At 38.1% G+C, this 69,533-nt stretch overlaps 7 protein-coding genes across 10 annotated transcripts in view; 3 read left to right on the top strand and 4 right to left on the bottom strand.

The window, feature by feature from the left end:
- kif5aa (kinesin family member 5A, a) overlaps window positions 1-6,917 on the top strand; it is a 35,579-nt gene extending 28,662 nt beyond the window's left edge. Inside the window, exons 21-30 of the mRNA XM_017417809.2 lie at window positions 313-414; window positions 712-772; window positions 855-926; window positions 1,113-1,217; window positions 2,029-2,245; window positions 2,486-2,651; window positions 2,823-2,902; window positions 3,028-3,067; window positions 3,165-3,250; window positions 4,133-6,917. Of these exons, the coding sequence (XP_017273298.1) occupies window positions 313-414; window positions 712-772; window positions 855-926; window positions 1,113-1,217; window positions 2,029-2,245; window positions 2,486-2,651; window positions 2,823-2,902; window positions 3,028-3,067; window positions 3,165-3,243 (922 nt within the window). The 3' untranslated portion in view covers window positions 3,244-3,250; window positions 4,133-6,917. The remainder of the gene's footprint in view (window positions 1-312; window positions 415-711; window positions 773-854; window positions 927-1,112; window positions 1,218-2,028; window positions 2,246-2,485; window positions 2,652-2,822; window positions 2,903-3,027; window positions 3,068-3,164; window positions 3,251-4,132) is intronic.
- A 2,302-nt stretch (window positions 6,918-9,219) lies between these two features.
- LOC108236835 lies at window positions 9,220-40,333 on the top strand. Its single transcript, XM_025006288.1, has 26 exons — window positions 9,220-9,229; window positions 9,468-9,685; window positions 24,731-24,928; window positions 25,073-27,254; window positions 27,355-27,543; window positions 27,766-27,886; window positions 28,328-28,421; window positions 28,808-28,894; window positions 29,010-29,123; window positions 29,238-29,336; window positions 29,462-29,613; window positions 30,038-30,176; window positions 30,798-30,920; window positions 31,012-31,209; window positions 31,318-32,030; window positions 32,414-32,860; window positions 33,732-33,981; window positions 34,080-34,169; window positions 34,832-35,158; window positions 35,256-35,426; window positions 35,893-36,070; window positions 36,165-36,281; window positions 36,883-37,167; window positions 37,267-37,490; window positions 37,912-37,952; window positions 38,339-40,333. Exons 1-25 carry the CDS (start codon window positions 9,220-9,222, stop codon window positions 37,930-37,932), a joined length of 6,747 nt encoding a protein of 2,248 aa, XP_024862056.1. The 3' UTR covers window positions 37,933-37,952; window positions 38,339-40,333.
- Window positions 40,334-41,059: 726 nt separating this feature from the next.
- On the bottom strand, window positions 41,060-46,248 carry LOC108236737 (DELTA-sagatoxin-Srs1a). Of its 3 annotated transcripts, none has more exons than XM_037977058.1 (3): window positions 46,124-46,248; window positions 43,144-43,250; window positions 41,060-41,616 (listed from the first exon to the last, which is right to left on the bottom strand). In XM_037977058.1, the coding sequence occupies exons 2-3, from the start codon at window positions 43,209-43,211 to the stop codon at window positions 41,190-41,192; spliced, it is 495 nt and encodes a 164-aa protein (XP_037832986.1). In that variant the 5' UTR covers window positions 43,212-43,250; window positions 46,124-46,248; the 3' UTR covers window positions 41,060-41,189. The 3 variants fall into 3 exon arrangements, with proteins under 3 accessions (XP_037832986.1, XP_037832987.1, XP_017273104.1); XM_037977059.1 differs by lacking the exon at window positions 46,124-46,248 and adding an exon at window positions 43,601-43,760; XM_017417615.3 differs by lacking the exon at window positions 46,124-46,248 and adding an exon at window positions 43,622-43,760.
- Window positions 46,249-47,097: 849 nt separating this feature from the next.
- Window positions 47,098-51,138, bottom strand: LOC108236736 (kelch-like protein 10). Its single transcript, XM_017417614.2, has 5 exons — window positions 51,003-51,138; window positions 49,348-49,834; window positions 48,350-48,967; window positions 48,016-48,165; window positions 47,098-47,458 (listed from the first exon to the last, which is right to left on the bottom strand). Exons 1-5 carry the CDS (start codon window positions 51,131-51,133, stop codon window positions 47,102-47,104), a joined length of 1,743 nt encoding a protein of 580 aa, XP_017273103.2. The 5' UTR covers window positions 51,134-51,138; the 3' UTR covers window positions 47,098-47,101.
- A 1,617-nt stretch (window positions 51,139-52,755) lies between these two features.
- On the bottom strand, window positions 52,756-60,087 carry rprd1b (regulation of nuclear pre-mRNA domain containing 1B). The gene is made up of 7 exons (XM_017417569.3): window positions 59,383-60,087; window positions 57,890-58,019; window positions 56,988-57,121; window positions 56,494-56,612; window positions 55,914-56,040; window positions 54,981-55,156; window positions 52,756-54,610 (listed from the first exon to the last, which is right to left on the bottom strand). The coding sequence occupies exons 1-7, from the start codon at window positions 59,531-59,533 to the stop codon at window positions 54,461-54,463; spliced, it is 987 nt and encodes a 328-aa protein (XP_017273058.1). The 5' UTR covers window positions 59,534-60,087; the 3' UTR covers window positions 52,756-54,460.
- Window positions 60,088-62,357: 2,270 nt separating this feature from the next.
- Window positions 62,358-66,571, top strand: LOC108236773 (taste receptor type 1 member 1). The gene is made up of 6 exons (XM_037977092.1): window positions 62,358-62,542; window positions 62,630-62,918; window positions 63,212-63,973; window positions 64,390-64,608; window positions 64,691-64,814; window positions 65,626-66,571. The coding sequence occupies exons 1-6, from the start codon at window positions 62,358-62,360 to the stop codon at window positions 66,549-66,551; spliced, it is 2,505 nt and encodes an 834-aa protein (XP_037833020.1). The 3' UTR covers window positions 66,552-66,571.
- A 2,920-nt stretch (window positions 66,572-69,491) lies between these two features.
- Window positions 69,492-69,533, bottom strand: part of her12 (hairy-related 12) — a 1,453-nt gene continuing 1,411 nt past the window's right edge. The window contains exon 2 of one of the 2 annotated variants that reach the window (XM_017417651.3): window positions 69,492-69,533. This exon is cut by the window's right edge and continues 1,217 nt beyond it. The gene's annotated coding sequence lies outside the window, so the exon portion shown is untranslated. The other variant, XM_017417652.3, reaches the window with a different exon arrangement.

The raw sequence follows: 69,533 nt of genomic DNA, 5'->3' as shown, positions 1-69,533 counted from the left end.
CCCTTCAACCCTGAGAAGACCCTAACCCCAGCCCAGGGCCAAAAGGCCCTAACCCCTTAAACCCTGAGGAGACCCTAACCCTAGCCCTGGGCCAAAAGGCTCCCAGCCCTTCAACCCTGAGGAGACCCTTACCCTAGCCCTGGGCCAGAAGGCCCTAACCCCTTCAACCCTGAGGAGACCCTAACCCTAGCCCTGGGCCAAAAGGCACTAACCCCTTAACAGATTTACAGTAATTTGGGCTGTAAGTTTATTTTTATGTAATTTCTTCCTCCCTTTCTCTTTTTGTCTAATTATATATGTTGTCACCTCCAGTCGTAACTCCAAACTGGAGCTGGAGCTGGCTCAGGTGCGTTCTGACTTTGAACGCCTGAAGAGTCAGGACAGCACCAAGAGCGAGCGCCTGGAGGAGCTCTCGTAAGTGCTGCGGAGTGCACTTTCTCAGATTAGATTCTTCACCTTAAAATCAAATTCTGCATGTAGAATGCTAGGTGTGATATGAAAACCGAAAGAAGTATTTTATGAGTAGTTTATTGATAATTTCATGATCATTTAAAAGATGTAACTTAAGTACATGAAGACAGTCTGAGTTATTAGTTTTCAGCTTCTTTTCTCTTAAATTCCAGCAAAAGAAGCTAAGAACCACACATAGATCATTAAATGTTCTGTAGAAAAAAATATTTACCTTTTTATATTGCTGTTTTTGTTCGTTAGATTCCTGCATGAGCGCCATGAGCAGACCAAACAGGACTTGAAGGGTCTGGAGGAGACTGTTGTGAGTAAAACAAACACAGCTGTCCATCCACATCACCCAGAGTTGACTCCTTGATCTCCTTCTCCATCTGTCTGTCTTCCAGGCCCGCGAACTCCAGACCCTCCACAACCTGCGCAAGCTGTTCGTTCAAGACCTCACGTCGCGGGTTAAAAAAGTAAAGTTCGAAAGAAATCGATGACATGAATATTTTTTGTCAAACTTCAAAATAAATAGCAACATCATCCTCATTTGTATTTTGATAGCTGCACACAAACATCCAATTAGGAGATGTTTTAACTGTTTACAGTGCACATTTTTTTCTAATTGATATTTTACTTTTGTGTTTTTATCATTTCCTCAGAGTTCCGAAATGGAACCTGATGATAGCGGGGGGTCTTGCACCCAGAAGCAGAAGATTTCCTTTCTTGAGAATAACCTGGACCAACTTACAAAGGTTCACAAACAGGTGAGCGGCCAGCAGAAATGAGAGCAACTTTATATAACGAGAGAAAGTCAGTTTTCTGCAAACATACAGAATGAATGCCGAGTGCCTAATGACTGCTGAAATTCGCTAAAGAAGCTGAAACTGACTTTTTAAAGCTAAAAGTAGCAAAAGCCTAGCTAAAAGCTGAAAGTAGCATAAAAGTCAAAAACAGAGCTGAAGCAGATTCCAAAGAGAAGAATGTTTTTGAAGGAATTGAAGAGATCTTCATGTATTTCTATGAGAAAATTGTGAGTAAATAAAGTTGAATAATTGGAAAAGTGTAAAAGTTACAAAAAATAAAAGTCATACCTCCCATTTTAGCACCAGTTGTGTTCCTTGGATATATAACTTTTACTAACTAAAATTTTCTAATCAAGAATTAGGAATCTTTATTGTCATGATGCATAGCAAAACAAAACTATGTTTGGTGCTCTTGGCTACGGGTTCACACATCCAAAATGACAGAGGAATTTAATTTACAAAATTTGACAAGTCAGCAGCATGTCGAATAGTGGTAATGCAAAGCATTATGGGAATGTATGGGAATGTTTTTGTAAAGTGCCCTGAGGTGACTTGTGAGTTGGCGCTGTATAAAAAAAAAATGAACTGAACTAAATGTTGAATCAGCATTTACAAAATTATACACTGTGACCTTTTTCATAAATATTATAAATATTTATTTTTTCACTGGCTGTTAAACAAGAATATCAAGATGAAAGGCTCAGCAGTTATTTAATTTAACCTTTAATCATGTTTACACATCCCCATGCTTCTTCTTCTCTCCTTCGTCTAGCTGGTTCGTGACAATGCAGATCTGCGCTGTGAGCTTCCAAAGCTGGAGAAACGTCTTCGGTCTACTGCTGAGAGAGTTAAGGCCCTGGAGACTGCACTGAGGGACGCCAAAGAGGGCGCCATGATGGACCGTCGCCGCTATCAGCAGGAGGTTGATCGCATCAAAGATGCCATGAGGGCAAAAAATGCTTTGAGGCGCCCCCATGCAGCTCAAATTGGTACAGCACTTAATCTAATCATGCCATAACATTATAACCACTAACACTTGCAGTTAAAAAAACAGCACAGTAAGTGGAATATATTAACCAGCAAGTAAATACTTTTATGACTAATAGAAAAATGGGATATGGTATCAATTTGTAACATATGTTCTTATTTTATCTTTTTATACCTCACTAATATGAACCCAGTTTTGTCAGAATTGTTCTTTACTTTTAATCACATTATCATCCTGACAGCTAAACCAGTGAGACCAAAGCAGCTTCCTGTTTGCTCTCCTACAAATCCATTCTACACCTACATTCGTGCTACTGAATATGCCAACGCCTACAGCAACGCCCTCTTCCAGACACAGAAGAGCTCCTCCAGCGTCAACTGCAGCCCCAACTCCGTCCAGAGCAACACGTGAGTCGAAACCTTTTCTTGCAGTTTTTATTGCATGATAATGCAGCCAGTTTTTGTTTGTGGCAATGAAAAGAGTTATTTGTACATAGCTTTTTGAATTATGAACTCTCACATGTCGTCCTTTTTAACGTCTCGTATAACTGCTGTGTTTTTGTCTTTGGGGTTTGGCAGAGTTTCTACAGCACTGGGCTACAGAGCAGGCAGATATAATGGGGACATACTGGAGTCTTACCCGCTCAACATCGACAATGGTAAATAAATAAAACAACCCCTGAATGCATATTTAGTATAATGATTTCTAATAATTCATGTCCTGATAGTTACCGTATGTTTGAACACATGAGAACTCAATGAACTCCCGTTTTGTTTCCAACAGGTAACAGCATCAGTGAAACCAGAGACATAAATGATAACAGGTGAGGATGTCAGGTAGGGTTCAATAGGAGTGAAAAATGGTCCAATAAATAATTTAAATGAGCTGACTGTATTTTTATTTTGTCTCTGCATTGACAGGAGTGACATTCATTGTGGCAGTGAGGTGGATGACTCAAACAGACAATTCATCATTCAGCAGGAGACTGCTGCAAGTTAATATGAAGGTAAACACACAAAAATACTTGGATACATTCCTATGACCCCTTAACTCTAATGTTTTAACAACCAAATGCTTAATCCCACCCTCAATTTTAATTCCATAAACAGTAAACCAAAGAAAGGTTGATTCATTGACCCATAAAGTGTCATGTGTTTGAAAGATGTTTGACACTAATAAGCAAAATGTTTTCACTTTATAGTCAGAGAAGTACACACACACCACTTAAAATAATACTTATCACTCATGGAGATGTTATTCAATGCAAATTACAGATTGCATCCAACTAAATACCCTCCTAAGCTCAGCCAAGAATCAACACAAAGGTTTTCTGAGTATAAGAAAAGTAAAAGTACTCTTTTATGCTTTGTGACTCATTTGTCCCTTCTGGTCCACCATTGAAATAATCTCCTGCAACATGGTGTCTTTGGATATGTTTACAGATCTGAGAGGATAAAAAAAGGCCAAATCTCTTCATGTCTTATGATTCTGGACCTTTATAAGCTTTATACATTTCCTACTGTAGATCCTGTTAAACATCTCAGACTTCCTGTATTGTTACATGATAGTGCAGCTGTGTAAAATTAATCACTATTCGTATTATGTGTTCATGTGTTCTTCCAACATTTAATGATGTAAGTCGTCTATGTAAAATTGTATATGTATTTTTGGCTTTCAGATGTTTCTTCTAACGTTCTAAGATGTTTACCATCATTTAACAAAGCTTGTAATTGAATGGATTTTAAATTGAGAAATAAATGAGGGTTTAAACAATATTTTTAATCAAACAAAAACGGTTATGTTCTTTGATAACAGAAGATGATTTATAATATTTTGTATAATCTTTCCTTTTATAAATGCTGACTTTTTTTTAATTGTCTTTTTGCAGAACACGACCAAACACTGTACCCATCCGAGGACCACCCTCTTTTTCCATTCTGCATGCAGCCCTTGTCCCCGCCGCCCCTCCCTCTCCATCACCAATGAGATGAAGATGGAGATCTGTAGCCCTGTAGTCTTCTAACTAGATGAAGCCCCTCCTGTTGCTATGTTGGCCACTCTGGCCCTCAGTTTGGGGTTCAGTCCCTTCTAGTTCAGTCAACGTATTTTATCTCTGTTTTATTTAAATAACTAAACATGAACTAAATTTACACATTGAACCCTCAGCCAATCAACAGCTCCCTCGATGTTAACTGATTACCCCCTGAGGTGGTTGAACTGGAACTGGGCTGACCCCATTCCTGATTGCTCTATACTCACACATTGTAAATATCCGTGCTGTACACTCCAGTAGTTTTTTGACCAGCAGCTGTTTGTCTGAATGCACAGCTTCCTCCGTCCCCTGCACAGACTTTCTAACAGGCATCATGTGGGTGTAGGCAGTCATGACCTTTTTCTCTGTTGTAAGTAAGAGTGCAAACTGTGTACCACCAGCTTGTAAGAGAAGCCCCACACTCTCTGTGCATGTCGCTTTGTGGGTAAAGCCTTCAAATCTCTGCATGTGTCACGAGTTTGGTCTGCAGCTGGTATGCTGTGAGTAAGGTTGAACTGGTTCAGCAGATGCCAGAAACATGAGAGAAAATAGTTACCCTTAATCTAAACCTTCATCTAAGCACTGGATCATTTCTATTTTAGAGTAAAGTTGAGTGCAGATCAGAAAACAACACATGGAGCTCTTTAAATGTGATTAAATATGTTGTAAGTGATGGAAACCCAGCTCAGACCTGCAGTTGTGTTGAAGAAACCTCCTGTAGTTGCTTCAAAACTGTAATGTTGCAACTGTATGATGCCCCGCTTCTCTTACACATACACCTTGTGATTCCTTTTTTTTCCAAGCCTTAACGTGAAATTATTTCATACAATCAAATTAACATGCTCTGTCCCCTGCATATATTTGTAATTACTACCTCTAGAACAGCTTGTTGTTAATGGATATCATCCTTTCAAATACTGAATCCTAGAATTTCTACAGATTTAAATTTAAGTACCTGTACCTAAAGTAGATTTGAATGCTTTAATCATAGCTGTACTTGTATTCTCTTGAAAAGATTTTCATGCACATTTTCATTTTCCATTATATCAGAGCTTGGCTTTAAATGGTTTCATTAAGCAGAGGAACAGAATTTCCTATTCTTAAAAATGAAATGACATTTGTCATTTTTATAATTCCAGATCACAAAATGTAGTGTTACATTATCTGCAGAGGTCTGCTGCCTTGTCTAGATTTCTACAAGAGAAAAGTAAAGTATTGTTTTTGGACAATAAGGATGTCATTTAGTGGTTCAGTGTCTGCAGGTGTTTCCCCAGCTGAGCAGGCACCAGTCTGGGACACTTCAGGGAAAGTTTGCAGCTGGTTGTCAGGCTGTGCTGTTATTCCTCTAGGAAAAATCCTGACCAGCCAATCAGGATAGAGGAAAGCAGCATTTCTTAGGTGGGTAATGACTAGGTCTGGTGACAGTGAATCACTGAATCAAAAGACAAAATGAAGCAAAAGTAAGTAAAGCAAATGTATGTAGGCAAACAGTTGTCCCTGCATGCTTTGTCAGGGTTAGAAAGAGTTCATTTTGAGTTGTAGTTACTTTTAAATGTTTGTGCTTCATCAAAATTCACTGACATCTGACTTGACTCTTCTTGTTTGACATATGTATGATGAAATCTTAAATTTCCACCCTAAAAAAGGGATCAGCGCTTTTCAAATGTTTCACCTTCCAAATCTCAAAATTACTTAAACTGGTTAAAGTAAACAAACATCACTAAAAAAAAGTAATTAAACACAAGCGTATTGACACCACAAATAGGTTTTTTAACTTCATTTGTAACTTTTATTTTCTTCTCTTGTAGCTATGACAAAAATATTGCATTAGACATTTTGAAATTTAATTTGATTTTGGAATATCCTCTCATGACACAGACACCTGATGTATCATGACCCCCAGTGGGGTCCTGACCCAAACTTTGGGGAACCACCGGTGTTTTATATCATTTAACAAGGCTTGTTCTGATTGTGAATTAGCCCATACAGGACATAAGGTGTATGCTTTGTTCTCTGCTCATGTTCATTATTCATTACAACACCACTTGACCTGATGGACTTACTGGCATTAACAACATCTCAGGGCTTAACATTCATAATCATAGCAAACATGTCATCGCCATTGTTTTGCTTGTTTTCCTCCTAAACTATGTGATTGCTGATGAACAATCAGACTAACATGTCCTCCTTAAAGCTAAAGAACGAGAGAAAACTTGTACATAAATAGCATAGCATCCCCAATGAAGCAAATCTTTCAACAGTTTCTGCTGTGCAGCTCCAGACAGACCCTCCATCTGATATCATATTTAAAGTCTATAAACCTGAACTGGGAGGGAGTGTGTGCTATGGTATCACCTGCTGTTACTCTGTCTCAATTTAACATATCTAAAGTACATGTGCTATATATTGTTAATCTTGTAAGTAAAATGGCGTGTCATGACTTAGTAAGATGCACGCTGACCTTGTTCAGAAAAATGCTTCTTTTATTTATTTCTGTAGGCCTCTACTGTAGCGTCAACATGATTATGTGAAGCAACACCTTGCAGAACATCTGTAAATATAGATTCATCATTATGCTCTATTGTATGTGGACCTCTGTGTTGTAGTAAAAAAGGTAAATAAAACTGTAAAAAAAAAGACATTCGATGTTTGTAATCCTTCTCTGAACGTTGTTAAAATGTTTTTGATAAGGTAAGAATGAAAGTAGTATCAAATACATGCGATTTGATGAAATTGGCTCCATCTAGTGGTTGTAAAATGAATTATTTCTCGTTCGGGTTTGAATAGCTGTCAGACCTCTTTTAGGAGTAACTGCAGAGGCAGAATTAGTCATTTTGGGGCCCATGGGAAAGAAGAGGTATTGAGGCCCTTAGCTTATTTTTATTTTTCAACTCATATTTACCAAAGACCTACTTGTAGCTTTTATATGGTTTATTGATTTAAGACGGCCTCTGTCTGCATATGTTCAAACCATGTCAGTCTGGCCTCTCTAACTTTATCTCCCAGTTGTTCAACCTGTGCTATACCTCTGATGACCTCATTCCTAATCCTGTCCATCCTTGTCCCTTCCAAGGAGAACCTCAACATCTTCAGCTCTGCCACCTCCAGTTCTGTCTCCAAACACAGCTGCTCTCACCACTGCCTTGTAAACCTTTCCTTTGACCTTTGCTGCCAGCCTTTTGTCACAAATCCCTCCTGAAACTTTTCTCCATCCTGCCTGGTCTCTCTTCTTCGCCTCTCTTCCTGGACAGTGGACCCTAAGTCCTTGAAGTCCTGCACCTTTGTGACCTCTGCTCCTTGTAGCCTCACTGTTCCACCTGCCTCTCTCTTATTCACACACAGGTACTCTGTTTTGCTACAGCTGAGTTTCATTCCTCGCCTTCAAGTATATACAGACTTCCACCTCTCCAAGTTCTCTTTCACCTGCTCCGTGTTCTCATCACAGGGATTCCTATGTGTGCCTTTAAATGCTAGGCCTTTAATTTGAAATAATGCACCCTGAAAGTTTTAAAATAGGGGTCTAGATGGAGGCCACTGATAATCTTTGGAGGGCACACCAAAACCAAAACTCAAAACAGAATAAAATAAAAAAGTTTTTTGTTTTTTTTTTTTGGGGGGGGGGGCAATATATAATTTTAAACACGCAATTAACACATATTTACCAGCACAAATGAAAACTAAATAAGATGTATGCTGTCCGTCTATGAGGTATTTTATGAGATTCAAGGCACCTTTGCTTAACGGTAAGTCTGCCTCTGAGCTGCTATAAACCACATCAACAAATATAATAGCTCACAAATTCAGTTCTTCAGCAGGTCTTTAGGGGAATGCATTTCATGCTCTTTGTCATTACAACCTCTGACTTAAAAAGGAAATTGATTTTCAGATTTCCTGTAAAAGCACTTTGTCAGCTATAATGAAAATGAAGCTTGCAGTAAAAAAACAGTGGAGAACAGTTTGATTCTGTGACAACAAAGAATATCCAGCCTATATATAGTTGTCTAGATGTACAGTTATGGTTTTTTTTATATTCATGTGAACGCTGCCAATAACAAGATTCTTAAAATTCTGTTAAAGTGATGTAAAGTCACACTGCGAAGGAACTTCCTTTATGTCATTTTATAATAAGCTGCTCCTCTTCGTTCCCATGAGAAAGTAAGCAGCAATGTAAACATCAGAGGCATGAGAAGCATCTTCAGACCACAGAGGTCTGAACAGACAATGCAGCAAAACTTCAGCTCAAATAAGATGATCAGACTGGAACAAATTCTTTTAGAAACTAAAAATGTTACTTTAACAGCAAGACTAAGAGTTTAGAAATAGGCAGAAGACAGCAAAATCAAATATTTAGAGTGGTTCAGCCAAAATTTATGGGACTATGTTTGGAAAGGGGAATTCCACTTCAAATATTGTCAGTAAGATGCAGAAAAGGACTAATCTCAATAACATTTAGAGCAACAAAACAAATATGAAATTATTCCATTATTGTTGGAAATGATTTTGCATGTGACAATTACCCTAAAAACAAACAAACAAACAAACCACCACAACAACAACAAAACAATTAGAAACACTAAAAACTTCTGGGCTGAAAACAACTTATTTTTTATCCCAGCGCTTTTACCCAGGATAGTTTTAACTAAGTAGTGTTGGGTTATCTGACTGAAAATCGATACCTAAAACTTGGTTAAAATGACTAATTTGTTGAACTAAAGCTACTAGAAAGCGACTAAAAGCCAAAATCTGCCTTTTTAGACAGTCACAACTTGGGTTGGCACTAACTAGCTCTCACTAACAATTATTAGCTCAACTAAGACCAATCAGTGTTATTTTAGGAAACCAAACCAGTCAGGTTAAACATCTTCTGACAGGTTGTTCTTATCTTTATTACATTTTAAAGCAGAGGTCCAGTCAGGTTTAATTTGGTCAGCTTCTGGTTCAAAATGGCGGACTGTGAAGAAAGACGGCTCATCACCGACCCAACCACTGGATCTTAGAGGCAGATAAAAATATTTAATCCTTTGATAATTACTTTGGCCATTTTATTTTATGCGCGGATCTAAAAGAAGTGCTGCTAATTTAAACTTATTAGCGATCTGAACAGTTTATTGATGATAAGGGGCTGACATAAACCCAGACTAGCCTGGTTATTATGAGATGAAACTAATTTGCTATAATCAGTCTCCATAAGTCACTGATTTGCGCTCGTTGCGCATCCCCGCTGCGCGCTCCCGCTGCCCTGTGGACTCGACCAGCGGCTCCAGAGGGACTCTGCTCTGTGACCAGGACAGCAGGAGTCCACGGAGACCCCCCACTCACTCGTCCGGGTGGATCCACGGTCAGTGGCGGCTTTTTGCAGCCTGTGGAGTCTGCTGTAAAACCACCACACATGAACCAAAGGAGCGGAAGGTAGAGAGCAACATTAAATGTATCTCTAATTAGCTAATCTGTTAAAAATTTAGACAACTGATCTCTTTTTTAAAGCTTAATCTTGTTATGACTGGTAACCACACTGTGTGAGTATACTGATGCTGCACTGAAATTCGTTATAAAATGATTGTGATGGACTTGTCGCATGATGGTGCAAGCTGAGCCAACAATATTTGCCCTTTGAGGCGCATTCATGCGCTGTTTTATTGGGTAAACCTGCAGGTCACGCGTTGGTTTGTTCCATAATGTCAGCAGCAGCCTTTAGGCTCTCTGAAAAACCCACTGCAGTGTTTTAATCTGCACTCACAGAAACAGAAAAGGGTGCTGCACGCAGCAGAAACTCCAGCGTTCAGGATCATATCTGCACTTTTTGCTGCATTATGCTGCGTGTTGCTGGAGATTCTTATTGTGAATGAGGATTAAATCTGCAGAACTGCACCACTTTGATATTCTTGATTTTAATCATAAATGTAAATAATTAAACAAATTTGATCAAATAGTGATGACTTTTTATCACTCAGATCCCAAATTCTTATTGTCCTGTTTCCTAACACACATCAGCACTTAAAAGATTTAAATTAGTTTCTACAAAATCGTGTGGATTCTGTAAAAAATGAACCCTTGTGGCTGTTCTTTTCATCTGAAGCCAACGAGATGGTGATATTCTTTCCTTGCTTTTTGCTCTGGTCAGTCGGGTCAGTTACATAAACTCAAGAGTGATGATGTGATGACACTCTCACACACGCTCACACTCTCTCTCACACACACACAGGATCAGTCTGCTTCAGTGTCACCTCTGCATCCAAATGAACATAATTAAAGATCTGAATCTAGTTAATCATTACGCAGCTCATCATGAGCTCAGGGGAGGCGTTTATGACTAAAAGATTTTTTGAAAAAGTCTGACAGACGCATATTTTTCTACCCTACTTTCTGCAATTATTTGTTTTATAAATAAAGATGTCTTTTAATAAAATACATCTTTATTCAGAAAAGCCAAAACATGCTGTAATACCATAAATCAAAATGATACTGTATTGATTTCAAAACATCAAGCTTCTAATGTAACTAATATTTATTTGATTTTGTATTGACATGTTAGCTTATTTAAAATAAATTAGTCTAAAGTAGAATTTATATTTTCCTATTAGAAAATAATATTTTATATTTTAAAGTGTTTTGGCAGGTAGTTTAAAGAACTTAAGTTTACATATTAAATGAAAAACTCTAAAATGAAACTGTTGGATGTGAAATTTTTAAAAAAATGCCCGAAGCAAGCGTCTTCGTGTAATTTCAAGCCTGATTTTTGATGTGCCGTCCCTGTGACCTGAGCACTGAGGCTTCATTCCTGGAACCAGCTGTTACTGTCCATCTGCTGCTTCTTCAGGCCTTCGTCTTTGCTGTGTGAGCAGGTTATAAATAAGAGGCTGGAGGCTTTTTGCGTGTGTGTGTTTTGTTTGACCAGCTGCTGGTGAGGTTTGTTTGCCTCCTGTTGAGTGCAGGTGTACTCCGTGGCCTCTAGATGATGTTCTCGGGTCTGTTCACCCCCCAAACTAACCCAAACCGGCATTAAACACCACCTGGCTTTTACCTGAAGGGTTTCTGTCCGGATCAGCTTCACCTGCTGCCTGTTTTAAGCCTGGCTCTTTGTTTATTATTGTTCAAAATACTTTGGAATAAAGAAGACAAATCTGAGAGCAGATTGGATCCAGGTTCAGAGTGAACTCACAAAGATTATTCAAAGAAGAAATAAAAAATAAGAAACTTGTATTTTCTGGTTTTTCTGAACTTTTGCAGGTTTTGAAAAATTATACCCTTCTTTTCTTTAAACAGAGAGGAGCATGGGGGAAAATGCCAGGCAGACCATGAGACCTGAAAGCTTCTTACTGAAATTTAAATATGAATAAAATCTTATTCAGAGTATTTAACACAATATTTACTGTGTCATGAACTAAGTGATAATAGGTCTTTTAGAGTTTTTCTACACATTAATTATTGTGAAGTCAAATAGCATGTTGCTACAAGAAATGAAAACTAATTGTAATTTCATTTTAATAACTTCATTTACAGTTGAATAATTTAGAAGAAGAAAAATATCATATTATCACAACATAAAAAACAGAAATAAAAATGCACTGATACTTTCACCGTACAAACCTTCACAGTCCTAGTAATCTATAAGTCAAACCAATAAATAAACCAGTCAAATGTATTAATTAATTAATTAATACATGAATCAATCAGTAAATAAAGGTGTAATACTCAGCCCTGCAGTCATATTTGGAAGGACATTAACCAAGAGATAAGACTGACTTCAGGCTATTCTTCTAAAGAAGTACATGATCAACATATAACAGAAGTGTCCCTGTAATAAAAATATGAAATATAATAATAATAATAATAATAATAATAATAATAATAATAATAATAATAATAATAATAATAATAATAATAATAATAATGGCTACTACAGGTGTTGGCTTCAAAAAGTAAAGTCACCTTTTCTGATGGGTTGTTGTCCCTGTTAACAGTTTCATAGTTAAAATGATATCATGTCATGATTGTGGGTTTTTTGTAACCTAGTCTCTGGTTTGTATTTTCTTTGTAATTTCAGTAGTTTGTAGTTTAGTCTTTGTAGTTGCCCAGTTCTCAGTTTTCACTCACACCTGCTCTGCATCTGATAATCAGCCCAGCTGTTGTTACTCAGTAATCACTCTCTCAGGTGTGTCTCTTCTCCAGTTGTCAGGTCTGAGGTTCTCTCCTCACTGCTGCACTTCAGTTCGCTTCATGCTGCTTCCTGTTGATTTCCATGAGCTGCTGCTGTAGTGTGATTTTAGATGTTGCTCCTTTCTTTATTACAGTTCACTTCTCTTATATTTGCAGGATAATTATCAGTTACTTACTTTGCCCAAGTGTTTAAAACAATACAAATTTATGAAAACACATTTTTAAAAAAAACATGTTTTTGTCTCTGCTAACAATTTGTTCAAGAATTCAGGCCCGTTGTGTCTTGACATAGAAGGTCAGAACCATGTGTGAATCATACTTGAGTCAGAATTTGATCAGAGGTTGGAAAGTCGACCGACTGAGCCAAAGATGACGGTTTATAAAACCTCGCCCGGGGGGCCTGGGGAGGTCAAAGCTGCGAACTGAGAAAGAGTTTTTTTAAACAATGTGATGCATCATGAACTATGGAATATAAGACACCTTTTAAACAAGTTTTAGACTTTCTTGCTAATTATCTGATTGCTACAACCTTTTTCTTTTTTCATTTGTTTTATTTAAACTTTATATTCTTCTCGTCCATTATTCTTCACCTTCATACTGGATCATGTTTCAGTCTTGAAGGCTACACACAGATAAACACCTTCATGAAAACTATATGTTGTTGTTTTTTTTAAATCCAGTTGTGCTGACAGCTCATTATGATTGACCCAAACAGCTCGTGGTGACTGATGGCATGGACTGGTGAGCAGCAGGGTCAGCTCCAGAACAGGCTGTCAGGGGTCACACAGTGAGCTGGGAGCCAAAATAGACACCTCATCTTCTCTCCCCCCAAAGGGTTTATTTGTCTCTCTAAGGCCAGAGCTGTCATTCCTGTAACACAGCAAGTTTCAATTAAAATCTTAACATAACTTTTGGTTCATATGTAATGTAGGTGTTGGGAGTCTATTAATGATGTTTTACATGCCTGTGTGTTTCTTTTCAAAGTATTTATAAGCTTACAGACTTACTTTTGTTGTTTAATGCTAGAAAATATTCAAAAGCACTCAAAACTTAGGTAGATCAACAGGTGGTGATCAGCAGTAACCACTATAACAACCTACTAACTTCTCAATCACAACAAATGCCACACATTTACACCATTTTCAGGAATTATGCACTTACTTTATTACAAAACACACACATAATGATTAAAGCAGCTTCTGTTTAGTTTGATAAGAGGGATATTTTTAGCCTTTAATAGTTTGTTTATTTGAAATCTCTTTTATGGCTCTTTCATTTTAAGATCAGCTTGAGTTGCAGAGGCAAAGTGACATTTAGAGCAAAGAAACAATTCCATGTCTTCTCCACCAGCCACAAATTACAGATGAAGACATAAAAACACAAAAATGAAAAGCTTGGTCTGTTTTTGAGTTACAGCTTTTCTTTTCTTTCCTTTCTTTTTTTTGTTTGCAGAGTTTGCAACAGGCCCTATGAAATCCATTTTGCCCCTTTCTTAAATGTTGCTTTAAAGTATGAAAAAATAAAACTGAATGAATTTTCAGGGCCCTACTTATGGTCACCTGACTCAAAGGGCACTTAGTTAAACCCTTACATTGTTATTTCCTCACATTAATCTTGCTTTGACTTTCTGAGGACGTAAAGGCTCTGTTGAGCATTCCCCTCCTGGTGGGAGATGCTGGTGGTTCAGGAGAGAGCAGCTGAGATGTGGAAACCAAGGAGGCCGAAGGTCTCCACCCTCTCCACCTCCAACCTGTTCATGAAGTTGGACAGTGTTCTATTGACCATCAAAACCTATTGTAAAACTAGACCAAGTGTCCCGGCTTTCTCTTGTTGTGTGGATGTGAAGCCAACAATATGGGAGCTGTTGTTCTTTAGAAAAAATATCTAAAAATTAGTAAAAGCTGGTTAATGTTTATGAAAAGAATTTCCAGAAAATATGAACATGTGTTGCTTTATCACCAAAGGCTCAGACATGGTTTACTGTATTTCTCACACGCTATTAGTAACCCAGCAAATGTCTGCTAGGACCATGAGATTTATGGGGTAATCTTATTGAAGAATCCTAATAAAAAATTGATCCACCTGCAATGTATAAGTTGTGAGAAAGGTTTAGTGTCTAAAAAGAGTGTTGATTGCATCTCAAATGTTTCATTAAAAAGATGAAGAAACTTTGATGCGTGCGGTTGCTTTTAAAGCTGTCGGTTATATGAACTTTTGACCCGCAGTTGCTCATTGAAGGAAATGCATCTCTAGCTATGCTAACTGCTGTGCAGAATGGTAATGAGGTGTTAGGGTCCTAAGCTAGAGCTTGATGCGAGGCATGCTCAAAGTGCTGAGGATACTGGAGATAAAAATAGAAGGCTAAAGCTGGAGGGGCATTTGTTTCCATCACTTGGTGGGATTAGCTACTTCAAACCCCTCCATTCTAATAAGGCTATTGTTGCAAAGACTCGTAAACGCACACACATCTTTTTAAAAACCACACTAACACGGTTTCACAGTGACGGCACTGCTTCCAAATACAGTCATCCCAGTGTTGACAGACCATCAAGCTTGTTTTATTGGCTGTTTTCCTACGTTGTACAGCTGTTAATATTCAGCTGCATAACACATTCACAGTGAGGATAAATAGAAAGCAGACAGGAAGAGTACTCACACAGGCCAGCTACAAGCTGATGGTACTTTTTATGGTGGGGTTTGTCCTACAGAAGATGTCAGATAAGCCTTAAAAATTCAGGCAACATGACGGAAGTTATAAATAAAAAGTATATAAATGGGGTTGATTCAGTTTAAATGTTGCTGTTTAAAACTCCTGTTTCCTCTGTTCGAATTTTGTCCCAGTCCTGTGTTACTTCTTGAATTCATCCCTGTATATATCCATCAATTTCACATGTTCATGTCAAGAACTATTTCTTTTTGGATAAGAAGTAATGTACAAAGTGATTAACTATGGGAGTTTTATCAGAGAGGCACACTCCAAACAAGAAAAGGTATCTCAAAATGAAACCTTATTACTGATTTGTTTACAATGATTTGAGTCTAAAGCACAAATAAACATTCTCATAGTCAAGCAGACCTCGTTGAAGAGGGATATTACTTTGTTTTTATGTGTAATTTCCTCATTATGCTGGGTGACAGTCAGAGGCTCTCTGTGAAACAGAAACATGTTAACAAAATCACAGAGGAGGGCAAAGACAGTAGATCACTTGCTTTTTGTGGCAATTCGATAATTTCCTGAAAATTTCATCAAAATCTGTTCCTTTGTTTTCAAGTATTCTTCCTAACAGGCAAACCAACACTACCAAGAACACAACCTACCGTAGTTGACGGAGGTAATAATTATTTTCTGGGAGTTTCATTAAAATCCATCCTTCATGAGTTATTTTGCGACTGCTACAGATAAATACACACACACACACACAAGCAAAAGCATTTTCATCTTCAGCCTTCAGTAACAATAATCTTAATGACCAATTTTCTTAATGTTTGAATAGTTAAAAATATTTTGCCACATTTTGCCACTTTGTGCCAAGTCACTACAGAAGCGCATGCTTTTTTTAAATAGTTTTTTAACATTTTCCAGTGAGCAAGGAGTTAATCTCTGGTTAATACGGTTGGCTGTAATCTGCAGTTTTGCCACTGGGCGTTGCCAAAACGTGCTCACTGCTGTTTTCATTTATTTTTTATCAGGCAAGTAAGTTCTGTGCAGAATGTTCTGTAATTCATGGTGATGGCCTGACAAAGAAGCATTAGTTGCAGAGCGGAGACTCAGAGTTAAGTAAAGAGCCCTGGATATAGATTGTGTAAGAAAAGAGGATTTTGTGAGGCAGAGAAATAAGGACAAGGATGACAAGGCCTTGTCTGTGACCAGATGAATCAACAGCTTCCCTCCTCTGGCTAGGACATACTCTGTCTGCTCAAGCCTAATACCACAGACACGCTGTCATGCACGCCACTGTTTTTTTTTTCTTTGGTCCCTCGTCTCCCCTCCCTGCTGCTTTTCCTCTCATCGTCCCCCTCTTTCTGTCTTCCTCTGTCCCTTTGTGACTTTTTCACATTCGCCTCATTACCCAACAGAATCAGTGCATTAACAGAGCCTGGAGGAGGACCACTGAGAGAGGAGGAACAGAACATAGCAACAAGCGTGATCTCTCTTCTGTATGACAAGGAAAACAAAACCACTTTTCCTCAGGCTTGTTCCAAGCTGAAATCAAGGCAGAAAACACACAACTCTCTGATTGTTTGTGAAAAGTAAATTATACTTTTGCAGCATAAAGACACAGCTGATGTTTCCTTTCTTTGTGTAAACACACACCAGCTATTTATTTATGCATGCTAGAAATCTGCACACTAGTTTTTACAAACTGTTAACAAACCAACAAAGAAAAAAAGACATTGAGGCATTTATATATATAAATATATAAACACATTTCTAATAAAATAAACAAATGAAAGGTCAAGCATTCCTTTAAGGATTACATATCTCCCTCTGCCTTTCACGCCAGAGTTTTAGACTCAGATCATTTTATGTTGAGAAGGGACTAAGTTCTAACCTTAAAAATAACATTATGATTAATCTCATGAGATATTGCGAGATGCCACACTTAAAGTGTGTGTTGTGAATAACTCTCAGCTACTACCACACCCAAGTCAAGCTCAATATTTGCCATATTTGTGTTTTTTACATGGCTATGGTTACCATGTTAAAATGATTTCGCTCTTAAAGTTAATCATTTGAAAGAAGTACATTCAATGTTTATTTCCTGAAAGTTTCATTAAAGTCCAGTTCATGAGATATTTTGCTGACAGACAGATAGCGTGAACTCGAATAGTTAATGGCAAAATTTAAATGATTTTGCACAATGTGTTGGTGATCAGCCACGTCTACTAACACACCAAACTTTATCTCTATATCTGTTAAATTGACTGACTTATGGCCATTTTTATGTTTTTTAAGTCTAGTTGGCTGTGACGTCGATCTTAAAGTGGGTTGACTCCAAAAGATATTCAGTTATTGATGTACGTCCAACGGTTGCTTTCTGCTGGTTTCATTAAATCAGTCTCTTGGTTCTCGAGATATTTTAGTAACAGAAACACAAGCACACACATACAGACATGGCCAAAAACATTATCAGACATATAAAGTAAAAGAGGTAAAAATAAATCCAAAGGTTATAGCTTTTCTTTGATTTTTCTAGTTTTGAATCAATTAAAACCTATTATATTTATGAAGGGAATGAGATTTCTAGAGTTGGCTATTTCAAGCAGGTAATGTTAGATTTACCCGAAATGTCTGAATTCGGGGCATCGCCCAACATAGCAGTGATTAAATATTGATGCTGCTCTGCATCCAATACATTTTTTATTTGGCCTTGGTGGAGGCAGGATATTTGTTGGTATTTAGCAACAAGAACAGAGAAATACAACAAGGGTTAACAGTTAATGGTTGCTTTACGTAAAAAAAAAAAAAAAATGTTGGTATTGTTGCATCAAAATTGAATTTGAACTCTTTCTGAAACATCTGACAAATTGTGCATGTAGTTGGATCTGCCTCCCTCCCTCCTTCACTCCCCTCATGTTTGGTCTCACTACCTCTCAGACAAACATAGCACCCAGCACTTGAGGTGCTGCGAGGAGGAAACAAACAACTACAGAGAGGCAGAGAAACAGAAAGCAGAAATCGCTCAGACAACCAGAGACAGACAGACAGACAGATAGAAGGACACAGTTTGTTGGTGGACCAGCTGAGAACTTGACGATTGCTCACCAGCCTTCAGTGACTCAGCTTTGAACCGGAGCAGAATGGGTTTTATTTCAGTTCAGCAGCGGCTGAGCTCAAGCAGCAGCTCTGCGGATGATTGTGTCGCCTTTTGGATTATTTCAGAAAACGCTGCTGTTGTGATGAGTTGGAAAGTCAGCGATCCGAAAAGAAGATGGTAATGTGCTTATTTTCTTCTGTGTGAGATGTGTTACCTTTCACCTCATTTTTAGTGGTCATTCACAATCGCTGTCAACTTCAAGTCAGTTTTAAACTCTGCAGTTTAAAACATGCAGTTATTAAACATGAATAATTAGATTTTCTTTGCTATTGTTTGTGTTTCCATTTGCTGTAGGAGTTTTTGCTTTTAAATACAACAAGTTTTGGTTATATTGTAGAATTTAGGCTTCCAAGAACTCAACTCCTATTATAATATTTTAGGCTATTGTCATCTCTCTGAACTGACAATAAACTCTTTAAAAACTTTACGTTGATTACTGACAAGAAAAGTACTAAGCATTGGTTGGTTGCAGGTTTTAAAACGTGTATAGTTGCTGATTTATAAATTGAATTGCACCAAAAATTTATTTCTAAAAAAGGCATTAAAATATTTGCTATTAGCCCTAAATATTGTGTAGTACACAATCTTGGCTCATTTTAACTTAAAATCACAGAAAGATGTAATTTAACTTTGTAGCATGCAGGGGAAATAACAGTTACAGCTCTCAGTCTTTTTAAAATAGTAGCACAGAGTCATTTGCTTGTTATGTTCTGACAAGTAGTGCTTTATGCTGTGACACCCATGTACTCTGACTTAGAGCATTTCTCCCATAGCTTACACTCGCTGCTGAAGCGTTTTGACTCAAGGTGAAGGTCTCAGGTTACTAAGCATTAAGGCAGGTTTTACAATCCAGCCTCTGTGCAGGATCGGCCTCTGCTGGCGTGAGATGTGAGTCATCCAAGAACTGGCAGGAGGCTCCCTAAAATGTGGATTGAATTTTGGATCTGTCTTATCCTTATTTTGTCAGGGATTCAGAAATATCTCGATGAGTAAAATCCTGACCAAGTGTGTTGTTACACCTTCGTGCGTTGCAGAGAGGGAGCGCCCAGTTTGTACATAAGATGATTTTGTTTGGCCCAAACCGCCTGTTAGGATATTATGTAGTGGGCTGATTTTTGAAAATACCCGCCCAAATCTCCTGTAGGTTTGACTTGGCAGGACTCTCTGTGTATGTGTTTGTGTGTGTGTAGGTGTGTGTGTGAATTTTCCCACCCTCTTTCCTGCATATTTGTCATGTCGCTGAAACCAGGCTCCATTAACTCGACTATTCCTGTTTTTAGAGTGACCTCAATGTTTGGCCAGCTTACACAGAGCATCCTTTTACTCTCAAAAAGACATCTTGTCCTGTCCTGGTGATTCAATGGAAAAATACACAACAGTCGGTTAAAGAAACTGCTTGCACAACTACAAACCAACACCTTCCTTTTACCTGGGTAGTTCCCTGGAAGGGTTGATTTTTCTGTGCTGCAGGATGAGGACACTGAAGCGTTTTTAAATAAGGCCTAGATTTCATTGAAGGAATACCTGTCACCTTCCACGTTTCATGTCAGAGTTTTAGACTAAGGTCATCTTACAATGAGAAGGGATGGAGTTGTTGCCATTTTGGTCAAACCTTGAAAATAATGTTATGAACAACCTGATGCGATTTTACAAGCTCAGAGTATGTGTTGTGAATAACTCAACTACTACCACACCAAATTTTAGCTAAATATCTGTAAAATTGCCTACGTTGTAAACATTTGTGTGTTGGCTAATGTTGATTAGCTATGGTCGCCATCTTGAAATGGATTGTCTCCATAAGGTAATCAGTTGTAGATATACATCCAAAGATTACCTTCTTATAGAATAAAACTAGAAGTCAGTCAGTTTAAGTTGATGTTTAGACTGAACTGTGTCTGTTGCAGCTGTTCAATGTGATTATCTGTGTCAGTTCCTGACGCCACTCAATAAGAAAACACTGAAAAGTTTTCTGATTGGTCTTAAGATCCAGTTAATTCCAGTTTTTCGAATATTTGTTCACAGTTCTGCTCTTTATATGAATACACTCCAACGTGAAAAAAATCTTCCCTTCATTTAGTAAATTTTTGTACGTCAAAAAAATCTCGGATTCAGTTTTCCATGTTTAATGTTTGCTTTAATTAGCAGGAGTGTGTTTGAACCTGTTTGTTCTGGATTTAAGTGCTTGTTTTCAGTTGTTTGCCATGAAATCAGCTGGTGTGAGTTACATTACGCTCAGCTGTGGCCTAATTACAGATGAGATGAGCATGTCAGTGAAAGCTAAGCTACACTTTGATGTAATAACACATCACACACACACACACACACACACACACACCCAGCACAGATATGTCAGCCTGATCAGGATGACTTTAAAGATGTGCTCAAAGCCTCAGCTTATTCAGAACTCCCTGACGTGTTTTTAATGACATAAACACAGACCTCACTGCACACTGGCTGCTATTTTACAGCCACTTTCGAATCCCTCTGCTGATCAAGGCCTTCGTGATTGATGTTTGCCTTCCGCACGCCTCGTTTTACTGATCCCAGTCAAGCTACTAAATATACTGTCTGCCCATCGCCGAGCCTCAGTGGTTGTGTGCCGGTCGTTTATGGCTTACTCCGGTGTAATTTGGTTTATGTCTGTGATGAGGTGACACCAGGTGTTTTGAGGCAGAAAGGAACAACATCCTGCACTTAAAAAAGCAGATGCAGAGAGGAAGAAACTTCTGTGACTCCTTTTAATCATTTTAATCTAAAGGTGTAGCTTCATTCATTTCAACAGATGTTCTGACAAAAGGTCAAGTTTGGTGTTATCTGTGGTTCTGCTGCAACTCTTCAACCTGTAACCTGATTGAGAACTTATTTTAATTTACTATGTTGTGCAAAACAGCAACAATTCAGAAAGGTTAGAGGCAAAAAATGAAACATTAAACAAAATTTAAAGGGCAGATATTGAAAATAAAGAGGCAAAGGTGGAATTATGCTTATATGTAAGTAATCTTTTTTTTAAACTTTCTACTAATTGTAAAAAACAATGCATGGAGGCTAAAAATTTAAAAAAGATTTCAATATGGACAATAAAACCAATTCAACCAATGACCAAATTAAGTTGTCAAGATGTTTCACAGCTTAAAAATGTCCCTAAAATAAGTCATTTTTAGATTTAACACGTGTGTCAACATGGTTGGCGTAAAGCTCTGCTGTGCTCTATTGTTAGTTTGCTGCTGTCACTGTTTGTGTGTTTCTGCTAATCTGTTTACAGCTGAATCGAGTTTTACCCAAAATGACCTCTGCTGTCATTCAGAAATGTGTCATTTTTCAGTGAATGACTCCACAGATCAGCAGACAGGAGTTTGTTTTCGCTGGTCATTTTAGAAAACATTCTTGGAATCCAAACTAAGAAAACATCATATTCGTGACAAATATTCTAAAAATTCACATATTTATGTCACTACTTTTGCTTCGGAATAGCAATGAGTCAAAAAGCTTAAGTATGGAGTATTTTCCTTCTCCTAATTCCCCATCTGCCAGTTCTCCTCTGCTGTCAGAGATTTCAGCAGGTTTAGCTTCTAGAAACTATCTAACAGCATTTAGGATTGTTGTGGTTGTCACTTTAAAAAGCTTCCTTGTTTCAAGCAGCTCAAATTTATTTTTAGAGTGGATATTTAACAATTTAGAAATTTTGTGCCAAAAAAAGTGAAATAAACACTCATTGCTGGCATCTTGTCAGGCAGCTGTATTCTCTGGAGTCTTTCACCATCACAATCATTCCTGAGCTCTGTTAATCTGGATTCATTGCTTTAATAATGAAGATTTTGGAGTGCAGGTTTGAAAAAAGTCTGTGGACACTTGTAATAATAGAAAAAATCAAGCCAAGATGCTTACAGATTTAGTTCTGTGAAGTTCTTTTTTGTTTGGTAATGGGGTAAAGTAGCTTCTTTTTTTATTTATTTATTTAGTCAAAAAATAGACCATATCTTAATTTTACTGGTTTTATTTTTGTCTCATTGTTAAAGTCATAGATGGTTATAAAGCAATGGTTTCTCTTATCAGGGGTCTGGTGTTCTTTAGAAAGACCCTGACCTTTTCCAAACCATGTCCACAGACATTGTTTGAGATGCTTCAGTGTCAAACTACGTCTGCTGCTTCGGTTTGGTAATAATTTACCAAATTCAAAAAGATGTCTCCCAGTTTAATTATATATATTTTTTCCATTGACACTTTAGATATTAAAGAAATGTTGCTAAAACAATTTGTTTTTTATGTTGATTTCTTTTTTAAGTGCAAAAAAAGGGAACTATTCCGTTATCTGTATCTCTGCATGTTTTTTCCAATACAAAACTAACAATTTTTAATATTTCAAACTAAAAACAGGCTGGCCTGTTATTCAAAGTTCCCAAAAAGGTAAGATAAGAAATGCATGAGAAACTGTGATGCCAAACTAGAAAGAAAGTAGTTTCTTTCTTCAGGAGACATCATGTAAATCCATGTTCACTTCCTGTGTGACAGCAGAAAATTTTAAAGTTTGTGTAATTTATCAGGGGGGGTTTGTGTGTATTAGCTCAGATCAAAAACAGCAGACATAAACACAGGAAATTAATTCTTTTCATGCTTTTTTAAAGCTTGCCTCAGTGTCACTGACTGGCCAAACCGGAGCTGTTACGGTTAAGGCTTTTCGCATATACTTATTGGAGTTTTAATATGAAAGGATACAGCAGTGACGCAAATATTAGCTACTAGCTAGACAGCTTCCTATGTTTCCTGTCACTCTCCAAAAGTTACTCTTAAATTATAAAGATGAAGTGCAAAGTAAAAACATATAATAAGTCACCTTAAGTCACTGTCTTGAGGCTGAATATGTTGTTGGCATGTGTTAGGTCTTTTCCTTTCGTACCGGGAAAGATTTTCTTGCCCAGGCAGGAGCCTGTTTGACATCAGGAATCCTGGAGGACTATTTTTATTTCATAATGATACTGGACAGAGATATTCAAACTGTCTTCAACTGCAGCACTGAGACATCTTATCCACAGTAATGTGAGCATCGCCATTTATTTCAGTGGCTGAGTGGGAAAGAGCCGAGTGTTTATATAAAGCTGTGAGGTGCCCAGACAGAGATATGCTCTATTTGCACAGTATGACTAGAAACAGATTAGCAAACAATTAAACACATGATTTAAGAAGCCCCTTAATATACAGTGTTATTGTTAGAGAACATACTGATAATATGTCCCTCAAAGATGGCTCACACCTTGGAAAGTCAAGTTTCACTCTCATTTTAAAGGCAAATAAAGATCTGCCATTTTTGAGCTTCTTTCTGACAATAATTTGAGTCAAAATCTGGGTAGAGCAGTAGTCTTCCCACAGCAAGTTCTCTTGATTTAAACAATTAATAAAATAAGTATTTGTTGTCTTAAAGAAGTTAATTTAAAAAGGTTTGAACTGTGATCTAAATTAACATGGGCATTGTGTTTTTCTGTGCTGCTTTCAATCATCATAATGCTGCTTTCATTTGACATCCTCTGCCTCTGGTTCTATATTTACCCTCCTTCTCCTTCATGCTATCTTGAAGACTTCAGCTGAGGTTTGCCCCAGCGGGGTGTGGCAGAGAACTGACCAAAAGGCTCTGAGTCATGGTGTTGTTTCCCGGAGCTGTGGGGGGCTGTGGACTGGTGAAGCATGTTGAGACGATAATGTAAGGGAATGAGATTCAACAGAGGGTTGGCACGCTGAAGAAAAAGAGAAAAGGCAGTTAAAGAAACAACAAAACCTAGAAAGACAACCTGCACAGAATGGGGTTTTAAACAATACAGATCTACAAGTATTCCAAACACAAAAAGGTCCTTGTTTTTATCTCTCTATTTCTTTGACTGTATTTCTAAGGTTTACACATATAATATATCTGTTTTTAATTTTAAACAATAAATGACACTGAAAACATACACAAGGACAAAAAAAAAAATCTAAGTAATTTTGCACTGTGCTTCAAGATTCCCATTTCCATTTCCATCTACATTTCCCAAAGCCACATTTCCCGGCTGAGCCTCAGCCATGCAGTGTATACATTAACCATCTGAGGTCTGCTGCAGTGGCCTCAGAAGGGCTAAATAAAGCAGGGCCTAAAAGTGGGTTGGGGGTGTAAGTTCAGGTCAAAGGGAATGTGAAACCATAAACCAGAAGTGTAGCTACCCTTGTGACCAGCCACCACATCGTGTTTACTTGAATATTTGTTGTCAGCTACCTCTGTAGGAAATAGTGGGATCATGTTTATGTACAATAAGTGAGCTAACATAAACTTAAAAAGTTCAAAATCACATAATTGTGCAATATTTTCTTGAGATCTCTGGTGTAAAAACTTTGGTTTGAAAATGTAATTTTTACACATCTTGTTTTTGTTTGTTTTTTATTTCCCAGCATGTGTATCTTTTAATTAAAGAACAAGTTTCATTGTAAATGACTGGTTCTTGTCTTTTGTTTTTAGAACCTTGATTCTGTGGAAGAATCGATCCAGAACCTTCTGTCAGCGTTGTACCCGCCCTATGAAGCCACCGCCCCCGTCCTGCTCAGCCAGCTCTTCCATATCATTGACTGTCATTTTCAGAGAGATGCCCTGAGGTGTTTTTTGGACTTTCTGGTCCCAGCCAAGCACATTTTAGACACTGTGCAGCAGGCTGCATGTGTAAGTCACCGTACGCTACAGTTGTGTGCTAAAACCATTGTACATTGTATTAAAACATGGAGAATCACTGCTCTCATATAATAGGGTATTATTCACTTGAGGTAGATTTAGTACTAATATTGTCCACTACCTTTTTCTCTTTAGGCTCAGTACCCGAACATACTCTTCCTCTGTGAGGGCTGGCCACTTTGTTTACATGACCAAGTTGTCGTCCACTTTGCTCCAGTCGACCCTCTGCTGCTTCAGCCCGGTGACTTTTACCTCCAGGTGGCTCCATTCTGTCACCAGTCAGCTCGCATTGTGGTCTGCAGCCTCCTGGAAGAGGAGGGGCTCGGTGTGCACGTAGCAGAAGAGACCCCGATCCCTGAGACGTCCTATCCTTGTATATTCAGCCGGGACTGGTTGAATGAGCTCAACCAGGACCGTCCTGGCACACCTCTCAGACAATGCCTGGTAGCCACCGAGCAAGGCTTGGTGAGGTTACCATGGGAACAGGTGGCTGTGCCTGATTTTGTGCCACAAAGGGCTGAGAGTAGCATGGCCTCTGCTCCTCGATCATATCCTCCTTTACCACCTCCGCTTCCTGTTCCTCCACCTCTTCCTGATTTTCCTGACAATTGTTCATCTAATAATTCTTTTCCTCCTTCTTCTTCAAAGAAAACCGTACTAGAAGAGTGTCCTGTAACTAGCCAGAATTCAGTTTTAACATCTTCCTCGCGCCCTTCTGCCTTCTCTGTGGAGACGAGAATATGTCCAGCGAAGCATGGCATTGCTGTGTCACTTTGCCTGGTGGATACTAGAACTGCTTCTTCATCACGACCGGTCAAAGTTAAAGGCACTGAATCAGACCACAAACCAATTGGCTGGGTGTCTCCCAACACATGGGACAGCCGCTTTACTGGGACAAATACAGCTGCGAAAACAAACAGAGCTTCAGATAAGTCCATCCCATCACATTTAACTGAGTGCAAAGTTGAGAATCAAGGTGTAATTGTTTCTGAAAATACATTGCAGGACAAAGGAAAAGAAACAAAGATACACACTATGAGCAAATATGAGCTAGCAGCCAGTGCTGTTGCATCAGGGGATTATATTGATATACTGCAGGCCAAAATGCTCTTTGGTCAAGATCAGTCGTTGAGTCAAGGAAAACCAAACGTGCAAACTCAATCACACCTGCAAACAGAAGCACAAACACAAAAAAATCCACATAAAATAAGTCAGCCAGCTGCACAAACATCAGTCTGCACACAGTCACAACCTTACATCGAGTTACAAACAAAAAGTGTTTCTAGATCCAACATGTCTGAAGAAGCTGGACTTCTGTCTGCTCACCAGCATTCCCACACACAACACTTTGACTCCCTTGAACCTCCTCAGTGTGTTCGCACTGTCCGCTTCGCAGAAAAGCCCTGCACCCCATGCATGGCAAGGCGACAGGGTGGAAAGGCTGCCAAAGCACAAGAGCTGAGATGCCGATACAGGGACTCGTACCAGGCTGCAATACAAAACCCTGTCACCTTTGGAACAGAGAGATACAGAGGGAATATGTTAGCTGTGCTAGATGAAGATGGTGATTTGTCACAGTGTGGTGACAGACTGGGACCACCGAGAACTGAAACTGAAGATCCAAGGAGTGATATTCAAGAAATATGGTGTGAGACTGGAATTCAAATCCAGTCTGCTTCTTCTGTCACTGAAGACATTTGTAAGGAGTCTGGAGAAAGAAACATTGCTCTACAAAGGAAGCTGGAGCATGTGAACACCTCTTCATGTATGGAAAACAGGGCAATAAATACTTTGCAATTCACTGGGCTACATGGCTCATCTGAGAGGACTTCTGGGCAATGTAGGAAGGCACAATCTCCCAAATCCTTTGGCAACTTACACAATATGAACTTAAATCCCTCATCAGAACCAAGGATAACCACCACTGGCACAAATGATCCTAAGCATTTGGATATTTCCATCAACTACCATGGATTACCATTTAGTTCAAATGAAATGTCTGGTATGAACATGTCTAATGAAAGCCTACAAAACAAAACCAGTTTGACAGACATGTCTTCAAACAGTAAGTCTCTTACTGCACCACAAAACAGACAAAACAGTCTGTCCAATAGAAGATGTTCGTCTCTCTCCACAGCAGTGGTGGACACTTCCGAAAAGTGTGAACTGGTTATTGTTGAAGGTCAAAATGTCAGGAGAAAAGAAAACGCTAAGGCTTGTGCAGAGATTCCTCAGCTACATGTGGTAAAATGTAAAAACAGCACTGCCTTTGGGCTGGTTTCCCCCAAAATCAACAGGAAGAAAAATATAATTCCAGGTAAAAACAAACAAAACAAAACAAACTATGTTGTTCACAATTTAAACAATTTATTCTCATCACCTTCATTTTAACAAAATTAAAAACAAACTTTTTTCAGCTGGTGAGCAGCCTGGACCTTCATCTAAAACAAGTGGAAACAGTCATCAAACAGAGAAACTGTCACAGACAGATTCATCAACCAAGGCAGAAACACAAAGGGTGTGTCGACCCAGACCCGACCACCTTCCCCTTGGATTCCCAGACCCCAAAGACCATCCGCTTTATCAAGGAGTGGCATCTCTGACAGGTACTCTCAAATATACAGTAGCACTGGTGAAATTACATGGTAATATTCTCAAGAATGAAAAACATGTAATTTTTCTCCTGCATAAGTCTTTAAATTATATATATAGCACATGATGCTTCAACAGACAGTTAAGTTCTGATGGTCAGGATAAAATGTCATGTTGTTAATGAAAAACTTTATGAACAAATATCATAACTTTAGATTTTCTGGCTCCTTCTCCAGGCTGCAAAGACAGGATGGGGAGGGCAATAGTGGAGCTCCATGGAGAGCACCACGGATGGCAACCGACAGTAACGAGCCAGGAGCTCTTCCAGATGCTGCTCTACTTCTACTCTATCACCCGGTATGGACAAAAACTTAAAAAGAACAAGGCTATTATTACATAATAGTTTCATAGTTTTTGTCAAGCATCGGGGAGGAAGAGTTGTGTAAATAGAAAATAATGGAATTTAAACTTCAGGTATTGAGAAAAAAGTGTGTAAATAAATTACAACCACCTGTTAAAATGTTTAGCTGTAAAGTGATTACATCAGTTTTATAAATTTGAACTATTAAACTTGATGTCACCTTTGTAGCCTTTGTCAAGTTTTCAAGCATTTTGCTTTTTAAATAATTTCTTGAAAATTGTTTTAAAAGCAATGAAATGTTCACAGTTATGTAGCTTCCTAAAAGTAATTAAAATATTACCATTAACAGTTTCTTTAAATTTCAGTTACAACATTTAACAATGTGTTATTTCTTATAATTCAAAAATAACCTTAACTCTGTTTGTGTTTGCATCCAGGAAGGAAATCAGAGAAGCTGGGATGACGCTCATTTTTGATGCTCGGAGGAAAAATCCTCAACCACAGCTCTACAAAGCTTTGATGACTCTTCAAGTATGAAACACACAAAGCCTTTTTCTGCTGAATACTGCAGATATAAATCCATTTGCTGTTTGCATGTTGATGTCTGTCTAAAGGGCTGCTGTTTTTAGACAATCACTTCTAAGTAAAATATCAGGTCCTTAAATATTAATCAGCTCCTGAGTAGAACAGGCATGTCCAACTGAGCTGCCATTTATTTATTGTGACAACCATAATTCATGATTGTTTTGTAGTCAAAAGATGAGTGAACATTATTTTAATATTATTGAATTAGCTCCTACAATTTAAGCTGCAAAATACTGTTCATTTGCAGGTGTACAGATATTGTGTTGCACTGAAGTTAGCACCTTTATTCACAGCATTTTCAGTGAATAAAAACGTATATTAAACTGTTTCAGGAGCAGTGTCCCTGTGCAGTGAGTAGTTTGGTGCTGCTGGTAGACAAAGAGAACAACCGTCGGCCAGAAAGATGTCCTGGGATACAGGTCAAGGCAGCAAAGCAGACAAATTACAATTTTATTTTAGAGAAAGCAATTTGTAGCTTGAGTAATGACTTCCAAGTTTTCCCTGTTAATCTGACATTATATAATGTTGATTCAGACTGATCTGGTGACATCGATAAAAGCCTTGCTCAAACTGGTGGAAGTGAATCAGCTGAGCTCGTGTTTAGGCGGCTCGTCTCATGGCCGCTGCGACTGGATGGAGCTCCACCAGGTGAGACACATTACCTGTTTCTGCTCAGCTTTGGTTGTCCTCCTTCTAGTGAGACTGTTCACGTGTTGCTTCCTCACTGGTTGCAGTTATGTGTTCAAATCTTTTATTCTTTAGAAACTCTTCCCATTTGTTAATGACCTCCATGAGGCTTCCTACCTGCTCCTGAGAGCCATCAGTAAATTAGAGGAGCCTCAGATGACAGACACTGTACAGGTAACAAGACCGTCTTACTTTAGACTTTAAACTACGGTATTTTAAATACTATTTTGAGTAAGCGTGTGAAAATATATGGTTTGAATACTTGGGAAGTGTGTCAGTGAAAGTGCTTTGTCCAACAGGCAGTGCAGCAAGGCATGATGGACCAGAAGACTCTGATGAAGGACGTGTTGGAGGACAGCCGATTGGTCAAACTGCAGAGGGAGGGCGGAGCCATCCTGGCGAGGTTAAGGAAGGAGAGTGACTTAAAGTACCCTCACTGCGAGGACCTTAGGTAAATACCAAACACGTCCTCTCTTTCTATGTTTACAGTGAACACGTGTCCAGTTGTTGTCTAATTTAGGTTTTGCTGTGGGGACATATGATTTTATTTTATGGCATTTATGAAAGAAGAAAATTACGGTGATGTAATCAGGTCATTGCTTAATCACAGAAGGCCCTGTATACTGACTACACAACGGTACACAATTGAAGACATCAGTAAAGGTGCTTTGTAGCTTTAAGTAAGCCAAGAATTTTCTTCCAATTACAGTAAGCACTGGCCTGTTTGTATTAAAACTTTCTGTTATCAGATTAATCTTATTGCTCCTGAGATCTAATCTTCAGAAGAGTTTTCTCAGTACATTAACAAATGCACATAGTTATAACTACTTTAATTTGTTGTTTCCTGAGATGTTAATTTTTCCTCTTTCATTCAGTGATGCAGTGGACTCAATGACCAGTCTGTATAATCATGTGGAGGAGCAGGCCCATGTCCTCGTGCAGAGGACAAACGTGTCCCTGGAACACCTGGAGTATCTGCTGCAGCTCAGAGAAATGGAGGGACTCTTCTACCAGGTTTGTTATACTTTCACATTATATGTAATGTGAAGGTCAAAGTAGATATTTCCTACACAGAAACATTTACAACATAATGATAAACTAGCAAAAGGACATTTTTCCGATAAGTAGATTTTCAGCATTTTGAATTTAAATATATTTTGGGGTCTAGGTAAGTTAAGGCACATATTCCTCTTTTTAATTCATTCATATAAGTCAGAAATGTGATTTAATTCTATAATAGATATGATTATCTTCTTCTACATTGTGATATATCATCTAATTGACCTGTGTCCGTTGTGTAGAGTGCTTTGAGATTACTTTTGTTGTGAATTAGTGCTTCAAAAACAAACTGTATTGATTAAATTCAATTAAATATCTGTTTATAGAACAAGGGAAATATAAATAGTATGTGGGCATTTAACCAAAAGAGAAAATAAACCACATAAAATACAACAATGAAATGAAAAAGCAAAGAAAAGATGAACATTTTTCAATGTGTTACTAAAATTATGTAAATAATTAAATTGCGTATAAGTTATAATATGTAACTTCCAAATTAATCATAAACTGGGACAGAAATAATAATATGTACATATAAATCAGTTTTTGGTATGCTACCATGTACTTTTTGAGCAGATTCAGCAGTGGTTTAATGTGGAGGGAGAGCGCCACCTGCTGGAGGCTGCGTCAGTGGAGAGCTCTGGAGACAGAATGGAGCAGGTCCTCAACAGCTTCACTGGTTTCCTGATTGAAGCTAACGTAAGTCGGAGTTTGTGGCATTGCTGTCCTTCTGTGTTTGTGTTGTTCTGCCTGTCCAGCTCTCTGAACCCCTCCGTGCTTCCTCCTGCAGGACCGCCGGCACCACGCCATGTCGTTAGTTTCAGAGGCAGAGAGGCTACAGCAGAGCGGACTTTCCTACCCAGAGACACAAGCTTTCAGGGCTTTTATCTGCGCCTTCAAATCGACCCTGGAGGATTTCCTGTGCAGGGCAGAGGCATGTGGCAGAGAGCTGCAGATCATGGTCAACATGTGTGACTTCTGTGAACAAGTGAGAGCTTTAAATTGAACTTCATGTGCAGCCTTTAACCATACTTGCATTTGATTTAGGTTTAAACGCTTTTGTCTTGGTACTCTAAAACTGTTTCCCCCCAACTAGGCTATGGAGCTGGCCAGTGAATGCACTGATTATTTGACCAAAAGTCAATCCAGAATCTACACAACACAAAACCCTGAAAGTGTCTCACAGGTCAATCAAACAAACCCTCTGTTAGAACAACAGAACAAAGACCTCTGTCTGAACTCTACACCTCTTTGTCAGAATGATGCAACACACGGCTCGGGACCCTACACCACAAGTGTTTCACCATCTTCTCCTGACAGAATAATTCTCCGGTCTTTCCAAGAACGATTCCTCCACTTCAGTCCAGAAAGATTCCAGGAGATGAAAGCCCAGGCTAGCATCCTGCCAGACTCTCGAGGGATACAAGTTTGGAATGCTGCTTTTCTGAGATGTCAGGAAGTTCAGCGGCTGCTTCAGGAGAGGATGCAGGATCTGGATGAGGTTTACCAACAAGCAGGTTCTAGCAGCTGTCGTGAAGGTCATTATGTTGATGTGATGAGCACTAATGTTCAGACAGCTACTCCTGGTGGACAGAAGTTGGTGGTACAATCAAAACCTGGACTTCAACATCCTCAGTGGGAAGGTATCGTGTCAGGATCAGTAGATTTAGGAAAAAGGAGGCCGTTCCTGGATGGCAAAAACCCTCATTCGACAACTGTGGCCTGCTGTAACATTATTATCAAACCTGAAGATACCAGTGATGCTGGAACAAGCCAAGAGTCAAAGGTCACGCCACAATCTCCCCACAGGTAACAACTGCATGTTTTACTTTTTACTTATAAATATGATGTGAACGTTAGGTACAAAAATGAGTGTTTTCTGTGAAAATGCAGTGTGCTCAGTGCTGAACGACTTTTCTGAAATTTGTTGAATAGGCTGAAATTGAGCGTAATTAAGCTAAATTCAAACAGAACAGCAGGTAAAATCAGCAAAATGATAGATTAAAAGTAAAATTGGCAAAACAGTAGCTAAAAACTAAAATCAACAAAATTGTATCTCAAGGCTAAATAATTAAATAATTAGATAACTAAACTTTCTAAAAATATATTTAGATTCTTCAAGAGATCACATTTCAGAAACACACAGGGCAGAAAGTTTACCTCTGCACTATTTGTTTCATTTATTTTATTAGGTCAGCAAGAAAAACCGACAGAGAGGTGAAGAGGAGGCAGACGAGCAGAGCCAGAAGCGAGAGAGATGCTGCCGCTTTGTCTCAGTCCCATACTGTCGGCTGCCAGTGGTTTCCATGGAAACGAGGTCCAGGAGCGCGGTCGGTCAGCCAGGACTCGTTCACATCTAGAGTCGCGACTGCTGGCTCATCTCCTACTGAGCAGCAGGCTCGACCTCCTTTATCGTGTTCCCACCACGGTCAGCCATCCTGTCGAATCCTCCAGGAAGCCCAGAAGTTTCAGATTTCCCGCCACGGGAGCTTCTGCTCAGAGGAGGAGTCCTGTATGAGCGACCGGGGGGCTGCGGGGGGTAATGGGGCTGTGTGCTGTAAACACTCCAGCCTACCCACTGGGAGATATGGAGGAGCATTTTATTTGTCCAGTCCACAGGAGAACACCAGCAGTGTCCTGTAAGTTGATTATATGAGAGTGAAATTTAGCTTTTGCTTTTCAAGTTGACATTTGACTCTAACTGTTTAACTCTTGTGAATCTTATTGAGATTAATGAACACTTTTCTGTCTCTAAGCTGACAGTGAAGAGCTTCAGGTACTGTCTCTCTGCTTTTTCCTCCTTGTAATTTTTGTAAAATGGATGGATTAAAGAAAAGTCTGAGCAAAGCGCTGCTCATAATGACATCAAGTGAATGGGATCAGTCAAAGTAAAGTTGCTTAGGAAACATTCTGTCTGATTTAGCTACAGGACGAGTAAAGTAAACTTTCTGAAGCTATTTAAAGTGTTTAAAAAGCAGTGAAGCTATCAGCCTGTTTCTATAATCCATCCTAATTTATCTCATTAAATTAAAGGCTAAAATTCATCTCTGTTTTTTTCAATTTTTTCAGATATTACCTGTGTAAACTGAAGCTGATTTGATTTAATGACAACATTTGTACCTCACTGGTACAAATGGTGCATAAAGTTTGAAAGTATTGAGTTTAAATATTATGTTTGCCACTTTAATACAAAATTTTGACAAGTAATTATTGAAAAATCAACTTAACACATGAAATAGACAATGAAACAAAAACAAAACCTCCTTGGTGGAGGGAGTAACCATTTAAAAGATTTGTCTGAACCCATCAAAATACTTTTAAATACTATTTTTAAAGGGTAAACTGCTCATTTCTTGATAAGAAAAACATCACATTAGTCTAAATAAAGCGATGCTGTCTGTTTTCTATAATAATATTAATAATCAGGTGTTTGATTGTAATAGTATTTTTCTGCAGTATCATTGTCAGCATGAGTGAAGTTGATGGACTGTTTCTCCTTCGTGTCACCAGGAGGCTGCAGCGCGTCATGGAGGAGCTGGTGTTCACAGAGAGGGAGTATGTGCGCTCTCTGGGTTACATCCTGACTCACTACCTCCCCCTGATGGACAGGTTGGATATTCCTCAGGACCTTAGGGGCAAGCGAGGAGTCATCTTCGGAAACCTGGAGAAGCTTTACGACTTCCACAGTCACTATTTCTTACCAGAGCTGGAGGCCTGTGAGAGGCAGCCGGGCATGGTGGCCCGCTGCTTTCTCAGACATGTGAGGAACAACCCTATGCCTTTACTGTAAATACATTCTATTTAGATATAATGTTTTAAATTTGCTGCAACAGTGATGCTCACCTGAACTCTCTGCAGAGCGAGAGTTTTGGCCTGTATGCTTTGTACAGCAAGAATAAACCTCAATCAGATGCTCTGATCCTCCATCGTCGCCATGACATCTTCAAGGTCAGTTTATAGTTCTCTGTTGTTTTTTTTATGCAACTGCAACCAAAGATCCCCTGAGATAGTTAGACAGCTGCGTAAAAACATCTCTACAAACAAATCTCACAAAACATATCTCTGTCTGAAATGAAAAACGGCCCACAGTGTTTGGAAAGAAAGGAAACTATTGAACTGGCAGCAAGTTTATGAGCAGTCAAGACTTATTAATGCAGATAAGAAGCAAAAGCTGACCATCATTAACCAGGGAAGTTATCATAGCTCAGGTTGTTTAAAATGTTAACTAATGCTGATTCAGTAAAAAAAAAAAAAAAATAATAATAATAAAAATGTATACACAGGGTACTTTGCAAAAGTGTTGCTTATGTAGTTACAAAGTATTGCATCTAAAGCAGTCACAATCAGAAACAGACCATGGGGCAAATAAAGAAGATGAGTGAATTTCATGAATCACATTTTTTTGTGTGTGGATCCCTGTTTCCATGAAGAAGACAGGGTAACAAAGGACACTGTGGAAAGAAACTTTCAAATTTCAGCAAGGCTTTAAAACAAAACTGTGATTTAGTTTATAGTTAAATATTCACTAAAGGTTCTTGGAGATTGATAATTATTCTGTTTTCTACTAAATCCCTTCATCTTCACAGTCCCATTTTAATGTCCCCTCACAGAAGAAGCAGCAGGAACTCGGGGACATGATGGACCTCTCATCCTACCTGCTGAGGCCCATCCAGAGGATCAGCAAGTACAGCCTCCTGCTGCAGGACATGCTGGCATTAGTCTGCTCACATAGGTCAAAAGATATGACACATGACACCGTGTCCCCACCTGGTGTGTGTGGACACGGTGTGTGTGGCCTGTCTGCACACGTTCCTGATCTGACAGGCTTTGAGCGGGACAGGGAGACGGCTGACATGCAGGCTGCAGCGGACCTCATTCACTTTCAGATGCGTCACGGCAATGATTTGCTCACAATGGACGCTATCCAGGATTGTGATGTAAGATTTTTAAATTATGGACCAAATATAGTCTTATCACTACGGTTAAATGGCATTAACAGCCTTTTTTTCCTGTATATTTCTCCACCTCTGTAAGGTTAATTTAAAAGAGCAGGGGCAGCTGATTCGCCAAGATGAGTTCACAGTTTTCTTTAGGAAGAAGAAATGTGTTCGCAGAATCTTCCTCTTTGAACATCTGATTCTCTTCAGCAAGCCCAAAAGGACGGACTTTGGAAATGATGTTTATGTCTACAAACAGTCATTTAAGGTCTGCACACATTGTTCTTGTTGTTTTGATCAAACAGCTGTGCATCAATATTCAGCTTTTAATTACTTTAATGTAATAATCTAATTACAAGTAAAAGTAAGTTTTTAGTTACTCTTCATAGTGATCCTTTTTTCCACACTCCATTAAAGAGAGATAAGGCCAGAAGTATTTTACTTAATTTAATTTTTCTAATTGCACTAAGCTTCAAACAGCTAGAAGGCTTTTTCTCTTGGTTTTGTCTTTATTTAAGAACAAAATTTTGCTACTTAATTGAACTCTCCTTAAATGTCTAGATATTGTGTATTTTACCTTTAAACCATGGTCTCGCACACAAACAGAAATAAATTAGGCTCATCAAGCTTCTTGAAATTAATTATTCTGATCTCACCTTTTATGAGCTGTTAAATATCTTCTTCATTTCACTACTTCTGTATATAATTTCTGAAGCTTTTGTTTTGCTTTCCAGACAAACGATATTGGAATGACCCATAACTCCGCTTTGGGCAGTTTGTGTTTTGAGATTTGGATCCGCAGGAGAAAAAATGAGGACACCTACACTCTGAAGGCCTCCAGCCTCGAGGTGAAGAAAGCCTGGACCACCGACCTGGAGAGGATACTGTGGGACCAGGCAGCTCACAGTAGAGGTTGTTACAATAGCATCCTATTTTTTAAATTATTCACATACCTAATGAGTTTATAAAAATGCTTTAGAGGTATAAAACATATTATATCTTCCAGAGCTGCGTTTGCAGGAAAGGGTGTTCATGGGAATGGGCCGTAAACCCTTCATGGATATCCAACCCAGTGATGCTGCAATTTGTGATCGAGCCGTTGGTCGTGTCGTGCCTGGGAGAAGTAAGAAGCTGCAAACACAGCATCTTAGACTGCTTACTGATTTCATTACCAGTGCATTAGATGTTAAATTTAAGGGTCATCGTGTCAGGTTTTTACCTTTTTACAGTATATTTCTGACTCTAATTTTATAACCTGAAAGGAATATTAGTTTTGACAGACTACAATTTTATACTTGAATTTGGTTTGGTACAGTTTTACAGTGATAGTGGCAGCAGTTCTGAAGCACAGGGAAGCAAAAGGAAGATAAATAGTTTCATACAGCACAAGCTTTAAACTATGCCTGAGCATCACCTAATGGAGTACCACAACAATCCAGAGATGAGTGATGAGCAATCCAGATGTACTACTTCACACAAAAACTAAGCAAACCCAGGAAAAGTGGGATCATGAGCACAAAACAAATCAAAGTAGTAATTTGGAAAAAATAAAAACAAATGTTAACAATTAAGAGCAAATCTATTATATACATCATCTATTAGAACTAGAACACTACTTCCTTTTCTCACATTTCCTTTCTGTTTTTAGTTTTACTTGAACAAACTCTAGCTAGCAGTGCAGCATCTCATCTTCTCATTGATGACGTTTATCTGTGTGTCGTCAGTCCCTGTGGCGTGTTGTTCACACAGGGGTTTAGAATATCCCCGACCACACTCCATTGGCTCCGGCAGCACCGCTTCCACCACCCTCAGCCAATCCTCCTCTTCCTCTGGCCGCGGCTCACTGCCCCCTGCTGGGTATCCTGGGAACCCATCGTATGGATTAGACACAAACCTGGCCCTCTGCTCGTCCCCTGAGGAGGTGACAGACAATGATCTGAACAACCATCACCTTCAGCAGCATCATCTTCATCCTCACTGTGATCAGTGGAAATCTCACTGTCCTCTGAGTGAGTTTATCTGTTGGGCTTTGACACACAAATGTGTCACTTGTAAAAACAGAAACAGAACTTGAACCAAATAAATTACTGATATTGTTTGTACTTTAGTGAACAGCACTGAATCTTCTGAGGAAAGGACAAACCTGTTCAGCAGCTCAGACAACAGCTGCCTGTCTGCATTCAGTGGAGAGGTGGTGGACGACTCGTCCCACAGTTCAGAGCTGAGACCACCACTCTGTCGAACACCCAGCCTGAGGAAAAACAACTCACCAGCTGTTACCAGAAAGAAGCCCGGTGTTTCCCCCAAACCTCCATATCTGGAGAAAGCTCAGGTGCTCCCTAAAGTCTAACATGATATAAACTAAAGAAAACAATCTCAATGACTTTTATGTTCACATTCTTAATTCAGTCACAGTTAATTGTAGGGTAGTTCTGGGGAGTTCTATACAACACCTGTCTCTCCTTTTTGCACACCAAATGTGACACTTAGGTTGCTCATCTGAAGAAAAAAAATCATGCATGACAAATTTATCAGGCATTGTATGTATGTGCACAAAGAAAACAAATATTGTTCCCAATCCACATTATGAAAGCCTAATTTGTAGATTATGTTGTTTAAAAACTTTCTTGTTATATTTAAATAAAAATATATATAAAAGCAACAGAACTACTATAATTATTATTATTAAAGAGGAGCTTTAATCATTGATTTTTTGTGACTGTTTTTTAAACCCTTTTTACTTTGCATTGCAGGGAAAATCCACAGAAGTTTAACCCTGAAATCACAGAAGAAGGTAATATTCCTATAAAGTTAATTGAAGGTATCAGACAGTTACAGTTTGAGCTGCATATAAATTTTACTTTATTCTCGTTATATATATACATTATAATCCAAGTTCCATTATTATTGTTTATATTTATTCCTCTTAAATGGGATAAACATTTTGATTTGTTTTTAATCCATTTCTATTAAGAATATTGTTTTTACTTCATGGTATCACTGAAACTGTTGCTGTTTGCACTTTTCTTCCTCTTGGTTTTATGTTGTTTTGAGAACTTATGGAGCTTTAATGGGGCCTTTTATTTGTTGTCTTTCATTATTTTGATTTTTATTTGATAACTAATGTTAATTTTAACACCCATTCAGAGGGAGTAACCTATGCTTTCAATGTTGTTGCAGAGGAGGAATCAAGAAGCTGCTGCAGACCCCAAACTGAGAGGACGGTAGAAGAATAACATGAGTGAAAACATTTGAGGAGCAGAAAAGCCGTTCTTTCTTGCACAAGGGCTCTATTTCACAATTTAATATTTTTTATTTATGCAGATTGAATTCACTGTGAGCATTTTAAATAAATGTTGTAGGATCCTCAGTCCTGGACAGCTAATACATTTATTTTTTTGCAGGGATCAAACAAATGAGAAGTTTATTTATTACTGCAGTGGAAACTAACTCCAGCATCTGTAGATTTAGAGTCAACTTCTGGGGTCTGTTTAGTTAAGCAGCAGTAAAAATATTGCCTAAAACATTTCAACAGCAGTGCATAATACAGGGTCCAGGTACTTATCTTGTAAGTACCAGATACATACCTGATAAGGACCAGGTTCGTATCTAGATAGGCACTACATACGTAACGGGTGTGTGCCAGGTATGTAACCGGAGAGGTACCTGGTCATGTGCATAGCAAGCACCAGATATGTGATCAGGTACTGTATAGACCCAGTAAGATCCCAGTAGAAACAAACCGTCCAGATGGAATGAAAACTTAAAGACTTTAAGAAATTGGACATAAATGGAAAAAAACTGTACTGATGGTAAAGTTAAGTTATTCACTACATTTAATAAGTAATTTATCTATATATAGTAAAAAGGTTTCAACTTCTCCTATAAAGATTTCTTTTGAATGTTTTTACTGTTGTGGTCTTTTCAAGCAAGCCTTAAGTTTTGACTTTGTCCTTTTGCGACTGGTTTACATGAAGGGACAGACCACTGCCTTGTGTGTTTTTCTTATTTATGCTGCTTTTATGATCCGATCCTTTAAAACTGGGCAGCCAATGCAACACAAAATACAACATAAGAATGGACACAAGACTGCAAGATTGTTTCCAAAACCACTTCAAATGCCAACTTTGGGTCCACTCTTACAGTCAGCTTCACTTTTATGCTAAAGTCCATAAAAGAACAGTAATTTCAGGTTATCTGGATTATTTTAATCTTTTTTTTAAGTGTAAAGTGACATTTTTGTAAGCTTTGGGACTTCATTTTATTGTATGTGCAAAATGTGTAGATATACAAATTATGGCACAAATATCTGAGGCAGCAGTTTTCACATTTGTGTTTTATTTGAAAGCTATCTTTTTACGAGGCCTGTCTGTGTTTTCTGATTTTCACCTCTTTCTTTATTGTTTCATTGTTTTATTTTAAGCTGTATTTTCTGTTAATGTGATATTCATTGTTTGGTTTGATTGTTTTAGGTTTATTCTTGGTGAACTTGGTTGGCTGAACTGCATTAGTATTTGCATGTGGTAACAGATTGATGATGAGCCACTTCCTTATCACACAAACCCAATAATTCCTCAAACAAACTGCTTCTGACTGTACAATTTTTCAGCAGCTTGATTCTTATGGAGTCAGAATTGACATAAATATTCATAAAAATTGCAAAATAGATGTGGAGATTAAAATAATTTTGAATGTTTGATGACTTAAAGCATAAAAACAAGCTAAAATATTATATTTGAACTTTATTTTTCCTTATTTAGTTGTTTTACTCCCCCCAGACTGGGCATCAAACTAGTGTTTAAAACTTCTTGTCAGCTGTTTTGCTTGAGTTTTTGGTAAATGTAGAGCTTTCAGCCTCTCAGGTTTTCTACTGATGCATTACAGAAACAGCAGCAAGGAAATGAGAAATAAAGCAGTAAAAATAAAATACAGTTAATGGAGAGACATTAGGAATAGCTTTCATTAATTTCTCATGACATTTCCACAGTTTTCTTGTTGTTCTACACATTTAATATTTCTATGGGTCTTCTGTGGTTTCATACAGCCCAGATCTTCCATATAACCACTGCCTGAAAAGTTTGTTTATGTTTTTATTATACAAGTTTCTGATTTTTGATTCTTTGGTAAACATATTTTTTAATCTATAAACAAAATGAATAAAAAATGCTGTGTCAAGTTTGCGTTTTTGGAACCATACTCACATTGTTGTTTTGTAAGACTAAACATTTATTTACCTTGAAAAAAGGTAAGGAAATTTCTTGCTTTGGTTATAAAAGGTCTAAATAATGTGTTCCTGTTTATGTTATAAAGTAATTTCCCTTTACCTGCTTTTCCTGTCAGGATTGTGGAGAAGGTGGTGCTGATCTACAGCGGTCATTGTGCAAAGATGGGTTTGTGTTATAAAATGCATATTATATTTATGTTTGCTTATATCCTAAAATGATTTGAGAATTTATGATAAACCTTTTGTCACCATTTTTACTTTAAAAAACCTAGTGACAAAAACAGTTTTAAAAAAACGTAGAAAAAAATACAATAATTTGCAAATTATCTGAATATTAATCTTCCAGATTCAGTTACAGATCATATGCCGACCTCACTCCCACCTTTAAGCTTGCAGCCAAAAATCTGATGGTCAAGATAAACACTAAAGATCCGCTTCAGCTTCTTTCCAAACTACTGCTGCTAAGTTTTAAGGAGAGAGAATGAAGACAAATGGTGCCTTTGGACATGCAGTTTGATATAATTTTCGGTTTTCTTTTCGCATTTCTTGCCAGTTCAGGCATAGTCAGAAATGTGCTCATCTGGCAAAAAATCTGGATCCTCTCTGAAATCTGAGAGTGACTTTAGTTTAAATTGTGTGAAGTTAAATTGTATCTACAAAGACAAGAAAACCTCATATTTGCTGAACATGTATAAATTGTTTATTTGGCACATGTCTACTTCAAACTTTCTCATTTGAGCAACAGATATTCACAGGGTTACTGATAATTAGGGCTCACACTAACAGTAAAACCTTCCTCCTTTTGACTCAATACAAGCCAGTATCATTAACCTCCACCTTCAGGAAGGCTTCACCAGATGCAGACATGGAGGCACTGAGAATCACATAGTCCCCCTCATAAAAGAGGCTGGAGCTGTCAGCCTTCCCTCTCACGAAGTTACTTCCACTGCTCTTATACATGCTGTCGTACAGGCTGAAGTCACAGTCTTTTCCTTTGTCGAAGATTCCCACAGCCAACCAGTTGGAGTAAAGGAGCCTGTCGTATGGCACAGAGAACATGACCGCCATGATGTGGCTGTAGTCGTTCAAGTCTGCGTTGAAAAGGTCATAGGTGAAGACACCGACAGCTCCGGTTGCTGTACCCGTGGTCTTGTTGAAAAGAGCCTTGATGGCAGAGCAGGGGCCAACCATCGGAGGCAACGGGACTTCACAGAAACCGCTCTCAATGAACACCCTGAAAACAGAGATGCCTCTGATCAGGTATTTTAAGTATGTTTGCAGGAATAAAACATCCCTAAAGACATGGAAACAGTCTCAACACTTCTGCAGTCAAGTTAGTTCAGCTGTTTTACATTCCACTTGTTCAGTTTTTGAGGTTTTATTCAGCTACAAAAGTTTTTATTAAGGAATGTAAATGTTTCATTGTAAAAAATGATACAAGTTGAAAAGATCATGGCTTTATTTATTCAGCTGGGCTGAAAGTTTTTATTAAAACTTTTCCAAATGTACATTGAAATACTTTTTAGGAACTTCCATCACCTTTTAAAGTGTGTGGAAAGGTGTGTTCTTGCTGGAATCCAGGCTCCAACATTAACCTGTATCTTTCTTTCTGAACTGGCTCGTCTGAAGAAAGCTTTTATTTGGTGCTGAGACACTAAAAACTAGGAGTAGTTGCAAAACAGCCAAAAAACGGGGTAAGCTTGTGCAGAACAGACTGTGTTTCCAATTTGGAGTACTTCCTGTACTTCGTAAGGAGGACTGCATTCCAGTTAACCAAGGTATTTCTTTTAATCCATACAATTTGAAAAATGTGGATGTTAGAGATGCAGCTGCCAGGAAAAAGACAAAGAGGAAGGCCAAAGACGAGATCTATGGATGCAGTTAGAGAGGACATGGAGGTAGTTGGAGTGAGGACAGAGGACACAGAAGACAGAGTTAGATGGAGGAGGATGACTCGCTGTGGCGACCCTTGAAAAGGGAACAGCTGGAAGAAAAAGAAGAAGAAGATTTGTTTTCCTCTGCCTTTTGAAATATGTGAATTACTGCCATATACCCAGTTTGATTAAGATTGAACTTTTCTAACTTGCATGTGAACTGACAACTCCAAATTGTCCTTAGGTGTCAGTGAGAGCATGAATGGTTTGTCTCATTTGTCTCTATGTGTCCCTGTGTTGGACTTGTGACTTGTCCAGGGAGTACCCAGCTTCTCACACAGTGACTGCTTGAAAAAGGCAGCCTGTGATCCAGAAATGAAAAAGTGGGTAAAAAAATGGATGTACATTAATAATTTGTTTATCTTCTAGGGAACATTGCTCCACTGTGTATGGCTTGGAGTAATTGTTGTCCTTTTGAGAAGCTTTTATTCAGTAAAGTCTTTTTAACCTGATTGAAAATAAAGTTGACATTATCTGGCAGATGGAGCCTATAGTTTCAGTTCATCCTGGGTTTTGTATGTTAAGTATCATGTGGTCACAAGTATGAAAGGAAACATTAGCTTTTGTTGTTTTTTAGGAAACTTACTTCCAAGATAACAGAGATTTCATAAACTCCTATTTAGACGAATTTAAGACAGTAATGCAAACTGTACAATTCACCCATACTGATGCAGATTGGTGTTTAATTTAGCTGAACTTTATAATCCTATCTTCTTTTAAAGATCTTATGCAAAGAAAAAAAAAGCTCCAGTAAAAACTATAGAGAACTTTAAATCAGGTTCATCACTTTTTTTTTTTTTTTAGAAATCGATAAAACAACAAATCACCTTGGATTGGAGAGATAGTAGTTGTTTGTGTTGTTCCTTATCTCAACAGAGCAGTGGCGGAGAGGCATGGTGACGAGGACAGAGCGGCGGTAGAGACACGACGGTGGCTGTAAACAGAAATAAAAAAAAGAGATCAATATTTGACAAATGGAAATCAAGCTGTAATAAAACTGATAAATTTGTAATTTTCTTCCAGTGATTCCATGTGCTGATATTAAATATTTATATAACATGACTTTAGTAGCACTCTATAAAAGTCAGCTTGGGTCTCAGGACAATATATATAGTTATATTTTCTTATTATGAATTGTTTTAACTGGAGTAGAAAAATAAATATGACGACCCTCAGTTTACAACACAAATTCTATGCCATGTCAAAATAAAGTTGCATTGAACTGGTAAGAGTTTGTTTATAGGAAATTAAAGTCAATTACAGCCACCACAACTCAAGCTTTACCTGCTTTACAGAAGTGCTCACCTTTGTTGGATCAGCTCCGTTAAAAATAAGGCTGAAGTGACAGTTTGAGTTGACAGACTGTAGCTTCAGGTTTTTGAGCTGAACATGAAGTCCGAACCCCAGATGAGCTCCTCCCACGGCAGGTTTTATTGACTTCAGTAATCAGGACCTTTAGGTACCAGCTGACTTCCTCCTGATCTCATGCTCATGAGCTCTTCCTCCTCCACCTCTTTGTCACTTATCAGGACGCAGGGTTCGATCCGACTGATTCAATCAAGGCATGCTTCTGTTGAAACTTTTGCTTTGTAAACACTTTTGAAATTGATTTTTTTTTGGAGGATTTATATGGGGAAACATTGCCAGGAAGGCAGAAACACACTGGTTTGTTGTGTTTAAAGAATAATATAATAAAACATCTGTCTGGGTTGGCTTCAGTGGATCCACTGTAGGTGAGAATTTATTTCTGATCCATAATAATAATATAGTATAGCTGGACCTTATCTAGTGAATGTCTTTATTTTGCATAATCAACACGGAGTTCCTGTTAATCTCCCTTTTGTTGGTAATCTGTCAGTTTTAAAATCCATTTTAAGTTCTTGGTGTTAATTTTCAGGGCTTTGCATAGTCAGGCTATTCAGTATATTTGTGAAATGTTAAATTCTTATATGTCAACTCAGGCCCTCAGGACATTAACCAGAAATTATTAGCAGCTTCGAGCACCTGATTTAAAACCCAGGAGAATCACTTTTTTGTTTTTACTCTATTGAAAAGGTTCCTTTAAAATAAAACAGCTGAAGTCTTTGAGTCAGACAAATTTTTTTTTTGATCATTTGCCTCTTTGTTTTATTCTTTTTTATTGTATTGTATATTCCAATTTTTTTTATCTTATTTGTTTTGGGTCCTTTTTATTTTATTCTTTATTTTGTTCCGTTGTTTTGAAAGGTGCTTTATAAATTAATTTCTCTTACAGAATTTGTCATCTAAAGCAGCTGACAAAGAAGTGTTTATTCACCATTTCACCTTGGTGAGAAATCAAAGAAGTAGAGTCACTTTTTGTCAGTTCTCCAAAAAGCTGAAAGAAATATTTAAACTATATATCTGTTAAAAAGGCCTTTTAAGGTCCTAAAAGAGTGGAAAGTGCCTGTTGAAGATTTTTTTTCCAAATCTGCCACCTTGTGTTTGCCTAGCTGAAACCACTGCATTTTTCTCCATAATATAGTAAGAAGGTGAAAGACTGAAACATGAGACGTGATAAAGTTCACAGTCCAAACATTTTTTCGGTTTAGTAAACAGGCTCATATCTATCATGAGGAGGATTGTTTCAAGAGCAGAAACAGGCCTAAAACTCTCTAACACTCTAACACATCTGGAAGTTGTTTTTTAAAGACTGGCGAAGGATTTGGGGGAAAACAATGACAAAAATCTCAAAGTGAGGAAAATATTCTGGCAAACAGCTAAGAAACAGCAGATTATGAAATAAAGAAGAGGATGATTGGTTCGTGAAACACAGGCGACTCATTGTCCTCGTGACTGGCCTTCAAAACAGGAAGTCGTGTTGACTGTAACAACCAGCACACTTGGACTCCAGGGATCATGGATTGACTCAGACCTCTGAGTAAAGTGCAGCCGAGAAAACAGGATCAACCCGGTCACATTTATAATGATTCACACAAGCTGCTCATGTTGTATATAACGCTACTTAGGTCCTGACTAAACTACTGGATATATTTTAAAACATTTTTTTACCCTCTCTTTACATCTTTTTTAATTATCTGCACTAGTTTAACAACAGTGGAGCAAAAACAGATGTTAAGTCCCAAATCCCTATTGGGATAAAATAACATCAACATCCTTTTAAAGTGACATTTACATATGTTTCCCTAATTTGTTCAGAAATGAACTGTTTTGTTTTGATGCCTTTGGTTTTAATAGTGTTTTTCTCATCATGCATTATTTTTCTCTGTAGATGAAAGAAAGCAGTGTACACTTGCAGCAGTAAAGATTATTTCCTTTAGCTAAATGCATCAAAAGCATTGACTGAAATCTTATGCCTGTGGGGAGAAAACATGTGTTTATGGATGAGTTTATCGGTGAAAAGCAGACATTTCATCAATGTCATAGTTACACATAAAGAAATAGTTTAAACAACCTATCTTAGATATAACATGGAGAGGTATAATGTTCCAGACGGAGGTGGAATATTTTTGTAAATGTTTCAACCAATTCATCTTAAATGTATTATTTAAAGTGCAAAAATCCAGGACGTTTAGACCATCTTTATCATATGCATGCATGAGAGCAGCTTTCCTTGAATAATGAGTCATGGAGACACAGAGCTGCAGATGTTAAAATCCTCCTCGTAGGGAGAAATCTCTGAGGAGCCCCTGGTTCAGACTACTTTGAGTTTTCTGGATGATAGGCATCAGATTTAAAGAAGTTTGTCTTTGTTGACACTTAGTAATTATTATTCCTAAGTGTGCCACTTCATTTTTTAAGGAGACATTGTTTAAAGGCAAAACTTACTCTGATGAGAGATTCCCGGATCAGATTCCTCCCTCTTCTCTTTTTGCTTTTCCTTTTTCTTCTTTTTTTTTTCGTTTTCTTTGGGGTTTGTTAAACAACAATTATGGTGCATCAACGCCACCAACTGGTATGGAGAGTGGACCGGAAAGATGCTCAAAAATAAATAAATAAATAAACACAATACAAAATATAAATAAATAAATAACTGCATAAATAAACCGGTCAACTTTCTCAGCTGTGCAGGGAAGTGAGGCTCTGAGAGACAAGGCTATGGAAATTTTTGTTTTAAAGAATTTATCTGACTTGATGTTTTCAAACAATCCTTGTTTTTTAGCTGCTGACATTTTTAGCTAAGTATCTAAGGGGTTTTATCTGCTCTAAATAAATAAATAAATACATAGACCAAACCTCCATTTATCATCTAATTTTTTTTTTCAGAAGCAAACAAATGTCTTTCATGTCCAGTGAAAGTTACTGCCTATATTTTTTCTTTTTATATGCACATATGGGATAAAAGACACAGGAAATGTCAATTATAATTCAATAAAAGTCCCTGACTAGAAACACCAGCATTATATGTTTTTGGTTTTTTTTCACCAAAATCCCAAAATCTTTATTTATTGATTTAATTTCTTAAGTATATCATAATAAACATTCTGTTTTTGTTTAATATTGAGATGTGTTATGCAGAAAAATGGACTTTAATTTAACACTGGTTCTTCACACTGAGATATGGGAATCCTTGATATTACCAAATGTTCTCTCATGTTATTATTATTAGTAGTAGTTGTAGTATTACTATTATTACTATTATTTTGCTTTAGAGACTTTTTTACATTCAGTGCAGGATGTCAAAGATCATGAAATGATCTTAGAATCTGAGAAGCTGACACACAACCTGAAAATACCCATAATTACAAAAGCACCTCTGAAAAATAAATTCATGCAATGATATTTATTTTATTGAACAGGTGGATTTCATGCCTCCATCTCCTCTTCCTCCTCATCAAGCATTTGCGGGAAGTGGAAAAAGGGAAGGACGGCATTATTGGCCATGGTGCTGAGTCCATGCACCACACAGCAGCTGAGCGCGCTGCGGGAGATTTCCATGTTGCTGGCATCAGACCACCCGTTAGTTTTCTCGTCATAGTACTCGACTTCAGAGGCAGTGGTGGAGCCGTTGTATCCTCCCACGACGAAGAGGCAGTCGTCAATCACCGAGATGCCGAAGTTGCTTCGAGGGATCTTCATGGAGAGGACTGTGTCCCAGGTGTTGGTGGAGGGGCTGTAGGCCTCAGCTGTGGCCAAACGCCTCGATCCATCAAAACCACCAACCTAAAGTGGTGAATTTGATAAAAAAAGAAACACAATGAAAAAATGCTACTCACAGGATAATCATTTTAGAAATCAATTAAAAACTGAATTGAAACCCAAATTTAAGTAAATATAGTAATTAGTTTATCAAAACCAGTGTTAAATGATTTACAAAAGTAAATTTAAGTGTAAAACTTTAACATCTTTTTGTGTTTTTCTGACATTTTGGAGATTTTATTGTCATAAAACGATTGGGGTTTAATCATTCATAATAAAAATATCAAAATAAAAAAAATTATTTTTTAAAAATAAAGTTGTAGTTTTTGTTTTCATTGCTTCATTTTTATTTTTTAAAGGACACTTACGTATGTCTAAAACCTAAATTATTGCCTTTTTTGTCATTCAAGGTTAAAATAAGTAAATAAATACTACTTTTGTTTCCGAAGCTGTTTGGAATCTCACAAAAATTGCTTATAAAACTTAAAAACCAAACCTTTCAGGTTGTGATATACAATCAGAAAATTTTTGTGAGAAGAAGAAAACTGTCAACTATAAAAAAAATAAAAATGAAAACCTACTGCAAAGATTCGGTTTGCATAGGCGATGACCCCGACTCCACTGCGCATGCTGTTCATGGAGGTGATCAGCGTCCACTGGTCTGTGTTTGGGTTGTAACACTCAGCCGTAGACAGACACTGCCTCCCATTGAAGCCTCCACAGATGTACACCTACAGATCAACAAAAAGACGGTTTTGCACTAAGTAGGTGCTACAAAACAGCCATCTAATATTTTCTGTCTGATGTGTTTGATTAGGCTTTCAAAAACCAAACCAGCCACCTGTTGTAGTCAGATAGAGGAAAGTGTTATAGTTTACAGATCAAAGCTTAGATTATCTGATTAATTTCACCCACCCTGTTCTGAAGGGTTGCACTGCTGGCGTCACTCCTCTGCTCATGCATGGAAGCGATTAAAGTCCACTGGTTGCTTCTGGGCTCGTAGCGCTCAGCAGTTTCAAGTCTTGAGTGTCCATTGTAGCCTCCCATAGCATAGATGTACTCATCCATCACGGTTACGCTGACGAAGCAGCGGCTGGAGTGCATTGGAGACACCTCATGCCAGGTGTGAGTGGCCAGGTCAAACCTGTGAACGGTGCTGAACCGCTCAACGCTATCAAAGCCACCGACGCAATAAACCGATTTGTTGAGGAAGACAGCGCCATGGTAGGCCCGGCGAATGTGCTCAGGGTAGTCCATCCTGATCCAGAGGTCAGTGCGGGGATCGTACGCCTCGATGATATTGGTGGGGCTGCCGTCAGTCCAGCCTCCTACAGCCAACAGGATGGAAGAAGGCAGCCTTGGACGAGCAAAAGAGTGGCAGAGCAAAGACTTGGAAAAATTCTTGGACATGTGGTCTACGATCAGGTTCAAGGTCTCGAGGACAGTTGCTCGATACTCTGGACTCGACTTCACAAATTCGTTTTCGATCACATTTTTGATGATGTACTTTGGACTGATCAAAGCCAGCCTAACCTGCATGGAGACATGAAGGGATGAGATTAAAACAGAGCTTCACCAGTGTTTAGGCATAGTTACTCACACTTGCTTTGAATGCAAAACCATCACACTTCAGTAAATTAGTAATTGGCTTAAATGATAAACAGAAAAAAATCTGGAACTTCAATTGCTCCAACATTGCATATCCAGCTACCCTGATTTTCAAAACAAAGAGCTTATTAGAAGAACATGCAACATATGCAGAGAGAAAACATCTACCTCCACTGGTAATAGCTTCTTTACAAAACTCTGTTTACAAAACTTTGTTTCTGCTACTCAATCAGTCTAGTTTCAGTGTACATGGAAGTCTGTCCAGACTAAATGATGATGCAAAATAACATGATCCAGGTACTTACGTTGGATAAAAGCACACAGACGTATTCTTTACGTTCCTCAGGTGCAAAAGCAATCCATTTGAGGATGGCTTCATAAACCGTCTCCTCCTGCTTCACACTGAGCTGATCGCTCTGAACAATTTCATAAAGATGCTCTGTAGGGAGTGAAAGGAACTCCTCTGAGGTGGCAACAACCTCCTCAAAATGATTCAGTGTGAAGAGAAAGGCCTTTTCTCTCAGCCCAGGGTAGTAGTAGGTCTCTGCAAACAGCCAGATGCCGATGCAGTTCTGCGGGGACAGCTCCTGCTCTATGAAATCGCCGCAGGCTTCCAAAATTCCCATTATATTAAAGCGGTCTGCGGCTGTAAAAAGCTCCTGTGCATTGTCTTGCGTCACAGGGACAAAACCGGTGTAGGCAAACTCAACGATGACCTTCATCAGTTCTGCAGTCACACCGTGAATGTCGTAGATCTGACAGTCTGGGGTTGACCAGTGGCTGAACAGAGCCCTGCGGGACGACATGAGACAAAAACAAGCTGTTTAGACTGAAAATGAGCACACACATTAACAGAGCTGAGATAAAACAGAAACTGCATGCAGAAAAACACATTTTTACATTTGAGACAATGTTAAATTAAAGGCCAACCTTTCATGCCAGAGTTTATCTTGTATTGAGAAATGACTGACTTGTAGCTATTATGGTTAAAATAACGTTATGAGCAATCTCAAGTGATACTGAGTGACTTTGCACGATTTATTAGCGCTCAAAGTTTGTCTTGGGAAGGACTCTCAGTTACTACCACAATAAATTTTAGCTAAATATTTGTTAAGTTGACCAAGTTATGGCCATTTTTGTGTTTGCTAATATGGCTGAGCTTGAACAGAGCTGACGTCAAAAGATAATCAGTTGTAGATTGACATCTAAAGATTACTTTCCTTAAATTTAGTCATGAGGTTCATGAGATGTTTTGTGAAAACAAACACACACAGGAAGACACAAACCTTTTGATGGCAGGCAAAATTAACGTTACATAAGAGAAACACATATTTTGCACAGGAAAAGCATGAATTTGAAACAACACATTATCTTTACATATAGAAAGCAAAATTGTAGCTAACACCAAAAAGTAGCTAAATGTTTGCTAAATGCTAAAGGAGCAAAAGGCTAGCTAAAAGTAGGAAAGATTAGCTAAAAGCAGAAAAACACTGGCAAAAGGTTATCTAAAAATGGAAAAGAGGAAAAATAAATATGCAGACTGCAAAAAACATAAGAATAAAGAACTGAAAGACAGTTGTGTGAGTGATAATTCAGCATTTACACATTTGTTTTTAAATTAAATATTTAATTAGTTAAAGTTTTTGGAAAGACTTAAACATTTATTAAAGTTTTCTTTAAGTTGCTGTTTTCTTTCTAAACACTGAAACCATTAATGAAGCAAAGCGTTTAACCAGGAAGCCTTTTTGTCTCCTTATTAAGTAATTCAAAAATCAGGATGCATGTTTTTCCAACTCTGAAGGTATCTTTCAACTCCAAATCAAAATTTAGAGTTGAAAAGGCAATTCAGAGCACATATCTTTCTCAAGCCTTTCATTTATTATACATTGACAGACGTTGATATATACATTTTTTTTAAATTAGGCAGCATTTCACATCCAACCTCCAGTAACTAACTCACCTGAAGTAGGGGCTGCAGCTACACAGGATGACCTTGTGCACGTGAAATTCAACGCCGTCCACTCTGATCACCGCATCACACAGCTGCTTCCTCAGACGGAGCTCATTGTACACCGACATGTCCTCACTCATCTTCACACTGAAGTATAACACCCTTTTTATCCTACCCTGAATTCAACCTGTCCGGCTGACGCCTGCCTCAGTTATGAACAAATGCTGTGGAGTCACAAACCTTCTGGAACGGATCGTCTGTGACATCAGAGAAACCGTTTCCATCGACGGTAACTAAGTAACTTGAGCTACGTGCATAAGTTTGGTTACTTTAGGGTTTAGTTTGGTAATGTGAAGGCAAACACATGTGAACAAATGTCATAGCGTGGTTGTGTTAAAATACAACACAATTAGTCACTTTAGTGAAGTTCTGAGCACTTTTTCTTCTAAAGGCCTATATTTTATTTAAAAACAAACACCTTTACTATTAGTCACCATGGAGACCCTAAATAACAAAAAGCTTCCAAATGGTCTTTTTCTGCACCTGAGGCTTTACAGAAACACACACAGGATTTAACATGTTTTATCACCTGTGGTAAACTGTGATCACATGTGAACATGTTGAAAATGTTCCTTAATGTCTTAAGCATATAAATAAAGATCAATAAAGTATTTCTGAATGTTTCACATGTTAATTGTGTGAATGATTCAGCATTCACACTGACTGAGAAGCTACACCAGCACATTTATGCTGTTTTGTTTTTTTATTTTTTTGTACATTTCATGGCATCAAACTACTTTCATACACTTTGTGCCATTTTTTACCCATTCATAAATCAGAAGGGTTTGGGTTTTTGTAACTTTAGTTACAATTTCTTTTTTCCTATTAAAATACATTGAGATCTCTTCAGCTCCTTCATAAACAATGTTTTATAAATGTCTGTTTTTTATTTATTCATTTTAAATGATTTTTAGCTTGAAAATGGCAAAGTCAGCAGATGATTGAAATGCTGTTTCTGACGTTCAGGCTTCTTTTTACCCATTGTGTGTTTTTGTCAGGAGAGATGACTGACCTCTGCAGTCCCATCTCATGATAGGTGTGTGTGTGTGCGCACGTGCTGTCAGAAACAGCTGTAGTGATAAACGGCCCCAGCCATTTTTTTTGGCAGACAATCAAGTATTGTTTTTTGTTTGTTTTTGTTTTTTTCAAACAGACACACACACATAATTTGGAGAAAATATTATTTAACAAAATATTGGTTTAACACTGAATTTTGTTTACACACACAGCCCTTTGACAAACATAGGTGTACATAAGAACGGCCTCTCTGACCTTCACACATTGCCGATGTATTTTTACACTGCCATACTTTAATAATTACTCTGATTTCAGTAAGTTTATCCGAAACTAGCATTCTCTTCTAACATAAGACATTTTTTGTCCACACATTCTGCTGCTCATTGGATATTTTCTCTATTTCTGACCATTTCCTGTAAACCTTAAGGATGGTTGTGAGTAAAAATCCCAGATCAGAACTTCCTGAACGACACAGACGAGCCTGTTTGGCATCAAAACCCACGCCAGGCTCAAAGTGACTCAAACCCTCTTTCTTCTTCGTTCTGATCCTTGATTTGAACTTCAGCAAGCCTTCCACCTCCTCTAGAAGCCTAAATGCATTGATTTATTTCTTTTTGTGAAGGATAAAACATTTTATTGGCAAGTAAAATACCCCTTTATAGACTTGTTGAAATCAGAACATGTGTTTAAATGGTTCCAGTTTATTGGCATCCACTGAAATCATTTTTATAAAAGAAACACTACTTCTACAAGTAGCGTCCTGCTAGTACAGCATTACTCTAAAGAGAGGAACACATAACAAACAGCAGGTGGGTAAGAAAATATCTAAATATTATCAACAGGTCAGGGATTAAAATGTTGCCAGAGTCCTTCCTGGTGCACAGCAGTTCACTGGGGATCATTATGAAGTTCAAACATTTGTTTTTCAGCGATGACGCTTCATCTTGACCTCCAAATTTAACAAAAACTGAAGATGTTCGCCATCAACTTGTCTTTTAACGATGTTTCAAACAGGCGGGAGGCGCCACTCAGCTTACAAAAACAGAAACCTGAAATTATGTGATAAAATGTTATAGCTCTTTGCATTAAATGCATTTTCCTTGTCTGTGTACAGAAAACTAGAAATCATCTAAACAAAGCTTCAGAAAATCATCTTAAACTGAATAAATAACTTTAGAGATAAGTTAATATCTGAACTAAATTTTTAGAATAATGGATTCGTCATGTGGACTATTATTTCTCTACATTACCCAGAATAAAAATAAACGGTTAAAATAAGAGAATCTGTTTACATTTAATCATGTAGACTGGTAAACAGGGAGGACAGAGAAATCATTTTGTTATTACTGATCATTTTAGGACTTAAATACTGAGAATTAATAAGCACGGTTTTCTTAACACTTGACAATGTAAAAAACAAAAAAATCCTTGAGTTTATTTAAACCAGACTTAATTACTTTCAAATTCAGTTATGTAAAATAAAAAAGTATGAGAAAAAGTCATCCCTGATTATTTAGAATTTTTCTTTTTTGCTTTATGTCACTCAGGCCAACAAATAAAATATTGACCTCAGGAGTTTAAATTTTTCTTTTCCTAGAGATACAGACGAAACAATTTCTTTGAAAGGAAAAGCTGTCAATTTTTTGTCCAAATTTGATTTCTTTTTTTTTTGCAAAACTCAAAACACAGCACACCACAAAACATCATCAGCTTCATATTTCAGGAATCTGTCCAAACCAAAAGCGTGAAAACTGGAACGTTGAAATAATTTTCCAGATGTATTTGTCCCATAAATCCTGTTAATTTAGACCACTAAATGAATTTAGGATTTGTGTGGTGTAACAACTATCTAAACAAACAAACAAACAAAAAAGACAACATATGATGAACCCAGTGTGATCTTTTCCATGACTGTAGACACAGGAAAACACTAACGTGACAATGTATGCATAAGCAACTAAGTTTAAACCTAAAAAAAACTAATAGTATTATCTTCACAGTGCAACCATAACCACCAGCCCACCTTTGCTTATTTAATCGAAAAATGTATCACAGAGGAGGTCGCTTTTATTCAAACGCCAATTCCAGCACTTAAAAGAAAAATAAAAACAATCAGGAAACAAACTTCCAAGCTGGTGGAGTAGAATCCTTGGGGATCAGTGGAGTCTGAGAGAGTCTCTGTTCTCCTCTGCAGAGCATTTAGATTTGAACAAACCTTTTCCCAAGTCTCTTTCTTCTGCAACAGGTTTGAGTTAGCTTCTCTTCTGCGACAGGTTTGACCACATGAGCTCTCTGGCTGCAGACGCTGCAGGAAGCAGCTTTGCTAATAAAACACAGTACTGAGTTTGGCTGAGGAGGGCACAGCGGCAGTTTGGTTGGACTGCTAGCTTTCAGTCAGTGGAGAAGAGGTCCCCTGCAGACGGAAGAGGGGCCAGACCTCCGGTAACGTTGGGTAGAAGGGATAGATCCGGGAGACTCTGGATGTGGGACTTGAGCTCTTTTCTCACCTGAGTCACTCTCGCCAGTTTCTGCTTATACTCCTGCAGAACACAAGAATATCGCTCAGATATAAGCTGCTATTTACTGATCATTCCTGACAATCTGGAAATATGCACAGGCAGTAAATGTGTGGTAAAATATGGTTATGTTTATATATTTATATTTATTCTAAACAAAAACTTTGGGTTAAGTGTTGTAACAGGTTGAGCTGGACAAGAAAATAATCATCTGTCTTAGATCTTTACAAATGATGTTTGGGTAAATTTTCAAAATATTAGAATTTCACACCAACTGTATGAAGTAAACCTGACTAAATGTGCAAACAGAACTAGACTGGAATGAATAAAGTGACATTAAAACAGATTCAGAATGAGATCCTTCCATTAGATCATGGTCGGCTGTTCGCCTTACATCCAGTTTCTTCTCTCTTTCTGCTAGCGCCTCCTTCTGGCTGCTGATGTACTCAGTCAGCATACGAGCCAGCTGCCTGCGGTCCTCCAGCTCTGCAGCCAGTCGCCCGTTATACTCCGCCAGCAGCAAACAGGCCTCATCCACCGTTTTTGACAGTTTGTCTGCGGCCTCCTTGTCTAGATTGGAGCCAGAAGGGTTTGTTAAAAACACAGAACGCTTTTTACTCAGTTTGTTACAGTTTCAGTAAACTGAATGTTGTGTGATTTTTTTTAGCCATTTATTTGTTTAATGTTTTGTTTTTATTGCTCAGGAAGAATTGGTCTATAAAATATTTACCGAGGTCTCAACATGAACAACTGTATCATGTACAACATATTAAAGAATGGGCTATGATTCTTAAGTAGTTGTTACATGTAAATAAGCGTGAACAATTTATGCAACTATTGATTTGATAAGTGACAGTTTTCCACATCTACTAACAGACCACAAGGTGGCAGTAAGTTATTTACCACAGTGCCTTACAAACCAGGGAGGCTTTGTTGGTTCATCTGCTAAAAAAGGTTCATATTTTTGTTTAAACAAACATTTCAGTGCTTACTTTCTAATGTTTGCATGTACATTTTGTATTTACCCTTTTGCTTTTGACTAAAATTAAGAATTTTTAAAAACAAGCATGAAGTTTTACCCCCTTCAAATAAAAATAATGTATTTAATTCATACTTTTGTAACAACTGTGTGTGTGTGTGTGTGTGTGTGTGCGCTGTAAAAACAGATGTACAGATGTGAACTAACCTTGGTAAAGAGATAATAGATCATGACGGTGAAACANGGGGGGGGGAGAGATACAACAACACATCATGTTAAGGTTGACAAGAGGGCTACATAAAACATATAACATAAAGGTGCAAATAGTCTGAGTGCTCCTTCTCTTACCTGTGATCTTCTCCAGCAGGGAAACATCCTGGACTTCCTGAGGCAGCGAGGCAATCTTCTGACGAACGGCAGCGTCACCTGATGCGGCGTTCTCCAGGTCCTGAAGGGCTTTCACCAGCTCCTCCGTCTGGAAATGGGTCAGCATAAAACGGAAAGACAGAAAAAGTTAGTAGGTTAGGGAAGCATTAATCACAAATGTACACAAGAAGTGAAATGTTAGAGATAAACTGAGTAAAGGACTACGGTTAAGGCAGGTGGAAAAAAATAAATCTAACTCAGCAGTTGTACATTAACTTGAAATGTGAGTTTCAGCTCAGCAGTTTCAGAGCAGAGGGTAGAGATGTTATTCTTCTAATGCCATCAAAAAATAAATCTGAGCCATTGCTAGAGATCTGAAATGCTAAGTAGATGATCAAAAAAAACCTTTTTGATGATGGGCCTTTTTAATTAGGGTTTTAATGGATTCCCACTCAGATGGGGAGGGCTGAGGAGGGATTTGCATTTGATAAAAATCAGCAATCATGTTTATTCAACATAATCTTCTAAAACAAAAATATGTTTCAAATGAGAGCATTCTTACCAGCTGATTTGCAGAAATATCTGTGTTGTGAGGAGATGTGTGGTTTCTGTAGTCATCGTCATCATCGTCTTCATCTTCATGGATCTTCTGATAGCTTCGTTTCACAGCCTTCTTTTCTTCTGCATTGTCGAGTTTTGATTCAACGGAAGAGAGAAGCACCACGTTACACATATCATAAAACATGGTGAAGGAAGAAAAAAATGCTCACTGTTTCCCTCCTTTACAGAAGGGAATCACTGTTTGACAACATGTTCCTGCATTTAACACGAATCCCTTGAAGAAAGAAAAGCAGTCACCAAGTTAGCAATAAAAATGACAAATACAGGTGATGAGCAGCATAGTGAGTGAAGGGGAACACACTTCACAGAAGAAACATTTTATCTAAAACTACATCAGCAGGTAGGGTGAATGGTACTGTCTGATTTTATTTCTCTTTAGAATAAAATGCAATATAAACACATGTAACTACATTATTTATTTATAAGTTGTCTGACCTGAGGGTCTGGGGCTGTTCGAGTCTTCTATGGCCAGTTTGAGCTGCTGAATGAAGTCAGCTCTGTAGAGGCTTCGCTCCTTCCAGATGTTTAGCAGCCTCTCCATTTGCTTTTTACATCCATCATCTGCTTCACTGCAAAACAAAACACAAGTGGGAACAGAATAAATGTCAACAACGTCCAAACTTTGCATCACTTGGGTCTATTTCTACTACGAGTTAATCAAACGCTGATTATGATTATTCTAATCGCCTCTGTTGGTGTGTATTTTTGTGACCTTCTCTAATTTTATTTCTTTAATCCACACTTTGTTGTAAATAGTCAATACTGTAACATTGCGAGGGATGGCTTCACCATCAAAAGTTTTTTTTATGAAGCACGTGTATCACCAGCCGCCATACAAAGTGGGCATTCATGCAATTCCGTGTCTGTATGTTCGATTGCCTGTCTGTTAGTAAAATATCAAATGAATCAGTGTACGGACATCTACACTGATTACTATTTGGAGTTAATCTGATTCAAAATGGCCACCAGAGCTAACTGACTCTACTAAAAACAAATATGACTATAACTCAGTTTTACAGAGATTGAGATAAAATTTAGTAGTAGTGACTGATCATGCAAAGTCATTGTTTAAAACTTTGGTGTGCAAGATGGTGCGTTCTTTCAAAGAATGCTATTTTCACTTTATTTAAAAATCTACTCATTGTAATTATCTGCACAGAGTTGAGGGATTTACTGCAATTACATTTTTTAGAATTTGACAGCCCAAATAATTAAAAATCTGTCCCATATTAATGGGTCAATATTGGCATCAATAAATAGTTTATACAAAAAAACATCTAGCCTTCTTTAACTCACACACTTTCATTTCACAGATAGTGGACACATTTAAATTATACCTGGCTACATGGGAACAGGCATCCACGAGGACAGACTCAAAGTCTTTGGTGAACTCTGGTCCTTTCTTCTTGCTGTTCTGGATAACATCATTAGCTAGATACAGGAACGTCAACTTCCTGTTGCTTTTAGCTAGAAGAAAAAAAAAGACATTTAAATCATCAAATTTCTATGTTTAACTGGAAAGGTTTATTGTCACAATGCATTATCTATCTGCTGAATAATTACAGTCAGGGTGCCTGCTTTTATTTATCCATCCAATTTACTACATTTCCCATCAGGTTTTATAGCTGAAGCCATCGTCACAGGCAAGTTTTCTCAGACAGATAGTATCAGAAGAAAGACCTCTTCTTTTTAGGTAATAAGCATCTCATCCACTATCATACATCTAGATGATCTAGGTTTGATCGATGTGGCAAACTGAACAGTTGGCACAAAAAATTAGCTGACCATTTGTTGAGGTAAGGTTCCTTTATAACACGATATGTAGATACAGAACAACACACTTTTTATATAATGCACAACTCACATATTTGGAGAATTTGACCACCTCTAATTGTATCTATCTCTCACAAACTCTCAGGTCATTGGTGGGATTACTGTGCGACCATAATCCAATCATATGGCGCCAAAATAACCAACCTGTTTGTGTGATGACCAATGTAACTTTTACAGGTGTGCTTTGTACCGTTTCCAGCAAAAAACACAACAACATATAAAAAAAACCCCAACAATGTAGAAATGACTGGGCAGTGTTCAGAGGGAAAGTAGGAAAGGTTAAACGTTTATGAAAACAAAAGATAAAACAAAATGTTAATTTTTAAAGGTAACTTTTTTGACATTTTTGTAGGATTCATGGGTGAAAGAAACTAATTGTTGGGAGTTACATTTGTACTGAAAATAACATTTCAAGACAAAACAGATCCAATGCGTCACTTGGCATCACCATGGCAACCTGAACTCACAGCTGATGGACATTAAATATTCAGCAGCTTCTCAAACCTCTGCTGAATCTACAAAAGCTTTGATTCAGGTTAAACATTTCAGGAGTTAGCGAGGAAACAAGAGACGGGTCATATCAGCAATCCAGCTGCAACAAATTTAGTTATACTCTGAGAGCTTTTTGATGCAAAATAATAACAATAATTGAACAGAACCTCTTGTTTACAGCAGTCTGAGCACATTCTGTCACACATCATGTAGACAGAAACCTTCATATGAAACAGGGTCAAGAAGCAACAGCTGATAAACAATGAATGCATCTTTTTTCCTTTTACAATGCAAATTTACATATTCATGCACAAAGAGAATATTACTTTATCTTATCTTTTGTGTATATAAACATTGGAGGACACAGAAGGCAAAAGAGACACTTGCTCAAGAAGAAAACTTTACCTCAATAGATAGAAACTGTAGCTGATGTGACTTTAACCTCATTTAGTAAAATGTTTCCCCAAAAGCTATAGAACCGTGTGTGTTGTATCTTGTGCCTCACCTTTCTTGAGCTCTCGGTGCCACACTTTGACGATGAGGCCCGAGTGTTTGCGGTGGTGGATGATCCACAGAGACAGAGTCTGGACGCTCTGCTGCGAGCTGCTCAGCTCCAACAGCTTCTTTTCCAGGGCAGACTCGGAGAAGGACGACATTGCCGATCGGTTCTGGTGCGTCTGCTTCCACTACAACGGACCCCGACCTGCTCTAAAGCACCTAAGCTCCGAGCTATTTTGAAGAAACTCGCACCGTCATCAAAACTCAAGTTGTGTCGCTAAACTCGCAGACACGCAGCATTAAGACGGCTTTCTGCTGCCAACTACAGCTATGTCTGCAGCGTTATATAGTTCTTTACTAAACGAAGTGTTGACCCGACCTGCTGAACAAACCTTGAAGGATGTAGCAGCTGTTTCTTTGCTGACTGTTGTTTGTTTACAGCACCAGCTTATGTTAGCTACCCGAGCTAATCAGACATTTCTGCAGAGCAGCGCAGCCCTGAGCTCCTCCGTTCGTTAACCCGATGTAAAATAAACCCAAATGTCTACAGTAGTCCTCTTGAATGTGCCCCAGAATCAAGCGTATAAAAAAACAGCAAAGGGACTCACGGTTCAACTCACAAACTGATTTAGCTCTTCTTAACTTGGGGGGAAATATGTTTCAAAAAATGGCAGCTTACAATTTCGCCCCAACATGTGCGACGCGGAGTAATGACGTAAGCAAAACGGCGACATGTTATTCAACAAAATCCTTCAGTGTGGAAGTATGACCTATATGGCGATGCTCAGGTTTCAGTGAGCGTTTCATTGATAGTAATGTGTATTTTTAGTTTATTTGTCATTTTTGTCTGTTTATAAATGTTATGAACTTTACAGCTGATTTTGAAAAAGTCCAAAATACTTCAGATATAAACCTAACATTACTTAAAAAATATCAGTTTGCTCCATTTTTTTCCTTTCACTTTTTAATTTCTTTTGTCAAATATTTAATACAATTATTTTATCCCCCATCAATTGCTCTATGTTTGTGGTTCCCAACGTTGGTAACCCGTCTGTGGGTCATGAAGCACCACCTGAGTTATAGACACGAGTAGTCCATCCAACCAAAATTAATACCTTTATTATTACTAAAAATGTGTAAGTATGAGCAGTTATTACAGAAATAGTATACTGATAGTGTAAGATATATTTTGAGTGATGAATGGAAACCTGTAATGCATATCATTGATTATTCAGTTAGTGCTGTGTGACTGTGAGATTTATATTGGATACAAAAGTAATATGTAACAAAAAAAAAAGAAACTAAAAACCCAACATTTTTTAGTTGCATACAGAAGAAGGAAAAGAAAAAAATTTTTGCATTTCTTTCAAATAATTAGTATGATTTTGATGGAACCAACTTTTTTCACATTTTAAGACAAAACAATTTATTACAGTTGTTAAACTCAAAGTGTCTTCTTACTATTTCAAATATTTCACTGTCAGTTTTGATTAAATCATTAAATTACTTTCTTCAGCTGTTTTCTGTGACCCGGCTGGTCCAGTGAAACAGTAACTACATGTCTCATCTATTGGTTCTGTTGAAAAGAAGAATGCAAATATTTTTCCCCAAATCTTTGTGTTTAAACAGACAAACTCATTTTCATGGTCATTTGCCTCCATGAAATCGTAGCTGTCAAAATACACACTATTCCAGTCAAAACAGTGGGTTTGGGATGCGGATGCTGGTAATCATCAGGCAAATTGTAAGTCTGTGTGTTTAGTTTTTTAAGGCTCAGATATCAACCAAAATGTAAACTGAGACTCACCTACTCAAGATGTTTTCATATTTTGATTTTATTAAGCAGGAAACTCAAGTATTGTAATAAACACAAGGTTTTGTTTGTTCTTCCAGTGAGGTAAACCAGTGGACTGACTGCAAAAACTGACAAAATAAATCAGTCAAAACAGGTTTAGTATCCATTTTATACTGTTTTACAATTTATTTTTAAACAAAAGCATGTATTTATTTTATTTTCACTATGAATTATTTTACTAAACAGATCAGAACAGATCGGTACCTTTTCATACAGGAATGCATTTTAATCAACGTTACTTTTAATTTGCCAGTTAATGGCTATTCTTTAACTGTGGCTTCTAGGCCAGATTTAATTAAAAATAAAATCTATATATATATATATATATATATATATATATATATATATATATATATATATATATATATATATAAACAACACTGACAGCGGGAATGTGGAACAAAAAGATCTGCTGGTATAGAAAAGATATGGGAAAACATATAATTCATTAAACAGATTGTTTGGCATTAAAAGCATAAAATTTCATGTCAGTTTTAAACTGAAAGGAGTTTCTAACAAACATAAAACATGCATGTACCTGTTCTTTTTTAAGCTTTGGTAAATGTGACTTTTGCTTTTGAAATTTGCAAAGAAATGTACATTTTTATTGATTAAAAAATAAAAAAAATAAACAATCAGAGATCTGAGGAATATTGTTAGAATTAGATTGTTCAGAAGCAAAAATATCTATTTGAATTTTCAACTTATCCAGAGAAACTAAGAAACCAAAACAAGCCTTTTCAAAAGAGGCAAACAAATTATAAATTTCTTTTTATATAATAAATGTATCTTCAACAGATTGAAATATGTTTTATTATCAATAAAATCCACATGACAGTAATAAGCCACAAGCTGTTTCTCTGTTTGTTTAACTATGTGAATCATTTCTCAAGAAATTAATATGTTTTTTGTGTGTGGTTTTTACATTTATGCAGATTATTTGCATGAGGGGGAAACACTCACACAAACAAACTCAATATGCAAAGAAGCTTCTTTGAATCAGCATTCCCTTGAAAGATGCAAAACCCTTCCTCCTGTTAGTCAAAGCTCTTAAAAACAGTCTCTGATCCATTTTTTAAACCCACACTGATCTTCGACAGCAGGCCTGTTTGAGCTGAGTATCGAGTATGTTTGGGACTGTGTTGCTCTCCCTCTGTTGGCTGGTGCTGCAGTTAGCTGCTGGGGAACTAGATTACACCTCTCAGGGAGAGGGGATGCAGCTGCAGGGCGAATATTCCTTCGCTGGACTGTTTCCTCTTCACTACACTGAGGATCTGACTAACGGCCTGCCTGCTTTGGTTCCCTGTGATCAGTAAGTGTCCTTCAGCGATAAGATGTCTATAGAAGTCTGCTTTTAAACCCAAGCAATTATTTAAACAGTTATGGCACATTTTTTCAGAGGCAGGCCCAACAAACATGCATTTCATTTGATGCAAGCCATGAGATTTGCTGTGGAAGAAATCAACAATGACACTGGTCCACAGCTTCTTTTACCAGGAGTGAAGCTGGGATACCAGATGTATGACATCTGCTCTAACCCGGCCAGCATCTTAGCCACACTGGACCTGTTGGAACAACAGCAACTAAACTCCAGCAGTGCTCAAAAGGCAGTGGGTGTGATTGGGCCGGACAGCAGCAGTAAGAGTTTTACCCCTGCTGCGTTACTGGGGGCCTATCTGATTCCACAGGTAAGAGTAAATAACCACAACACATGTTGGATTGGCTTAAACAGAAAGATGTTGGGGTATAATTATGTATAATTTATTTAAACTAGAATAATTCAAATTTCTGAACTGATTAACTCTGTTGGTTGTGTGTAAATCTAACAATTAAAACAAAAAATACATTCAATGATTTTCCCAGCAATTAAACATAGCTAGATTTGTGTGGACTTTCCCTCCCATATTTTAATATTCTTTCGTCAAGTTAGTTTTGTGTGCAAAAAGGTAACTAAACACAAATGTGTTTACATCCTCTGTAGATTTCCTATGAGGCATCAAATGAGATGCTGAGTAACAAGCTCCTCTATCCAGCGTTCTTCCGCACCATTCCCAGCGACAAGAACCAGGTGGCGGCCATGATCCAGCTCCTGGTTCGATTCAACTGGATGTGGATCGCCCTCTTGGGCAGTGACAATGATTACGGCCTGCAGGGCATGACGAGCCTGTCGGAGCAAGCGCCACATCATGGCATCTGCATCCCTTACCAGGGCATCATCCCCACAGCCACACCTGACACAGTTCAGACCATGAGGAACATGGTGGAGAACATACTGAAAACCAAAGTGAACACTATTGTGGTGTTTTCCAGCAAGACAAAATTTTATGACTTCCTCCCATTTGTCCTGGAGAGAAACGTAACAGATAAGGTGTGGATCGGGACAGAGGACTGGTCACCGTCGACTCTCATATCACAAATTCCTGGGATCCAAACCATTGGCACCGTGATCGGAGTGGCCGTCAAAGATGCAGCCATTTCTGGGTTTGAGGAGTTTGAGAAAAAAGTCGTTGAGGCTTCAGTGCAACACATCCGCATCTCTAATGTTTCCACCAGCAGTGGCAACGACTGTCTGCAGAGCACAGACTTATACAGTCTCGCCATCAATAACTTCACCATGGATAAATACGACACCACCTCTTCCTTCAATGTTTATAAGGCGGTGTATGCTCTGGCTTATGCTCTGCATGAAGCTCTTGGTTGTCATGCTGGCGAGTGCAACAAGAGAAGCGTGAATCCATATGAGGTGAACTGATGTACATAAGCTTGTCTTTCAAAACATTGGCATGCAATGCAGTGGGTGATATGCATTTTCTAAAGAATGCTAGTTTTATTTATGAATATAGATTTTGAACAGAGAGGACAAGATTCAGTGAGTGGAGTACTGACTGCTGTTCTCAGATAAATCATTTTAAAATAAGAAACTGAAGTGTGCCAAAATAAGAAGTGGTCTCCCTAACTCACATCCTGCAGTATGTTTTTCAAATAGCTTATTTATGACAACAGCATAAAAAACTCCTAAAACTGTGTTACGCTTTTGGTTTTGGTGTGCCACCCCAAGTTTACCAGTAGCCCCAGTCTGGCCACTGTTTTTGTAAACTTTATGAAGGCACATTGTTGTATTTTACTGATTTCTTTCTTGTTTTCCCCTCTCCGTGTCAGCTTCTGCCGTTGCTCAGTCAGGTTCGATTTTCTCTCGACAACTCCTCTGTGTACTTTGACATGAATGGTGACCCACCCACAGGATATGATATTGTGTCTTGGATTTGGAGGGGGACAGAGTGGTCTCTCCGAGTGGTGGGTTCCTTCACACCGGACCCCATCACCCTTACAGTGGATCCGGATCTGATTGAGTGGCACGGCAAAGAAAACTCACAATCAGTAAGACCAGCAGATCGTCACCATTTATTCCTGACATGAAGTAAACACCTACAAAGTAATTTATCCTAACTCTGTCCGGCAGGAGGTACCTCAGTCTTTCTGCTCTCCCCCCTGCCCAGAAGGCCACAAGAAGCTGCTGACGGGACAACACTCGTGCTGCTTCGACTGCCAGCCCTGTCCTTCTGCCACGTTCCTCAACAAAAGTGGTAAATGATGAAATAAAGAGGGAAAACCCATGTCAGAAAACCAGAGAAATATTCAAACAAAAAAAGAAAGTAAACAGCAGAATTTAGATTTGAAGTTTGCCCAAGAAAGAGATGGATTTGTGCAGATTACTTAACTTAAAATCTCATCTGTTATCTCATGGCAAAAATGGGGCATTTTGGATCTCATCATCAAATGTGAAACAGAAGTGTTTGTATTTGTGCAAAAACTGTGATGGAGAGTTGATAAGCAAACTATATAAAGTAGAGAAAACAGAGTACGTGACAGAAAGGACTCGAGGGGGTTGAAGTCTACAATTTCACAACAAAAATCAATAATTCAGATCAGAAGATAAATTGTTCTCTATTTTCAGGCTAAAAATGTCCAAAGTATGAGTTTTATTTTCAGACAAATGAAGGAAAAAAACATTCAAAATATGTATGAAAGGGATTTTTAGACCCAATGTGTGCATTTGGACACTTTAAAGTTAGCACATATTTAACATTACAGTAAATAATTTGCATGATTAAAGTTTTAGATCACTTGTAATACCAAAACTAATAACATTTTGAATGTTCTTTAATTAAATCAAATCTGACACTTGAGTTACAGCCTTAACAAAGACTGTTGTGTGTATGAATGACCAGCAGGTGGCGCAAAATACACACTCAGTGTTCTGATGTTGGAGCCAAACAAACTCAAGATTCCCTCAAGTGTCTATCACTGCAGTAACAATGCTTCTGTGTTACTCAATATGGGGCAAACTTTACCACATTCACTCTGAACATTTCATTTCTGTTTCTGTGTATTTAGAACCAACAGAATGCCAGCCGTGTCTCCCAGAGCAGTGGGCCCCCCCGACCAGTGAAGAGTGTCTGAACAGGACTGTGCTGCTCCTGGACTGGGACAACCCACTCTCCATTGCCCTGCTCTTCTTTTTGGCCTCCTGCCTTCTCCTGACCTCCAGCACTGCCGTCATCCTTCTGCTCAACCTGAACACACCGGTGGCCAAGTCAGCCGGAGGCCGCACCTGCCTCCTGATGCTAGCAGCCCTGACCGTCGCTGCCTTGAGCACTTTGTGCCACTTTGGCCAGCCGACTCCTCTGGCCTGCATCCTCAAGCAGCCTCTTTTCATCATCAGCTTCTCTGTGTGCCTGGCCTGCATCGCCGTGCGCGCCCTTCAGGTGGTCTGCATTTTCAAATTTTCGTCCAAGCTGCCCCCAGCTTATGAGAGGTGGATGAAAAAACGTGGTCCTGAGATCACCATCTTTCTGGTGTCTGCCACCATCCTGCTCATTTCTGTCATCCGTGTATCCCTGGACACTCCGCAGCCTTCCCAGGATCTCCAGTTCTACCCGGACAAAATAGTCCTGGAGTGCAGCAAAACCCTCTCTATCGGCTCAGGCATTGAACTTGCTTACGTATCTCTGCTCAGTGTCCTCTGCTTCTGTTTCAGTTACATGGGTAAAGACCTGCCGGCCAACTACAACGAAGCCAAGTGTGTGACGTTCAGCCTCATGGTGTACATGATCTCCTGGATCAGCTTCTTCACCCTCTACCTGATCAACAGAGAAACGTTCACCATGGCGGCGCAGGTGTTCGCCACACTCTTCAGTGTTCTGGCCTTCCTCGCCGGATACTTCCTGCCCAAAATGTACATTATTGTCCTGAGGCCTCAAATGAACACCACCTCACATTTCCAGAACTGCATTCAAATGTACACCATGAACAGAGAGTAACTTTGTGAGAGTCTTTGTGATGTAGGAATGGTTTGATTTAACTTTTCATTGTATCTGATTGTAAAACATTGATTGTTGAAAGTAAATAAATAAAATGAAATCTGAACTTAGAACATGTAGAATCAGTGATCTTGCTAATCTGATATTTGATGTTCAAAACTAGTGGAGCGCTCAGAGTGTGTTCCTTATTTTACAGTTTTGAAGAAATGATCCAAATTCACACAAAAATGTCTTGCTTCTTCGACCACTTCACCTGAAATTTAGTGTGATGTTTTATAACAACAGACAAACACACACAGAGACAAATACTTCATTCTCAGTTCTAACTGCAGCAAAATGGAGGATCCTTTTTAAGATTTTCAGAAATTATAAACTGGCTGGCAGCACTTTGAATATGATTATAAAGATAAGAAGCAAAAAACTATTTATAAAAGAAGAGAAAGGAAAATGAATTAGCTTCCAGTAGTGAAGAATGATGTGTGAGTTTGCTGTAATTTGATATCTTGATACTTTCTCTTTTTTTAATATAACTTTATGAACAAAGAGTAGGTCCAGTGATCAGCCAATTTGAAACTCAAAAATCAAATATTTGGTGCAGTTTTAGGTTTTCAAGTGAACAAAAGAAAAGTTATATTAAATGTATAAGATATTACAGAGCTATAATCTGGATTATATAAGAGATACAGTATTCTGTAATTACACCATTGTCCCGATTTTTGTAAATTTCCAGTGACAAACAGAAAGATTTGTCTTTGGTGTTTTTTGGGAGAAAAGAAGTTTCTAACTGTCAGTAATTTAATATAAACAGACACTTACTTTTGCAAAAAAGTTTACAAAGATATGATTTTTTATGCTGTTATTAATAGTTTTTTGAGAAAACTTTGAATTGAACTTGAACTCAGAGTTTACAGAAATCTGAACTGGTTTGGGACTTGTGCAGCTTACAATGAAATCTCAGCACAATCTAAAAATCAAGATGGGGACTTTTTTTTTTTCTTTTTTAATGAGCCAAACAATTCTTTCGTTCCATACTGATAATTGTTGACAGCTTGTAAGAGACCAATTGTAGCTCATACTATCTTTCCAATGTCGTGACAAGTGGCAGCAGGTGACGAAAATGAAATTAAGAACTGCAGCAGGATGTAAGGTTGCAAATAGATGTGCAATTGATCGGAACGTGTGTGTGTGTGTGTGTTGCTAGAGAGGAGAGATGAAAGGACCCTTTGTAACTGGGAGGTCAGGACTATTGACCAGTAGATGTGTGAGTAGAGTCCGAGCCTGGCTTTCCCACAGTCTGTCTGTCCACTCACAGCCAAACACCCTCAGACAACAATTGAAGTGTGCCACGGCCGAACAAGCAGGACTTTTATTGGTTGCACCTGTTTGAGAGAGCAAGGAGCTCTGGATTTCAAAAATCTGCTTTCACACTTGATTTTATAACATCTGAAATGTGCTAAATGCAGAATCCTCAAAACTTATAGTCTTTTTGCAGCAAACTTTCCCTAAAAACCATGTCAGAGATTTACCTGCATATAACTGGATATTTTAAAAAGAGAGATTTATTTTTCTTTTCCATTTGTTGTTTGGTGTCCTCAAAAATCACCTTTCAATTGTGGAATCTAAAACCATCACAATAATAAAACTCCACCAGTAGAGTCAAATAGTTTGTTTTAATTTAATTAAATTTTCAAGAATTTTATTGTTGCTCAGTTAGAATTGGCTTTAATTAAAACATGTGGTAACCACTGACAGTGGAGGGTATATGAAGGGATTTTGAAATTAATTTCATCTGCCTAACAATTTATTCCACATTTTCATTCCATCTATAATCATATTCACGTTTATTATGGGCTTTTTACTGGAAGCCAGCAATGCATTAAACCCTGTTGAATTGTTCCCTGGAGGCATATCAGGAGCTTCAGCTTGTTTTCCCCTGAGTGACTGCAGAGTGAGATAGGCTGCAGCTCCTGATAAGAGATGAACGACACATCGCTCTCATTCTGGTGTGTTTAATGAGAATGGTTTTATCTCTGCTTGTCACCCTGAGATGCTTCACCTCTGATCTGATTCGAGCCTCGGCCCACCTGAGCCACATGGCTTTATGATGTTAATAACGCAATATAAAATGAGCAGCAGCTCCTCCAGGGACACATCCTGAAGAAGCAGCTCAGTCCACCTGCCCTCTGATAGCTCCAAGAAATCACAAGCCCAGGATGTATGAAGGAGATGACATCAGACAGGTGTTTCTTTAGACTTATTTCAGCTTGTGCAGTAAAAATATGAGCGACCATCACCTAAATGATAGATGATGTTATAATTTATGTTCCAAATCTAAATATAGACTGTGTAATGTGTGGAGAAAATGTGTGGAAATGACCTAAAGCAGCTGAAAATCATCCCACAGAAGAAGCCCAATGGTGGAGATGATGGTGTTTCTGTGAGTGCAACTTCTGACAGTTTCTCTCTCTGATGTCTGTTTTTTTTGTCTGCTGTCTCAGGTTTCTGCTGCCTGTCCTCCAGCAGCAGGACCAGCTGCTCCATGAGGCCCCAGACAGCCAGCTTAGGTGTTAAGGTGTGCAACAAGATGCCCACATGGTGGAATCTGTAATCTGAGGGAATTTGTTTATTTCCTCACTGTGTAGGACATGTATTTCCAGCTCATTCAGTGTGTCACTGAGCGTTTTTATTGTTTTATCGTATTGATGAGAAGACTAACTCCTAACACATCATGTCTTTGTATGTTCGTACCTCACAGTGAGAATAGTATAAAAGAACCTTTTATAGTATAAAATACTGTTTTTGTCATGTTTGTTGTGACAGTAGTCTATAATTGTGATTTAAATTGCCAGATGAAGGTTTGGACACACCCACTCGGGGAAAATCAATGACAAAATGAGAAAACTGACATTATTAAAGAAAAAAATAATTTAATTTTAAATCATTTAGCAGTGTTTGGCACATGTTCCTTATTGTGATGTCAAT

Source organism: Kryptolebias marmoratus, linkage group LG8, assembly GCF_001649575.2.
Source record: "Kryptolebias marmoratus isolate JLee-2015 linkage group LG8, ASM164957v2, whole genome shotgun sequence".
In the NCBI taxonomy this organism is placed as follows: Eukaryota; Metazoa; Chordata; class Actinopteri; order Cyprinodontiformes; family Rivulidae; genus Kryptolebias; species Kryptolebias marmoratus.
The sequence above is the reverse complement of the archived record's forward strand: the minus strand, read 5'-3'. Positions and strand labels throughout refer to the sequence as shown.

Excerpts from the sequence above, each read along its gene's own strand:
- LOC108236737 (XM_037977058.1), bottom strand. The coding sequence starts at position 43,211 with ATGCCTCTCCGCCACTGCTCTGTTGAGATAAGGAACAACACAAACAAC. Across the intron at positions 41,617-43,143 it reads TACTATCTCTCCAATCCAAG|GGTGTTCATTGAGAGCGGTT; the intron begins GTGATTTGTTGT and ends CTCTGTTTTCAG.
- rprd1b (XM_017417569.3), bottom strand. The coding sequence starts at position 59,533 with ATGTCGTCCTTCTCCGAGTCTGCCCTGGAAAAGAAGCTGTTGGAGCTG. Across the intron at positions 56,613-56,987 it reads GAACAGCCCCAGACCCTCAG|AAGAAAAGAAGGCTGTGAAA; the intron begins GTCAGACAACTT and ends TCGACAATGCAG. Across the intron at positions 56,041-56,493 it reads ATATTTCTGCAAATCAGCTG|ACGGAGGAGCTGGTGAAAGC; the intron begins GTAAGAATGCTC and ends ACCCATTTCCAG.
- LOC108236835 (XM_025006288.1), top strand. Across the intron at positions 27,887-28,327 it reads TACTTCTACTCTATCACCCG|GAAGGAAATCAGAGAAGCTG; the intron begins GTATGGACAAAA and ends GTTTGCATCCAG. Across the intron at positions 36,071-36,164 it reads CCAGGCAGCTCACAGTAGAG|AGCTGCGTTTGCAGGAAAGG; the intron begins GTTGTTACAATA and ends TATATCTTCCAG.
- LOC108236736 (XM_017417614.2), bottom strand. The coding sequence starts at position 51,133 with ATGAGTGAGGACATGTCGGTGTACAATGAGCTCCGTCTGAGGAAGCAG. Across the intron at positions 48,968-49,347 it reads TCTGTGTGCTTTTATCCAAC|GTTAGGCTGGCTTTGATCAG; the intron begins GTAAGTACCTGG and ends GTCTCCATGCAG. Across the intron at positions 47,459-48,015 it reads ATGCAAACCGAATCTTTGCA|GTTGGTGGTTTTGATGGATC; the intron begins GTAGGTTTTCAT and ends TCACCACTTTAG.
- LOC108236773 (XM_037977092.1), top strand. The coding sequence starts at position 62,358 with ATGTTTGGGACTGTGTTGCTCTCCCTCTGTTGGCTGGTGCTGCAGTTA. Across the intron at positions 62,543-62,629 it reads GCTTTGGTTCCCTGTGATCA|AGGCAGGCCCAACAAACATG; the intron begins GTAAGTGTCCTT and ends ACATTTTTTCAG. Across the intron at positions 64,815-65,625 it reads CACGTTCCTCAACAAAAGTG|AACCAACAGAATGCCAGCCG; the intron begins GTAAATGATGAA and ends CTGTGTATTTAG.